This window comes from Hevea brasiliensis, chromosome 14 (assembly GCF_030052815.1).
Source record: "Hevea brasiliensis isolate MT/VB/25A 57/8 chromosome 14, ASM3005281v1, whole genome shotgun sequence".
NCBI classification, from domain to species: domain Eukaryota; kingdom Viridiplantae; phylum Streptophyta; class Magnoliopsida; order Malpighiales; family Euphorbiaceae; genus Hevea; species Hevea brasiliensis.
In genome coordinates this window covers 43,717,761-43,789,849 of record NC_079506.1, presented here as the reverse complement: position 1 = coordinate 43,789,849, position 72,089 = coordinate 43,717,761, and the positions used below count along the sequence as shown (strand labels likewise).

The 72,089-nt window shown below is 36.1% G+C and overlaps 1 protein-coding gene and 1 long non-coding RNA gene across 2 annotated transcripts; one reads left to right on the top strand and one right to left on the bottom strand.

The window, feature by feature from the left end:
- Positions 1–32,171: 32,171 nt before the first annotated feature.
- Positions 32,172–62,272, bottom strand: LOC110672810 (tobamovirus multiplication protein 3). The gene is made up of 11 exons (XM_021835700.2): positions 61,757–62,272; positions 61,271–61,361; positions 61,119–61,171; positions 60,940–61,032; positions 60,776–60,847; positions 41,649–41,721; positions 41,497–41,542; positions 37,524–37,587; positions 37,380–37,433; positions 37,048–37,125; positions 32,172–32,618 (listed from the first exon to the last, which is right to left on the bottom strand). The coding sequence occupies exons 1-11, from the start codon at positions 61,913–61,915 to the stop codon at positions 32,526–32,528; spliced, it is 876 nt and encodes a 291-aa protein (XP_021691392.2). The 5' UTR covers positions 61,916–62,272; the 3' UTR covers positions 32,172–32,525.
- LOC110672811 (uncharacterized) lies at positions 36,829–43,583 on the top strand. Its single transcript, XR_002498375.2, has 2 exons — positions 36,829–40,209; positions 43,330–43,583. It is a non-coding gene; the product is annotated as an uncharacterized LOC110672811 (long non-coding RNA).
- Positions 62,273–72,089: the final 9,817 nt, after the last annotated feature.

The following is a 72,089-nucleotide window of genomic DNA, read 5'->3' as shown; positions in this document are numbered from 1 at the left end:
TGAGACACTGCCGGGTACAACACCCATTTCCATTGCTCCTTATAGGATGGCACCCACTGAATTGAGGGAGTTGAAGACTCAGTTGCAAGAGTTGCTTGATAAGGGGTTCATACGCCCCAGTGTGTTACCATGCGGAGCTCCAGTGCTGTTTTTGAAAAAGAAGGATGGGACTTTGAGGCTTTGCATTGATTACCGGTAGTTGAATAAAGTGACTATGAAGAACAAATATCAAGATTTGAACAATTTTTCAGTTTCAGGTTTCAACAACCTTTTCATTTCTCAACATCCATTTCTCATATACAAGCAATAAATACATGCTCAAATCTTGCATTCATAGTCATAACTTTCATTATTTACATAAACATCAAAAATATTACATGAGTTCAAGTACATATGAGAAAATACAAATCTGCTACAAAATATCAAAATGACAAAATGACACCTAGTGCCCTACCGATGCACTGCAGGTAGTGAGGTGACACGGACACTGAGTAGAACTGTCAGATGGACTCACCCAGTCTGTGGTCTACTGGGCTCACGGTCGGAATCTCCAGTACCTACGCGTGGCAAAAGCAACGTGCTAAGCAATAATGCTTAGTGGTGCAATAATATAATAAAAGAAATTGGCAAGAAAATAAATGTGTATGCAAAGTGTATGCTTTCTTTGTTTGATTTTGGTATATTCATTAATTCATTAACTCTGTTCACTTTTATTCATTTGATTGCCCCAAGTAACCTACACTAGACGACTGGACTGGATAACGGTAACCGCACTGGGTACCTAGTACCTCGCCGTCACACCATCGGTCACATATGCATCTCCCGTGCAGGTGTAACTAACAATGTCAGAATAATATCAGGCACAAGGCCAAGTCTCAATGCAAGGTCAGAATGGCTAAAAGCCATGAAATTACAGAATGGCATTTTTGCCATGTGCAGTACTGCTAACCGAACCCTATTGGCATGCCAAACTATCCAAACCAATCTTGTTAGGTATACTAAGGCATTTGAAACTCTTAAATTCGTCAATTTGTGAATTTCAATTTTTTTTGGTGTTACTATTCATCATTGGTCAACAAAAATGTTGACTTTTAGAATGAAAATGTGTACATCAACTTTGGCACTCCCAACATACCACATTTGGTGTTTAAAACTTGTTGGCATTAAGTGTTTTTGCCATTCCAAAGTGTAACTCAACACAAACAGATTTTTCAGTTTTGATGAGTCAACTTCACTGTTCCATTGGATACTGTTACTGTTGGAATTTGAGGAAATGTAAAACATGAAAGTTGTTCCTTATTTTGTCTAGTTTAATTTCCTTTTTTGAATCACTCCATTTGGAGTTTTGTAGCTCCAGATATGGCTCAAAAACCCAGGCTGTCCGGATATGCAGTCTGCAGAATTTTACCATATCTACAGTGCATGAACAGTGACTTGAGTCACTTGGTTGAATGGGTTCTAGCCATAATTTGGGGTAGGTTCCTTCATGAAAGTTGTTTGTCTATGTCTTAACTTGTTGCTGTAAAAATTTCAGACCAATTGACCAAATCTACAGTGACTTATGGCCAAATGAACAGTTACTGTTCATTTGGTCAAATTCTGCAGAGGCAGTTTCAGGGTTCCGGATTGTGGCTGAGTTTTGACCCTTTTTCTTTGGTCTTTCGGGCATGGTTTCTTCAGCAAAAATGTGCCATTATAAGCCTAGTTTCATGTCCAATTGGCCAAACATCAATTGGACAAGCACAGCCCAAGTTATGGCAATGCAAAGGGACTGAAATTTCAGTCCCTATGCTGCTGTCCATAGGGCAGATTTCACCTCACTTTGCCATAGCATTTTTCAGTCCCATTTATGGTCAACATATCTAAAATGGTCACTAATTGACCATTAAAATGTGCCCTAACAATTTCCTAAACCAAGTTTACATTTTGCTCACAAAACCCTAATTCAAGTTCATGTTTTACACAACTTACCTTTGTTAACTTTTAATCCATTATTCTTGTGTTTATCAACTTCTAATATAATTCTATATCACTTCAAGCTCATAAAAACACTCCCTCCTATTCCATAGCTAGGGCAGCCAAAATTCAAGAGCTCATACACTTAGGTTTTTGTTCATTTAAATCACAATTCTCACTAAGTTTCAAGTCCTAAACCATGAAAATAATGAGTTTTTAAGTTATAGTTGCACTAACCTTGTTGTATGCCAATCCAAGCTTGAGAAAGCTTCACTTTCTTTCTTCTTCTTGGCTGCCAAAAGATTGTTTAAGGTGTGTAGATTAATTTTAGTGAAGATGACTTAGGGTTTTGGGGTGAGGTTTGTTTTGAGAGCTTGAAAATGAAGAAAATGGAGGTTTGGCTATGGAGTTTTTAGAGTTACGGGTAGCTTTTGTGGGAGTGGTGGCTGCTGGAATTTTGGTCTTCTTTAGTCTTTATTTATGTCTTTTATTTGTTTAGTCAAATGGTAGATTAATGGTGATTGGTTGAAAATTATAAATGACATCCCATGATGTCATAAATAGCCTTTTTTCCTCAATTTCTTTTCTTTCCTCCACTACTCAAGTTCAATTTAATTTCTAGCAATATTTCTTCATATTTTATGTCATATTAATTATTTACTGAATCAGTAGTCGGCCAAAAATCACCTCGGAAGGCGAAATGACCAAAATGCCCTCTGTTTGGCTTAACAGGTCAAAATCGTCTGTGCCGATTGAAAAATTTTTCTAGGTATTTTCTTGGCATTCTAATGCCATGGGAACCTCAATTACCCTTCTCTAGAATCCCAAAAATTATTTTATAATTTTTCCCCCTGGTCTAGGGCTCCTCGTTGCGAGAATCAGAACTTCCTCCTGTTACCCATCGCTTGGGCACCTACTGCTTCACTTGGTTGTATTTTATTTCTAAAATTTTTACTAAATTTTTCTTATTAATATTTGAGTTAATTATGGTTCCTGTCTTTAGTTTAAATATTTTTACGGACATTCTAGCTGTCCTGACCGACACCGGTCGCCGAATAAAGAGGGATGTACGGAGTGGTTACAGGGAGGGTGTTACAACTCTTCCCCTCTAATTTAAATTTCGTCCTTGAAATTTACCTGATGCAAACAGTTGAGGGAACTGTTGCCTCATCGTCTCTTCACTTTCCCAAGTTGCCTCCTCGGCGTTGTGGTGCCTCCAAGGCACTTTCACCAGTGGAATCTGCTTATTTCTCAACTCTTTCACTTCCCGAGCCAGGATCCGTAGAGGTTCTTCTTCATATGTCAAATCCATTTGTATTTCAATTTCTTCTCTGGAGATGACATGTGAAGGATCCGAGCGGCATCTTACGAGCATGGACACGTGGAACACATTATGGATCTTGTCCACTCTGGTGGTAAAGCTAGCCTATAGGCCATTGGACCCACACGCTCAATGACTTCATAGGGGCCAATGAACCTAGGGCTCAACTTACCTTTTCTTCCAAACCTCAACACTTTCTTCCATGGTGACACCTTGAGGAACACTTTGTCGCCAACCACATATTCTATTTCTTTTCTCTTGGTCGGCATAAGATTTACATGCATGCGAGGCAATCTTTAAGTTGGCTTTGATTGATTTCACCTTCTCTTCACTGTTTCACTGTGTCCGCCCTACCAGCTTGTCTTCGCCAATTCAGTCCAAAGACACCGAGTTCTACATTTTCTCCCATACAAAGGCTTCATATGGGGCCATTTGAATGCTAGCTTGGTAGCTATTGTTGTATGCAAATTCCGCTGGGAGGTATCTATCCCACTTCCTCAAACTCAATGACACAACTCCTCAAAGATATCCTCAAGGACCGACAAGTATTTCACGTTATTGTTATCATTTCAATTCAATATTTGTATCAATTTCATTGGTTTCAATTATTTACCGATTACTCTTTCGATTGCCCATCCGTCTCGAGGATGGAAAGCATCTTGAAACGGAGTTGTGTACCCAAGGATTCATGCAACTTCTTCCAAAATCTCGATGTAAACCTTGGGTCTCTGGCCGATATGATGGAAAGTGGAATTCCATGCGATCTAACTATCTCACCGATATACAATCGCTAACTTCTCCAAGGAGTAGTACCCTAATCGGCAGAAGTGTGCCGACTTCGTCAATCTATCAACTATCACCCATGCCGCATTATGTTTCTTCCGGTGAGAGGTAGACCACTTACAAAATCCATGGTGACCGATCCCATTTCCATTCGGTATGCGTATAGTCAGTAGCAAACCCGATGGAACTTGATGTTCGCTTGACTTGCGACATGTCAAGCATCTAGTCACATAGTCACTATGTCCTTCTTCATACCAGTGCCACCAATATTGAAGCTTGTGTCATGATACATCTTTGTACTTCCTGGGTGCATAGCATATACACTGGTGTGTGCCTCTTTTAGAATACTGGCTTTCAAATCCCCATTATCTGGTACACACAGTCTTCCTTTGTAATACAGACACTCATCTGCTTTCACCTCATAGTCAGTTGCTTTTCCCTCTGGGATCTTGCTCATAATAGCCAGTAACTTCTTATCTGCCTTTTGCCCATCTAATATCTGCTGTAGCAGGTTTGGCCTCACTTGCAACTCAGCCAAAATAGCTCCATCTCGAACCAAGGATAGACGGGCATTCAATGATCTGAAAGCTATGATGGACTTCCTGCTCAAAGCATCAGCAACTACATTTGCCTTCCCAGGATGGTAGTCAATTACACAGTCATAATCCTTCAGGAACTCAATCCATCGCCTCTGTCTAAGGTTGAGCTCCTTCTGGGTTGGCAAATATTTCAGGCTTTTGTGGTCAGTGTAAATATAGCACTTTTCACCATACAAGTAATGCCTCCATATCTTCAGTGCGAAGATAATTGCTGCAAGCTCTAGATCATGGGTAGGGTAGTTCTGTTCATGTGGCCTTAACTGCCTGGAAGCATAGGCGATCACTTTCCCCTCTTGCATTAATACACACCCTAACCCATTATGTGAGGCATCACTATAGACCACAAAGTCCTTTCCGGACACTGGCTGTGTTAACACTGGTGCCTTTGTCAACATAGCCTTCAACCTCTCAAAACTGGTCTGGCACTTGTCATTCCAGTCAAATCTGACATTCTTGTGTAACAACTTGGTCATTGGAGCAGCTATTAGGGAAAATCCCTTCACAAATCTTCTATAATACCCCTAGTCCCAAGAAGCTTCGACCTCGCTTGTATTTCGGGAGGCTTCCATTCCATCATCGCTTCTATTTTCTTGGGATCCACCTAATCCCATCACCGATACTATGTGTCCAAGGAATGCAATCTCATTCACCAAAAGTCACATTTGGACAACTTAGCATACTGACTTCTTTTCTCTCGTGGTTCTGAACAATCCTCAAATGCTCATCATGTTCTTCCCTGGTCTTGGATTACACCAGAATGTCATCAATAAAACCCACTACGAACCGATCTAGGTATGGATGGAAGATACGGTTCATAAGGTCCATGAACGCCACTGGTGCATTTGTTAGGCCAAAGGGCATCACCGAAACTCATAATGCCCATACCGGGTCCCGAATGCGCCTTGGGCACATCTACATCTTTCACCCTCACCGATGATACCTCGATCCGAGATCAATCTTAGAAAATACTCCTGCTCCCTTCGGTGATCAAACAGATCATCAATTCTAGGCAACGGATACTTGTTCTTCATACCACTTTATTCAACCGGTAATCAATGCATAGCCTCAAAGTCCCATCCTTCTTTTTCACAAACAGACCGGAGCTCCCCATGGTGACACATGGGCGTATGAACCCCTTATCCAAAGAACTCTTGCAATTGAGTTTTCAACTCCTCAATTCTGGGTGCCATCCTATAAGGAGCAATAGAAATGGGTCTCAGATCGGCAGTGTCTCAATAGCAAACTCGACTTCCCTTTCTGGTGGCAAACCAGGCAACTCTTCAGGAAATACTTCTGGGAAGTCTCTCACTGTGGGTATGTCACTCAAGTTTGACTTAGCCTGCCTAGTATCCACCACATGCGTTAGGTAGGCTTCACAGCCTTTTCTCATCATTCTTCTTGCAATGATGGTGAGATGACATTGACAAGAAATCATCCTTTCCCCCACAACAGTGATCTCATTACCCTCTGAAGTTTTTAGAGAAATTCTCTTCAATTTGCAATCAACTATTGCCTGATGACGTGACAACCAGTCCATTCCTAAAATCACGTCAAACTCATGGAAAGGCAACTCAATCAGGTCTGCCAAGAATTCATACCCGAATCCTCAACGGGCAACCTTTGTATACCTTGTTCACTACCACATCTGGACCCAATGGATTAGTGACCGTAATGTCTTGGTCACTTTCCCTACCAAGATCCCCTTTCTACGGGTAGATTGATGCAAATGTAGGAATGAGTGGATCCTGGATCCACCAATGCATGCACAGGAGTAGTGTAGAGGGAGAACGTACCCCTGATGACGTCCGGGGCATCTTGCTCCTCCTGAGCTCTCAGGGCATAATTTCTGGCAGGTGGTCCATTATCCGCCTCTCGCCGCTCGGATGTAGGCCTCTGAGATGGTCCCATAGCTTCGGATTTACCCGACCTTCTACCCCTTGGTGGTGTAGGAGCAGGTCTGTCTACTTGTGTCGGAGCAGCTGTAGTAGTTCTGCGTGGGCAGTTCCTCAGTTGATGTTCTATCGACCCACATCTCAAGCAAGCACCAGTCACTCTCCAACATTCCCCCTTGTGCCATTTCTGACAGTGTGGACACGCAGGAGATGCTGGGGCTGGTCCCCTGAACCCCATCCCTGGAGAGCTGCCCACTGATGGTGTGGACTGACCTCTCCTAGGGGTGAACTGTGGCCTGGGCCCCTGAGACTGACCCTGACCCTGTGGCTGACCCGAACTCTGTGCAGGAGGACCCTTGAACTTCTTCCCAAATGCAGGGGCTGAACTAGACTGACCCGGTCCCCTCTTCTGCTGTCTCTCTCTTCTAGTCTACTCACTAATTCTCACTTTTTCAACTTTTATGGCAGCTTCCACTAACTTGGTAAATTCGGTGATTCCCAAGGCAGTGAGCTGGATCTTGATGTTATCATTTAGTCCCTCTTCAAATCTCTTGCATCTTTCAGCTTCATTTGGGACTATCTCCCTTCCGTAGCGGCTTAATCGGACGAATTCTTTCTCATACTCAGCCACTGACAATTGTCTTTGCCTCAGGTTAATAAATTCTCTTCTTCTCTCTTCCAGATATACAGTACCCACATACTTCTTCTTGAACTCGGAGAGAAAGAAGTCCCAAGTTACAGCTTCTGGCTGCACTTCACTGGACACAGTGTCCCACCATCCGTAGGCATCATCTTGTAACAAGGATATAGCAGCTTCTAAGTTACGCCTGGGTGCAGTGGAGTTGTTTTAAGACTCGCCTGCTCTGCTCAACCAATTCCTACGCAATGCAGTCATCTTCTCTCTTGCCATAGAAATCCACGCCCCAAATTTTCTTAGTCTCTCCAAGTGTGATTTACTGTGGAGCCGTGGTGGTGGTGGTGGTGGTGCTTGGCATTACTCGACCATCTGTCTAAAGAAGTCGGCCATTTGTTGAAACATGGCTGTGGAGGCCGAGCAGTGCTCGCTTGAGCCGGGCGAGCAGATTCTCTCATGCCCCCAGTCTCAGCTGCTGCAGGTGGAGCATGACTCTCCACTTCCTCCTCAACGGCTCTCTGAGATGAAGGGTCCATATCCTATTCAAAATAAGAAAGATAGACAGATCTGCGTTAGTGTCACCTCGACTCTTACAAATGCAATGCATGGTATGGACTCAATCTAGGCCAGAACGCCTAAACCGTGCTCGATACCACTAAATGTGACACCCCTTACCCGTACAAGATACCCGAGTAAGTAATGCCACCTGGTGTACCGGCACACTCTAATATTCCTCAATTAATTTAGACAATGCTTTTGCATATAATTTATGAAATACAATTTATTTAAACCATTCATCAAAAGTATCATTCATTTAAGGTTCCGAAAATTTTAAAGAAAATCCAGTGAGTCTGGCTAAAAATGGAGAAACCGTTCTTCAAACCTGTTAAAAACACTTCCAATAAACAAATTCATTCATTCTCAACTTCAATATCATCACAAAACTCAATATCAAGATTTGAACAATTTTTCTGTCAGGTTTCAACAACCTTTTCATTTCTCAACATCCATTTCTCATATACAAGCAATAAATACATGCTCAAATCTTGCATTCATAGTCATAACTTTCATTATTTACATAAACATCAAAAATATTACATGAGTTCAAGTACATATGAGAAAATACAAATCTGCTACAAAATATCAAAATGACAAAATGAAACCTAGAGCCCTACCCATGCAATCGCAGTAGTGAGGTGACACGGACATCGAGCAGAATCGCCGATGGACTCACCCGATCTGTGGTCTACTGGGCTCACGGTCGAATCTCCAGTACCTACGCGTGGCAAAAGCAACGTGCTAAGCAATAATGCTTAGTGGTGCAATAATATAATAAAAGAAATTGGCAAGAAAATAAATGTGTATGCAAAGTGTATGCTTTCTTTGTTTGATTTTGGTATATTCATTAATTCATTAACTCTGTTCACTTTTATTCATTTGATTGCCCCAAGTAACCTACACTAGACGATCGATCGATAACGTAACCGCATCGGGTACCTAGTACCTCGGCCGTCACACCATCGGTCACATATGCATCTCCGGCAGGTAATGAACAGCTAACAAGTCAGAATAATATCGTGCACAAGGCCAAGTCTCAATGCAAGGTCGAATGGCTAAAAGCCATGAAATCAGAATGGCATTTTTGCCATGTGCAGTACTGCTAACCGAACCCTATTGGCATGCCAAACTATCCAAACCAATCTTGTTAGGTATACTAGGGCATTTGAAACTCTTAAATTCGTCAATTTGTGAATTTCAATTTTTTTTGGTGTTACTATTCATCATTGGTCAACAAAAATGTTGACTTTTAGAATGAAAATGTGTACATCAACTTTGGCACTCCCAACATACCACATTTGGTGTTTAAAACTTGTTGGCATTAAGTGTTTTTGCCATTCCAAAGTGTAACTCAACACAAACAGATTTTTGAGTTTTGATGAGTCAACTTCACTGTTCCATTGGATACTGTTACTGTTGGAATTTGAGGAAATGTAAAACATGAAAGTTGTTCCTTATTTTGTCTAGTTGAATTTCCTTTTTTGAATCACTCCATTTGGAGTTTTGTAGCTCCAGATATGGCTCAAAAACCCAGGCTGTCCGGATATGCAGTCTGCAGAATTTTACCATATCTACAGTGCATGAACAGTGACTTGAGTCACTTGGTTGAATGGGTTCTAGCCATAATTTAGGGTAGGTTCCTTCATGAAAGTTGTTTGTCTATGTCTTAACTTGTTGCTGTAAAAATTTCAGACCAATTGACCAAATCTACAGTGACTTATGGCCAAATGAACAGTTACTGTTCATTTGGTCAAATTCTGCAGAGGCAGTTTCAGGGTTCCGGATTGTGGCTGAGTTTTGACCCTTTTGCTTTGGTCTTTCGGGCATGGTTTCTTCAGCAAAAATGTGCCATTATAAGCCTAGTTTCATGTCCAATTGGCCAAACATCAATTGGACAAGCACAGCCCAAGTTATGGCAGTGCAAAGGGACTGAAATTTCAGTCCCTATGCTGCTGTCCATAGGGCAGATTTCACCTCACTTTGCCATAGCATTTTTCAGTCCCATTTATGGTCAACATATCTAAAATGGTCACTAATTGACCATTAAAATGTGCCCTAACAATTTCCTAAACCAAGTTTACATTTTGCTCACAAAACCCTAATTCAAGTTCATGTTTTACACAACTTACCTTTGTTAACTTTTAATCCATTATTCTTGTGTTTATCAACTTCTAATATAATTCTATATCACTTCAAGCTCATAAAAACACTCCCTCCTATTCCATAGCTAGGGCAGCCAAAATTCAAGAGCTCATACACTTAGGTTTTTGTTCATTTAAATCACAATTCTCACTAAGTTTCAAGTCCTAAACCATGAAAATAATGAGTTTTTAAGTTATAGTTGCACTAACCTTGTTGTATGCCAATCCAAGCTTGAGAAAGCTTCACTTTCTTTCTTCTTCTTGGCTGCCAAAAGATTGTTTAAGGTGTGTAGATTAATTTTAGTGAAGATGACTTAGGGTTTTGGGGTGAGGTTTGAGAGGTTTGAGAGCTTGAAAATGAAGAAAATGGAGGTTTGGCTATGGAGTTTTTAGAGTTACGGGTAGCTTTTGTGGGAGTGGTGGCTGCTGGAATTTTGGTCTTCTTTAGTCTTTATTTATGTCTTTTATTTGTTTAGTCAAATGGTAGATTAATGGTGATTGGTTGAAAATTATAAATGACATCCCATGATGTCATAAATAGCCTTTTTTCCTCAATTTCTTTTCTTTCCTCCACTACTCAAGTTCAATTTAATTTCTAGCAATATTTCTTCATATTTTATGTCATATTAATTATTTACTGAACTGGGCGAGTCGGCCAAAAATCACCTCGGAAGGCGAAATGACCAAAATGCCCTCTGTTTGGCTTAACGGGTCAAAATCGTCTGTACCGATTGAAAAATTTTTCTAGGTATTTTCTTGGCATTCTAATGCCATGGGAACCTCAATTACCCTTCTCTGGAATCCCAAAAATTATTTTATAATTTTTTCCCCTGGTCTAGGGCTCCTCGTTGCGAGAACCGCAACTTCCTCCTGCTACCCATCGCTTGGGCACCTACTGCTTCACTTGGTTGTATTTTATTTCTAAAATTTTTACTAAATTTTTCTTATTAATATTTGAGTTAATTATGGTTCCTGTCTTTAGTTTAAATATTTTTCCGGACATTCTAGCTGTCCGGACCGACACCGGTCGCCGGAACAGTAGGATGTACGGAGTGGTTACCGGGAGGGTGTTACAATAAAAGTGAACAAAGTAAATGATATACAAATACCAAACAAATAAAACGTACACATTCACTACACATTTAATTTCTTGCTATTTTCTTTTATTATATTATTGCACCACTAAGCATTATTGCTTAGCGCGTTGCTTTTGCCACGTGTAGGTACTGGAGATACAGATCGTGAGCCCAGTAGACCACGTGATCGGGTGAGTCCATCCCGCACTCTGCACGATGTCCGTGTCACCTCAACTTCTGGAGTTAATTGGTAGGACACTAGGTGTCATTTTGACATTTTGTAACTTAATTTTGATTTTCTCATATGTAATTAAACTTGTGTAATGTATATTGAGGTTTATGTAAATTATGAAAATTGTATTTGTGAATGGAAAAGTAAATGGTTATTTATGAATTATATGTGATCACCACATGTGATGGATGGTTGAGAATTGAAATTGAAATGTGAGATCTTGATATTGAGTTTTGTGATGATATTGGAGTTGAGAATGAATGAATTTGTTTATTGGAAGTGTTTTTCACAGGTTCCGAAGAACTGTTTTCTCCATTTTTAGCCGGTACTCTGCCGGATTTTCTTTAAACTTTACGGAACCTCAAATAAATTATGATTTCAATAAATGACTTAAATGAGTTATATTTTACAAGTTATATTCAAAATTATGATGAAAATTAATTAGGGTATATTAGAGTGTGCCGGTACACCGTGTGACATTACTTACTCGGGTATACTGTACACGGGTACGGGGTGTCACAACAGGGATCTTAATAAAGCAAGCTTAAAAGATGATTTCCCTCTCCCACACATAGATGTGTTAGTAGACAATGCTGCAGGATTGGGCAGATGTTCGTGTATCGATGGGGCATCGGGGTACAATCAAATCCCAATGGATGAGGAAGACAAGGAGAAAACTGCTTTTATCACTCAATGGGGGGTATTTTGCTACCGGGTCATGCCTTTTGGATTAAAGAATGCTAGCGCTACCTACCAATGCGCTATGGTCACATTATTCCACGATATGATGCATAAAGAAGTGGAGGTATACGTGGATGATATGATCATCAAGTCCAGGGGAGGAGAAAGCCATGTGCAGGTGCTAGGGAAAGTATTCAAGAGACTCAGGAAATATCAGCTGAAATTGAATCCTACTAAATGCATATTCGGAGCTAGATCTGGGAAGTTGTTGGGATTCATAGTGAGTGATAAGCGAATAGAAGTAGATCCAGATAAAGTTTGAGCTATTCAAGAAATGCCATCCCCAAAAACAGAAAGGGAGGTGCGCAGTTTTCTGGGGAAATTGAACTACATCTCGAGATTTATTTCCAATCTCACTGCCAAAGCTGAGCCTATTTTTAGACTACTCCAAAAGAACAACTCCACTCAATGGGATTCCGTTTGTCAATAGGTTTTTGAGAAAATTAAGCACTACCTGTCAAACCCACTCAAGATTGTTTCACGGTATGGAAGGCCTCGATTCTCAGATATGGCACCAACAGAGCTCAATGGGATGTGTTTTGGGGCAGCATGATGATACTGGTCGAAAGGAAAGAGCTATCTACTATTTGAGTAAGAAGTTCAATGATTGCGAGTCGAGATACTCTTTCTTGGAGAAAACTTGTTGCTCGTTGGCCTGGACAGCAAATCGGCTCAAACATTACATGTTAAATCATAAGACATGGCTCATTTCTAGGATGGATCCTATTAAGTATGTGTTCGAAAGCTAAATTGTGCCGGGAAGGATAGCCAAATGGCAGGTCATACTCTCTCAATATGACATTGTCTATATGACCCGGAAGGCGGTAAAAGGTAGCATAATCGCTGATCTCCTAGCAGAAAACCCCATCCAAGATTATGAAGCCTTGGATTTTGAATTCCCTAATGAGCATGTTAACGAAGTGGAAAACGAGGAAAAAGAATCTGCTGATGTATGGGAAATGTATTTTGACGGAGCTGTCAATTTGTCCGGGAATGGAATCGAAGCTGTATTGATATCCCCGGATGGGAAATACTTCCCGATAGCCATCAAGTTAAGATTTGACTGCACCAACAACGTCGCAGAATACGAAGCTTGTGTGATGGGGTCTACAGGCTGCCATCGAAATGAAAGTCAGGAAATTGGAGGTATGTGGAGACTCAACCCTGATCATTTATCAAGTCAAGGGAGAATGGCAAACTAAGGATCCGAAGTTAATCCCATATCAGAAGTACTTGCGGGAGCTGATTAAGAAATTTGAAGAAATCTCTTTCACTCACGTCAGTCGAGACAAGAATCAATTTGCTGATGCCTTAGCCACCCTGGCTGTTATGACTCAAAGGAAGAAGGGCAGACAACTCAGGTATTAAAGATTATAGCAAGAAGTGAGCCAGCATACTGCTTCATGATCGAGGAAGAACCTGATGGTAAACCTTGGTATCATGACATCCTGGTTTACATTAGAACCAGAGAATTCCCTTCAGGGGCGAGCAAAAACGAAAGGAGGATGATTCGGAGATTAGTGTTGGGATACTTCCCCAGTGGAGAAATTATATACAAACGGAGCTCCAACGGTGAATTGTTGAGATGTGTGGATGCAAAAGAAGCGAAGAGGATTCTTTTCGAGACTCATGAGGGAAATTGTGCGACCCATGCCAATGGGCATATGATGGCTAAGCAAATCATGAGATGGGGATATTTTTGGACTACTATGGAAAAGGATTGCATCGAGTACTTTCGGAAGTACCATAAGTGTCAAATCTACGCGGATCCGGTAAATGTTCCGCTTCACCAATTGTTCAACCTCGTCTCACCATGGCCTTTCGCAATGTGGGGCATCGATGTGATTGGTCCCATCAACCCTAAGGCATCCAATAGGCATAGAGTTATCCTGGTGGCTATCGATTATTTTTCTAAATGGGTCGAAGCGACATCATATGCTCACATTACACAGAATACATTTCTCAAGTTCCTCCGAAATAATATTATCTGCCGACACGGCCTCCCCAGTGAGATCGTCACTGACAACGCCAAGAATTTGAATGGCCCGAAGATCCAAAGATTATGTGAGCAATACAGGATCCGATATCTCAATGCCTCACCGTACCGTCCCCAGATGAATGGAGCAATGGAAGCTGCAAATAAAAATCTCAAGAGAATAATTCGGAAAATGACAGTCACTTATAAGGATTGGCATGATATGCTTCCCTACGCCCTTCACGCATACCAAACTTCTGTAAGGACATCAACTAGGGCAACCCCATACTCACTGGTTTACGGGATAGAGGCTGTGCTACCTATTGAAGTAGAAATTCCTTCCCTAAGAATTCTGAAAGAATCAGAGATTGATGAGTCGGAATGGATCCAGTCAAGGTTGGACCAATTAAATTTGCTAGATGAGAAAAGGCTAGCGGCGGCATGTCATGGGCAGTTATACCAGTAGAACTTCATCCGCCCCTCAATTTCAGCTATATAGTTTTGGGCGGATGAAAGTTGGGATCGGAGGGAAGCTGCTTCATGACCCACCTTCTTGATCTCTTGCCTCATACGGTGAGCCTTCTCTCGGATAATATGTTGGTTCACCAAACTCTCCACACTCAGGCTCATAGTCTGGGTCAGGATATCATCGAGATTGTTCGGGGTTAGTCTATCTCGATCCTCCCGAAGGCAGATGGAGGACCCCAAGACCTTAGCAAAACCCAGATTCTCTCGAACCGTCTGATTCTTCTCTAGCGAATGGATCAGGATTTGAGCACCGCGGGAAAGGGTCCTCACAGGTGGTTGGGAAGGACCCCCCTTCGCACTTGAAGCAACTGGAGGAGGTGGTGGTGGCTCTTCATGCCGAGGAGGAGACCGAACCACTTCTATTTAAGCAACCGGCGGTCCTGAAGGTCGGGACAAACCTCCCTGTATCTCACTCGGATCGTGCCTTGGCGTCTGAGAGGCCTCGGCGTACTTCATCTCCCGCACTTTTCTGGAGACCTCTCTCTTGTGCTTTCGGCTTTCCTTGGAAGCCTCGCCGCTCGCCATACCTGCACAAAGAAAAGGTCAGTGAGATCGCTAAGGCCCAAAGATCAGAGATATAGAAAGTACCGAGGCCGAGGTCAGAGAGCTGAAGCCCGCATTCTTTGCCGGTAATCAGCTGCATTGTCCAATGATGCAGTTCGGCTGTCACCACATCTAAACAGGAGAATTTCTGAGCGGCCACCTAATCTTTCAACTCCATCACCATTATGCCTTCTTCCCTATTTAGGGTGATGCGCTTCGGAATTAACGGGCCCTAATGCAGCCAGCTACGCGGTAAACCCTCAAGCCATTCGGAATTTTGCTCCTCAGAATAAAGAAGCGATTCTTCCAATTCTTCAGGGAGGAGGGTAGATCGGTAAAAAGCCCACAATGTGGCTTCGCCTGAAAGAACTAATACTCGTCGTCCTTTCGACGAGTTAGCCTATGTAGTTCGGCGAACACCTTAGCTGTAGGACTGAGTCCTTTGGCTCGGCAAAGGCCTCTAAAGGCTACTAGGATCCGCCATGAGTTCGGGTGAACTTGGGCTATGCATACTTGGTGAAATTTTAGAACTTCCTTGAAGAAGTCGTCAAGAGGGAACCGCAGCCCGGTTGTTAATTACTCTTCGTATACCATGATCATATCATTTTCTTCGAAGAAGTGATCGGCTCGAAGATCGCCGTGACACTTAATGAGTTCATATGAATCGGGTTGAATGTTATACTCTTGGCTGAACGACTGCAGGTTGGTTTCTTGAAGGATTGATGGCAGCTCATCCATGGGGAGGTTTTCTCTCCCTGAAGAATGCGTTCGTCTTGAAGGTCCCGCTTGACCATGGGCTGGAATAGAGGATGTAGGAGGTTCAGATTGCCCACTCGGTCTGACCACCTTAACTTCATCTGACGACCACAAGACATGAACGGAAGGGGGGCTCACCGCTCTCTGACCCTCGGCGCCGCTCATTTTCAAAGAAAAGAGAAAATTTAAACTGAAAAAAGGATCAAACCCCTTACCGAAGTGTGATCGGTGTCGGAAGAACTTGAAAAAATGAGAGGATTTTGGAATTACTCGCGAGAGGCTGAAAATGACATAAGGAAGCAACTAGCTGACCCATCCCCTATTTATACCCGTCTGAGCATTTAATGCTAACAGTGTCCCAAGCGACGCATCGGTTAGCGGGATTCGCCAGCCTTTTCTGACACGTCTCACGAATATTTCGGAGATTCCATAAGGAGATCGGCTAGTTAGAGATCGGCAGATTGAGATAGATATTTTGAATCACAGATCGGTTAAGGGTCATTCAAATTAAGAGTCGGATCGGGTAAATACTTCAGAGATCGGAAAATAACCAATACAATAATAATGCAATGATAATTGACAAAATAAAATTTTATTTCCAAAAGGTCGGATTACATCATTTGGACGATCTCTAGAGATCGGATTATATTAAAAGTCGGATTACATCATTTGGGCGATCTCTAGAGATTGGATTACATTGAAGGTCAGATTACATCATTTGGGCAATCTCTAGAGATCGGCAGTACACCCTATCTAGTGAAGGCCTATGTCAAAGCCTAGTCTCGTAGCTGAATCAAAAGATGTGTCTGATCAGGAGACCAGCCATCGACATCGGATAGATGTACAGCCCAGATGGGGTGACTATGACTCTCATGAGGATGAGAGAGATCGTCATCAACTTTATTGCTCAGAATCGAGCCACTGTCGGAACACCCAGTGTGATGAGAAGCCAAAAGAGCTTCGAAGGGCGGTCACCAGTGATAGGAGGGAAATTAGCAGTCTTCTCGCCCGAAATTGGTTCGCCGATTACATAGGTCAATCGATTCAAGGTCAACACGATCGACATTCTCGATCTGGGTCGGTAAATTAGTCCAGTTCTCTCACTATCATCAGAGGTAGCCATAGTGATCTTTCGATCACCGGGATCGAAAATTTTCAGTCGGTGAACAAGGCGAACAGCCGGACAAAGATCAAAAGCCGCCATCATGGCCGGAATTGTTACCGGAGTGGCTAGAACAGGAAAAGTGAGAGAGAAAGAAGAAAAATGAAATGCAGGAGGATTTCCCATCGGGGGTATATATAGAGAAGGTCTGAGCATTTATTGCTAGCAGAAAACGAAGCGGACATCTCGAAAATCGAAGGAATAAATGCTCTGACTGAACCAAGCCAAATAAAGGAGAAGACTGGAGTGGGAGAGATCGGAAGAAGGGGGCCCGACATGAGAGATCGGAAAAGGATCGTGTTAGAAAGATCGGAAGGAAGGGGAGATCGGAAAGCAAGGAGAATAAGACAACTTCTAATAACTGTCGTCATAATCAGAGCCGAGGTAGTTAAAGCGTTGCAGACGAGATCTCCACCGCACGCCTCATTTGCAGAATCGCCCACATTACTGACAGGTGCCAGAGTATGTCATGACAGTCCTGTACATCCCAATCTCCACCGTTGATCTTACTTGTAAGGATGAGCCCAGAGCCCTTGGATCAAAGAAGAAGATGACAAGACCGGCACCTTTTATTCCCAGCCCTCGGATCTCCCTGGACAAGAAAATTTGGAACCATCAAATTAGAAGAGAAAAAGGACAAAAATTTCTGAAAAGGATCTCAGCTGTTCATTCTGATTCTCTTTAATTCCCAAGCATCAGATCATGTCCTTTAAAATCCAAACCTTCCATCTCCCTCAAAGAAAATCCTAACCCTTCATTGGGAGCACCCGGTCCCTATAAATACCTGCATAAAAACTGTTGAAAGAAAAAAAAAAAAAAAAAAAAAAAAGGGTGGTGGTTATAGTGGAGAGGCTCTGAAAATTGATTCAATTTTGCAACTCTGCTATTTTTAAGCTAGAAGACTTTAGAAACCAGTTTTCTAAAGTATTTTCTTTAAAGAAGTGTTGGACACTAGAACTCTTGATTTTCAGTTTGTTCATTGCTCTGCGATACCCTTTCTTAAGTTTCAGTTCTGTTTTCATCACCTTTATATCCACTTTTATTTTCTGAGCTTAATCTCATTCATTATCATTCCGGCTCGACTACATGCTAACTAGGCATTCGTCATTTCAAGGCAAGCATTAGTCCCCAGACTATTAGCCCGCAACTCTACAACATTCGCGACTCCATAGTTAGTTTAATAGGTCATGCACCAAACCAAATACCTAAGAGAAAATAAAATAATTAATTAAGTAATTTAAATAATAATAATAAATACCTAAATCAGCTAAAGTGCCTATTGCCTAATATTGCTAAAATTAAATTTCCCAGCAACAGCGCCAAAAACTTATTTGTTGGTTTTACAACCACAGCAAGTGCACGGATCGCTAATAAGTAATAAAGTAGTGAGTGAAGTATATTTAGTTAGCAAATACCAAGCTACATAGCAATTCTGACTGTTTAGGCTACCGAATATAGATGGTGAGTTAAATCTGTTTTGGATGCTGAAAGTAAATTTTGAATTAAACTATTTATAAAAGTAATTCCAAAATTAAGATTTCACACTGCAACCTTACTATGGATTTTGATCTTGTCTATTCATCAGATTGAGAATCGTTGGTTTGATGGAAATTAATCCTAAGATATCCTAGGTCTTCTCTCAAGGCACCCAAGGTGTATTTTAATTAACCTAAACCCTACTTTCATAGTGATTAAATTAATTCCCTTTAAGATCTATGATTAATTATGAAACTTCAAAAAGGATTTCAGCCTATCTCTAGGATAGATTTCCTAAGTTCAATATTCTTATTTTCCAACACTATCCTTCACCTTTCAGTTCTTCAATTAGTATCTTTTATCATGTCTAGGTGGATACCAACACATAGCATGCGTTAAGAACACAGCATATTAAATCAAGGGGCAAAACTCAGATCCAATAAATAGAAACTTAATATTTATCTATAATAACAATTACAAGTGCTACTCTCCTAATCCCAGAATAAAGGAATTACTCACTCATGGTGAGTTTAACAAACACAATGAAAATAAAATGAAAGAACATAGAAAGTCTGCTTAAAGAAATAGAATAAAGGAACTGAAAAAAATCTACAGCTTTGATCTTGTGGAACCTTAGCTGAGGGTTCCTCCTTGATGCCGATGCACTATTCTTCTAAACGACTGTGTGAAAATATTGAAGGTGATCTCTTCTCTCTCTGCTTTCTACTACTTCTATTTATATACAATGTCTAAGGTTAGGTTTTCAGAGTTCTAACAGCATTAAAAGTCTCTTTTTTTCTGTCAAAAACTAGAACTGGAGCCAAATCAAAAAATTGGCTATCGTGTGATACACGGCCAGTGTGTCACTACACGGCTCAGGGCCGTGTAACTTACTGGAGCTTGAATTTTTGCATTTTATATTGGGACATGACTTTACACCGACCTCAGGTAGTTACACGGGCCTGATTACATGACCCGTGTACTTTTGTACTTCGGGTAAATCTTTAATCCTGGCCCAGCAGAGACTTACACGGTTCTTCATGTTTTACACGGGGCATGGTACATGGCCTGTGTACTTTAATTCTTCCTTAGCTCTTTCTCTTTCTCCTGGCAATGAGTTATACGGGTCTATGGCTTTGATTACACGACCCGTGTAAAGTGTATCAGCAACACTTCTCTGTCCTTTGGTCTTTCCAAACTTTCTTCTTTACTCCTATGCTTTGGAACTTCTTCGAAACACCTGGAAACATACAGAAAACATAGAATTTAGAGCTTGGCAATGAAATTTACAAAAGTTAATGAAATCAATGATTACGAATGAGATTACTTATCTAAATGCTATGAAACACTATACAATTGTACTTAAAAACATCTATATGATACATGTGTATCAATGTTTGTATTTCATCAAATACAAATACCCAAACCTTGATTTGTCATCAGTAAAGGTAATAAAGTAATGATAACCGCCTCTAGCCATTTCCTTAAATGGACCACATACATCACTATGTATTAGTTCTAAAATATTTTTAGCTCTTAATCCTTATCCAACAAAAGGTGATCTAGTCATTATGCCTTGAAGGCAGGATTCACAAGTTGGAGTAGGTTCAGAACCCAATGAAGATAAAATCCCCATTTTCTCCAACTTTGTAATCCTATCTTCTGTAATGTGGCCTAATCTTAAGTGCTAAAGACGTTTTGGACTGGAATTGATTTTCATTATGGCATTAAATTTATTTAGATTGCTTGCATTCAATTTGTATTTATCATTATTATCCAAATAATAAAGTCCATTATGCATATAACTCGAGCCAACATATTCATTTCTAAACTAAATATTACAAACATCATTTATGAACTGAAATTTATAACCATTTCTAGTCAAACTAGATACAAAAATTATGTTCTTAAAAGCATCAGGTACATACAAAATGTTATTTAAGTACAAAACATGTCCATACATGTATAAAGATTTAGATCCTATGGCTAAAGTTTCAACAGTTGAGCTATTGCCAATCCGGAGTCTAACATCTCGTGCTTGCAAGCTGCTATTGCTTGCCATTTCCTGTATATCAAAAGAAATGTGAGAACTCACATCAGTATCTAAAACCCAAGCTGTAGATGAACTATGAGCATCTTCAGAATCTAAATAATAAGATATAGACATACCTTCTAAAGGTTTATCTTTTTTGTCCTTCAGAGATGCAAGATAGTTTAGGCAGTTCCTCTTCCAGTGCCCATCCTTCTGGTAGTGGAACCACTTACCTTTGCCATTGTTAGCTTTGGTTTTGCCTTTCTATTTGGCTATTTTCTTGAAAGGTCCAGGAACTTGAGGTGTATTTTTCTTATTGCCCTTCTTCTTCTTGGACTTTCCAACAGAAGAAGAAGATGCAACCAAAGCTACTTCTTTTCCTTTATTGCCTGACATGTTCTTTGTGGCAATAACCAACATGTTAAGCAAGCCAGCCAAAGTGCTTTCTTGCTTAGTCATATGGAAATTTGTCACAAAATTCTCAAATGACTCTGGTAGGGACTGAAGGATCAAATCCGTCTGTAGTTGGAAATCTATGTGAAAATCAAGATGTTTCAGCTGATCTATAAGCCGAATCATCTTGTGGACATGATCTCCTACATTCTGTCCCTTTGACATCCTCATTCGGAATAACTGTCTAGATATCTCATACCTAGCATTCCTACTATGTTCACCATACAACTCTTGCAGGTGAAGGAGAATCTCATTTGCACTTTGCATATTTTCATGTTGCTTTTGTAACTCATTAGTCATAGAAGCAAGCATATAACATCTGGCTCTCATATCATGCTCCTTCCACTTGTCCAAAGTTTCTAATTCCTTTGGAGTGGCCCCTGGAGGTAAGGGACCAGGAATCTTTGAATCTAGAACATATCCAATATGCTCTAAATTCAGGACAAGTTTTAAATTTTTGAGCCAATCAGAAAGATTAGTTCCTGTCAACCTATTGTGAACAAGTATGCCTGCAAGGATATTAGATAGTGGTGGTTGTTGTGTGCTCATTTTTATCAGAATATGAACTACAGAAAATAATAAGATTAATTAGTAAATGTATCAAGTAATTAACCAAAATAATTATGGTCTTTTAATCAAATTGGTCCTCCCACTAACTTGGCAAATCCTACACTTTCAAAGTAGGAAACGAAAATCCTAGTTGGATGGATTTCTAGTGGGTGATTGAATTCTTATAGTCTTATTGATCACCCTCAGGCACATCCATTATTAGAATCACAATAAACTATAAGTGAGCAACTCCTTGCCCATCACATCTCATATGAGATTTAATCATTTATTTGGCCCCTAATGCTCAAAATCTCAAGCACATCCATTATTGATTTATCTTGCATTAGTTAAGTTGATCCCATTGAGCGAGTAAACATGCAAATAACTTTAATGACCTCAGGCACACCCATTATTGGCCACTAAGCATTTACATACTTACAACATCTTATGCTTAACAATTATTCTTAAGAAAATCTCTTAAACAAATACATCATTCCCATGTTTTTCATAGCTAATAATGTAAGTGTTTAAAATTTCTTAAATATAATTGCCTCAATGGAGGGCTATGATATAATTACCATAATTATACCATTACCAACTTAATCATTTGTTTGGAAAATTTTGTAGTCAGCTTAATTACTATTATGGTCTCACTTTGCACATTGTCCAGTTGGCATGCATATATCACATATTTGCATACATTCATACAAATCTCATGCATATATGGATAAACAAATAATATGGAATGATCATTGACTTTCTAAGGTATTCAATTTTGAGCCACCAAGAATTGAATTAGGGCATTCCTAGGTATATTTCATTCATTCATTTTACAAGATTTGCTGAAGGAGTACACAATCAACATCTTGATCTTGATCTCCTCCCACTGGTCCCACCAATGCTCTTGACCTCCTTGTTCTTCTTGTTAGTAGTATGCCCTACAGCATATCATTTAAGTATGTATCTTGTATATATTTTATTAATAAAAGGCATTTTTACTTTTCTGTTTACATAATATATTTATGTGTAATAGAAAAGGTCCATTGATATTTTGTTAGAAATTCTATTCTTAAGTTGTTAAGAATATGAGTGACAGTATTTTTAGCACAAAGTATCATAAATAGGTTCACAATCGAGGATACTTCACAATAAAGACATGACTTATCTAGAAAGATTGTAATCATGTTTATTCTCAAGTTATTCATATGAGATGTAAATAAGATGGAATAATGAGTCTCATGCCATATAACAAACATGATAGGCACTTATATTTGATAAGTAGGTCGAACCAATGACACTTATGACAAGCACATGGAGTTTACTCTTGTCAATGCATTGTCATAAATCATATCAGTGCATATAATCTTTAGACCTGAGATAGCACAATTATCTTATATATAGGTGATTTAAGTTTGATACTGCTTTCATACTTGTACTGTGTATGGGTATATGGGCATGTGTTGGCTCCTACTAGTTATATATGGAGGTAGGTGTTGATCAAGATGGAATCTGTTCCTCTAAGTAAATAGGGATAAAATCCTATGTTCATTTAGTTGTTCTTGATGTTTCAAGTTCCTGGCCAGGACAGATAGATTTATTCAGAAAAAAGTTTCTGATGAGATCAAGAACTAGAATTAAAAGAGAACATAATATTCATAGCAAATGGGGTTTGACATAAACTACAACTTCAGCTCGAATTGGGATTTTGTAATAGAGAGATTCTAGTGCATGGTAACATATGATTATAGGTTCATTTAAAGTAAACCTTATTACTGATTGGGTGGCCATGGCATTGTGACACCCCTTACCCGTCTACAGTGTAGGCGAGCAAGCTATGCCACACGGTGTACCGGCACACTCTATTTTACCTTAATTAATTTTTGTCAAAGTTTTGAATATAGTTTGTGAAATATAGTTCCTTTATTGAAATTATAATTTATTTGAGGTTCCGAAAATTTTAAAGAAAATCCGGCGGAGTACAGGCTAAAAATGGAGAAAACAGTTCTTCGGAACCTGTTAAAACACTTCCAATAAATAAATTCAATCATTCTCAACTCCAATATCAAGATCTCAACATTTCAATTTCAACTCTCATTCATCATTCACATGTGATGATCACATATAAATCACAAGTAAACATTTACTTTTCCATTAACAAATACAATTTTCATAATTTACATAAACATCAATATACATTACACAAGTTTAATTACATATGAAGAAAAATCAAAATTAAGTTACAAAATGTCAAAATGACACCTAGTGTCCTACCAATGCACAGCAGAAGTTGAGGTGACACGGACACTGAGCAGAACTGCCGGATGGACTCACCCAGTCTGTGGTCTACTGGGCTCACGATCGGGATCTCCAGTACCTACGCGTGGCAAAAGCAACGCGCTAAGCAATAATGCTTAGTGGTGCAATAATATAATAGAAGAAAATAGCAAGAAAATGAATGTGTATAGAATGTGTATGCTTTCTTTGTTTGGTATTGGTATATCCGTTATTTCGTTAACGTTGTTCACTTTTATCCATTTGGTTGCCCCAAGTAACCTACACTAGATGACTGGACTAAATAACGGGTAAACTGGCACTGGGTACCTAGTACCTCGGGCCGTCACACCATCGGTCACATATGCATCTCCCGGTGTGCAACAGAACAGCTAACAAGCTGTAAATAATATCAGGCACAAGGCCAAATCTCAATACAAAGTCAGAATGGCTAAAAGCCATGAAATCACGGAATGGCATATTGCCATGTGCAGTACTGCTAACTGAACCCTATTGGCATGCCAAACTATCCAAACCAATCTTGTTAGGTATACTAGGGCATTTGAAACTTTTAAATTCTTCAATTTGTGAATTTCATGTTTTTGGTGTTACTATTCACCTCATTGGTCAACAAAAATGTTGACTTTTGGATAGAAAATATGTACATTGACTTTGGCACTCCCAACATACCACATTTGGTGTTTAAAACTTGTTGGCATTAAGTGTTAATACCATTTCAAAGTGTAAACCAACACAAGCAGAATTTTCAGTTTTGGTGAGTCAACTTCACTGTTCCATTGGACACTGTTGCTGTGGGAATTTGAAGAAATGTAAAACATGAAAGTTGTTCCTTATTTTGTCTAGTTGAATTTCCTTTTTTGAATCACTCCATTTGGAGTTTTGTAGCTCCAGATATGGTCCACAAACCACAGCTGGCCGGATTCTCATTCTGCAGAAATTACCATATCTACAGTAACATGAACAGTAACTTCCACTGCCATTTAGGTTAGGTTCTGGCCATAATTTGGGGTAGGTTCCTTCATGAAAGTTGTTTGTCTATGTCTTAACTTATTTCTGTAAAAATTTCAGGTCAATTGACCATATCTACAGTGAGTTATGGCCAAATGAACAGTTACTGTTCATTTGGTCAATTCTGCAGAACCAGTTGCAGGGTATCCGGATTGGGGCCAAGTTTTGGTCCTCTTGCTTTGGTCTTTTGGGCATGGTTTCTTCAGAAAAAATGTGCCATTATAAGCCTAGTTTCATGTCCAATTGGCCAAACACCAATTGGACTAACACAGCCCAAGTTATGGCAGTGCAAATGGACTGAATTTTCAGTCCCTATGCTGCTGTCCTAGGGCAGCCTGCAACCTCACTTTGCAATCCTATTTTTCAGTCCATTTGTTGGTCAAATTACCTAAAATGGTCACTAATTGATCATTAAAATGCTCTCTAATAATTTCCTAAACCAAGTTTACATTTTTCTCACAAAACCCTAATTCAAATTCATGTTTTTATACAATATATCTTAGTTAGCTCTTTAATCATTGTTCTTGTGTTTATAAACTTCCAACATAACTCTAATTCACTTCAAGCTCCTAAAAACACTCCCTCCTATTCCATAGTTAGGGCAGCCGAAATTCAAGAGCTCATAGACATAGGTGTTTGTTCATTTAAATCACAATTCTCACTAAGTTTCAAGTCCCAAACCATGAAAATAAAGAGTTTAATGGATATAGGTGCACTAACCTCAAGTGGCAGAATTTTTCCAAGCCCCAAACTTCAATTTCTTTCCTCTTGTTGGCTGCCAAGAGCTTGTTTAAGATGTGGGGTAAAGCTTTAATGAAGAGAAGTTAGGGTTTTGTGGTGTAAACAAGGGAAAAATCAAGCTTTTGATTGAAGATTAATGGAGGGAGAAAGGATAGGGATTTCGGCTGGAATGGGAAAGGGGGTGGCTACTGGTTTTTCTTTTATTTCTTAGTCTCAATTATCTCTTTTAATAGTTAGTCAAAGGATGGCTTAATTGTGATTGGTCATAATTTCTTAATGACATCACCATGATGTCATAAATAAGCTTTTCTTTGATTTTTCTTTTCTTTTCATCACTACTCAAGTTCAATTTAATTTCTAGTAATGTTTCTTCATATTTTATGTCATATTAATTATTTACTCAACTGGACAAGTCGGCCAAAAATCACCTCGGAAGGCGAAATGACCAAAATGCCCTCCGTTTGGCTTAACGGGTCAAAATTATGCATCTGATTGAAAATTTTTTCTAGGTATTTTCTTGGCATTCTAATGCCATGGGAACCTCAATAACCCTTCTCTGGAGTTCCAAAAATTATTTTATAATTTTTCCCCCGGGTCTAGGGCTCCTCGTTGCGAGAACTGCAACTTCCCTCTGGTTACCCATCGCTAGGGCACCGGGCTCGTTTAACTTGGTTGTATTTTATTTCTAAAATTTTTACTAAATTTTTCTTATTAGTATTTGAGTTAATTATGGTTCCTGACTTTAGTTTAAATATTTTTCCGGACATTCTAGCTGTCCGGACCGACACCGATCACCGGAACAGTAGGATGTACGGAGTGGTTATCGGGAGGGTGTTACAGGCATGCTATGCTAGGTGTTAACCATGGTCTATGAGGTGCATAAAATGATTTAGAGAAATCATTTATGGTAAGAAAGAGTTCTGATGATATTAAGAGTTGATATCATGTCTCATTGCCAATTAGTGATGAGCCTAGTAAATCACACACATACACAAGTAATCACCAAATTAAATATGATTTAATTAATTAATTAAAGAGTTTAATTGATTAATTAAATAGGTTTGGTTTGCAATTAGATTGTAAAGTCCCTAGCATGGCTTGAAACCAAATCTAGGTTATTGGATGTATAGTATAAGTTAAATTTATATTTAAAGTGTTTAAATATGAATTTAATTAATTAGAAATTAATTAATAAAGATTAATTAATTAATTTATATTTGATATAAATTGATTAGAAGAAGAGAAATAATTATTTTGGGTTGAGAACTCAAAATTAAGACACGGGTATTTTGGTCATTTCACAGGGTGACATGTGGCACCATGAGATGGTGACACATGGCACTACACATAAGCTTGCCATATGTCTTTGAATCATGTAAGATGATCAAAGTCAAGATTAAATATAGCTTTGACACTTGGCACAATGTGATTGGGTCAATTAAACCTAGAGCCAATCAGAAGGTGACATGTGGCAAGGGTTTTAAGTGGTGACCTAGCTATATAAGTGTAAGGATGAAAGAACAAAAAACATAAGCTGCCATTCATCTCTTTGTGCCGCCACCCTTGGCTGCTCTCCCTTCTCTTCTTCTTCATCTCTCATCAATTCAAAAAGATTAGCAAATAATCTCTTGAATTAAAAATACTAGAAATTGTTTCTAGTGTCCTGTTTACATCTGTAATCTCTCAAAAGGCAAAACTTGATTTTTTTAATTCATAGAAAAAGCTTTAGAAGTTGTTCAAGAGCTACCATAGGTGATCTTGGTGTGGACAAGCTAGAGGGACAACATCTGGTGTCCTAAGGCGCATCCCAAAGGTGTCAAACACACTGCAGTGCATCAAAAGGTTAGTGCACTTGTTCTTGTTCTAATCTAGGATTCTAATGAATTAATCTGATTAATTCTAAAATTTTAAATGGCAAATCTAGATCCAAAACATATTAAAAGAGTTTTAATATGCTATTTATCATTGAAATCAAATAGATAAAAATGAATCTTGCATGATGTATGTGACTCTAGATGAAAAATTTTTAAATTCAATGATATAAACTTGTGTTTTTCATACTTGCGCTCCTTCAAATGGTATCAGAGCCACTATATTTGCCATTTAGATTGTTGATTATATGATTTAATTATGTGGTTTGATCATAAGATGATAGATCCATTGCTGATTGCAAAGGAAAAGTGGCGGCATGGTGATGAACACCATTGGTGCGCACACTTTGTGGTCACCAATGGTGTGCGCAAGGTTTGGGTTTTTAATTTACAATTGTTGTATGATATAAAAGCTCATCCTATATCTAATTAAATTGTTTAATTAGAGTTTTAATCACACAATTAAATTTTGATTCAGATCTGAATTTTAAAAGTTGTTTGAATGTGATTCAAATCTGAATTTTAAAAGTTATTTGAATGTGATTCAAATCTAAATTTTTAAAGTTGTTTGAATGTGATTCAAATCTGAATTTTTAAATTTGTTTGAATGTTATTCAAATCTGAATTTTTAAATTTGTTTGAATGAGATTCAAATCTGAATTTTTAAGTTGAATATGAGATATTCAATTTAATTTAAGTATGTATGTTTTATTTAATTGTTAAATAGTGATATGCATGATGGATAATCATGGACTATAAAAGATCAATGTGATTGGATTTATTTCTTTTATGTTTCTTTGGGTTGTAAATTAATTAATTTATTTTAATTTATTTTTGGGCATGTATTATTAAGGTTGTAATAATTTTGGATTGTAATTTCATTTATTTAGTTCTTGTAAATTCACCTTGGTATGCCAAGGATTACTATGTAATTGGATTGCAAGAAGATCAAGGAGGTCAAGAGCATTGGTGGGACCAGTGGGAAGAATTCAAGATCAAGTGTTAATTATGTACTCTTTCAGCAACTCTTGTAAAATGAATGAATGAAATGCACCTAGGAATGCCCTGATTCAATTCTTGGTGGCTTAGAATTGAATCCCTTAGAAAGTCCATGATCATACCATATTTACTGTTTATCCATGAATGCATGAGATGTATGGGAATGTATGCAAGTATATGATATATGCACGCTAAATAGATAATGTGCAAAGTGAGACCATAATAGTAATTAGAACAACCACGAAATCTCCCAAACAAATGATTAAGTTGGATATGCTATAATCAAAGTAATTATAACATGAGCCCTCAATTGGGGTAATTATTTTAAGAAATTTTAAATAGTTACATATGATGCAATTAATTTAAGAGATTTTCTTAAGAATAATTGTTAAGCATGAGATGTTGTAAATATGTAAATGGTTTGTTGGCCAATAATGGATGTACCTGAGGACATTAAAATTATTTGCATGTTTACTAGCTCAATGGGATCAACTTAACTAATGCAAGATAAGTCAATAATGGATGTACCTGAGATTTTGAGCATTAGGGGCTAGGTAAAGGATTGAACCTCACATGAGATGTGATGGGCAAGGAGTTGCTCACTTATAGTTTATTGTAATTTCAATAATGGATGTGCTTGAGGATGATCAATAGGATTATAAGAATTTAATCACCCACTAGAAATCCATCTTGCTAGGATTTCCGTTTTCTACTTTGGAAGTGTAGGATTCGCTAAGTTAGTGGGAAGACCAATTTGATTAAAAGACCATAATCATTTTGGTTAAATGCATGATACATTTACTAATTAATCTGGTTATTTTCTACAGTTAATTTTTTGATAATAATGAGCACAGAACAACCACCACCATCCAATATCCTTGCAAGCATACTTGATCGCAATCGGTTGACAGGACCTAATCTATCTTATTGGCTAAGAAATTTGAAACTTGTCCTGAACTTTGAACATATAGGATATGTTCTAGACTCAAATGTTCCTGGTCTCTTACCTTCAAAGGCCACTCAAGAGGAAGATGAAACTTTGGACAAGTGGAAGGAGCATGATATGAGAGCTAAGTGTTACATGCTTGCTTCCATGAGTAATGAGTTATAGAAGTAGCATGAGAACATGCAGAGTGCGAGTGAGATCCTCCTTCACCTACAAGAGTTGTATGGTGAGCACAGCAGGAATGCTAGGTATGAGATATCTAGACAGCTATTCTGCATGAGGATGTCTGAGGGACAAAATATTGGAGATTATGTCCACAAGATGATTCGACTGATTAAGCAGCTGGAACATCTTGACTTTAACATGGATTTTCAACTGCAGACGGATTTGATCCTTCACTCCCTTCTTGAGTCATTTGGGAATTTTGTGATAAATTTTCATGACTAAGCAGGAATGCACCTTGGCTGGTTTACTCAATATGCTTGTTATTGCCCAAAAGAATATGCTGGGCAATAAAGGAAAAGAGTTAGCTTTGATTGCATCTTCTTCTGCTAGAAAGTCCAACAAGAAGAAGAGCAATAAAAAAAAGAAACCTCAGATTCATGGTCCTTCCAAGAAAATAGCTAAACAGAAAGAGAAGACTAAAGCTGATGGAGGCAAAAGAAAGTGTTTCCACTGCCAGAAGGATGGACACTGGAAAAGGAACTGCCCATAGTATCTTGCTTCTCTGAAGGACAAGAAGGATACACCTTCGAAAAGTATGTCCATATCTTATTATTTAGATTCTGATGATACTCATAGTTCATCTACAGCTTAGGTTTTAGATACTGGTACTAGTTCTCACATTTCTTATGATATGCAAAAACTAGCAAATAGTAGCAGCTTGCGTTCTCGAGATGTTAGAGTCCGGATTGGCAATGGTTCAACTGTTGAAGCTTTAGCCATAGGATCTAAATCTTTTTACATGTTTGGACATGTTATGTATTTGTATAATATTTTATATGTACTTGATGCTTTTAAGAACATCATTTCTATATCTAGTTTTACTAGAAATAGCTATGATTTCAATTCACAGATGATGTATTCAACATTTATTTTGGAAATAAATATGTTGGTTCGGGTTATATGAATAATGGTTTTTATTATTTGGATGATAATGACAAACACAAAATGATTGCAAGTGATCTAAATGAATGCAATGCCATGGTGAAAATCAATTCAAGTTCAAAATATATTTGGCACTTAAGATTATGTCATGTTGCAGAAGATAGGATTACAAAACTGGAGAAGCTCTGAGCCTACTCCAACTTTTGAATCTTGCCTTCAGGACAAAATGACTAGAACACCCTTTGTAGGACAAGGGCTAAGAGCTGAAAATATCTTGGAGCTAATACATAGTAATGTATGTGGTCCATTTAAAGAAATGGCTAGATGTGGTTTTCATTATGTTATTACATTTACTGATGATAAATCAAGGTTTAGGTATTTGTATTTGATGAAATACAAACATGAATCCTTTGAAAAGTTCAAATAATTTAAATCTAAAGTAGAAAATCAAACAGGAAAGAGTATTAAAGCTCTTCGATTAGATCGTAGAAGTGAATACTTGAGTACTGAATTTGATGAATGTTTCTTTCCTACCCTTAGTAAACAAAGCGTCCTACTTGATATTAATGGAGAACGAATAATTTTTCTGAGAAAATTTCAATGATTTCTCTCAAGATTTGGAAATTTACTTGCAAATTTTGATTGTAGTGAAATTAGTAGTCACGTAACACGGGAATTAAACCCGCCCATAATTAATATGTGGGCCATGCTTTACTTTTCAATGAAACGCTAGTAACTCTATTAATTTTTGAGTTAAATGTATCATTTTAAATCATTGAAGGCTTTTTTGAAAAAAAAAAAATTAGAGTTTAAATGCTAAAATAGCCTTTTTGTCATTTAGATATTGTTAAATTCTTTAGTATTACGTATAATTTTATTATAAAACTAAGTAAATTAAAGATAATTATATTTTAAATAAAAATATTAGGAGTTTAAAAAAGTTATAGGCTAAAAAAGATAAAAACAAAAGTACAATATTTATGTAGGATAAGAAAAACTAATTATAAGATTATGAATAGTTAAACAATTTAATTTATTTAAAAATTCATAAAACAGTGAAACTTCATTAGATAATATATAGACAAGTTTGTGATTTTTCTTTTATTAATTTTGATTCTCTCATCAGCCCGACTAGAGCAGAGTTGTGCTGAAAAGTATTTTGCTTGAAACCCGTATTGAGTTGTATATATATCAAACAAATCGGGCCACGTTTTCACTGCTCTTGGGCAAAATCCAGCTGAACAATTCCATTATTTGTGTGGGAAACATCAAGCAAAACCTAACATTCAAAATGACCAGAACCAGAATGCTAGTTGAGAAGCAAGAGTTAAGCATCCACCTGCCAGTCAACCAGGCTATCAAATTAAAACCTCCTACTCTTCGTGGTTATCAGTATCCTTGGAATGATACACCTATTCTCATCTCATTTTATAGCTTTGATACAAAGGAGATACTCCTCACCATTACAGAATTGTAGTCACAACAGGTATGTTTCCTCAGATCTGAACAATTTCATAAATGCTTCGAACGAAAGCGTGCATTATTCGTTACATTAATTACCAAGTAGATCATCCATTTGAATGTGTTCTCTCTGTTGAATATAATAATTTCATGAATGCTTAAACTGAAAGCGATACATTAATTACCCAATAGATCATCCATTTGAATATGCTCTTTCTGTTGAATATACAACTTTGTTTCCTATCATCACTACCTAGGGAATTAAGACAGAACTGGAAATCCATGGAATAATTTCACAAAAATCAAGCATAAAAGAGAAAGCATGTCCACATCCAATCGTACAACAAACACATTTTTCACTATTTTCATGTATTGTTGCATGTTCGCAGAAGCCATAAAGGACTATAAGATGCAAGACATACAAAAACAAAGATCACAACACTAATGGTCAAACACATTTCATAATCCTTGAGTGGCTATATCTTTTCAACACAACTATAACCTCCTACAGACCACAAATAGACATTTTAGATTCCATGAGATCAGCTTAAAACTCTAAAGAAAAGAACAATAAATATTTGCTTGCTCTTGGTGTTCTCCTTAGAGCCCGGACTCTTCCATTCTCCCAAGTGAATGCAAGCATTACATCCAATCTCAAGATTTGCTGTTACATTTTATGCCATTTCTATCCCTTCAACGTATGGGATGATATTGAGTGATTCCACGTTTTGGAGGCAATTTCCTCAATATGAAAAGAACCAAGGAAGATGGTAAAATCTCCACCAGCTGCAAGGAAAAGTAAGGTGAAACTTAGGGCTGCACAAAAAATATCCAAACCAGAACAGACTGACTCGGCCAGTTTTTATTTTTCACAAGCAGAGTAACTTTACTATTACACCAAACCACCCTCTTATGTTTGCCATCTTTGTTCCATAAAAATGGGCCTACTTCCATTTTCACATAGTTTAAGAAAATATAGGTAATATAGTTAAAGCAATATATTTTCTTAAATTGTGAAAATATAATATAGGTAATATAGGTAATATAGTTTAAGAAAATATAATTGCTTTAACTATATTACCTATATTTTCTTAAACTACGCAAAAATGGAAGTAGGCCCATTTTTATGGAACAAAGATGGCAAACATAAGAGGCTGGCTTGGTGTAACAGTAAAGTTACTCTGCTTGTGACCTAGAGTTCACGGACTCGAGCCATGAAAACAGCCTCTCTGCAAAGCAGGAATAAGGCTGCGTTCAAGAACCCTCCCATCATCCACCAAAAAAAAAAAAAACACTCCACCTCATAAAGGGACCATTGATTATCAATTAACACTTGCCAATGAGAGCTTAAATCATAAGATTGGAAAGGGAGCAAAAACAACATTCCTTGATAAAATTACAACAATATGTCTCTGAAATCCACAAATTTATGAATTATGATTGCATTCAAAAAGAGCAAGAATTATAAGTTTCATGATTTCATCAAACAATGATGAAAACAGAGATATACATTTCCTCTAAACCCAATCATCTCCAACTGAAATGCAGCATAAGAAGCAGATAATTAAAAAAATAATAAAAACAAATTAAAGAAAAAAAAAGGACACTTGAATCTCATGGCTTACAAACACACACACTTGCAATTTGGTAAATTATACGAGTTCTATTTATTATAAATTACTATCCTTCCTGCAACTCCGCCTAAGTAGTTTGCGCTTAGCCGGTCCCAAGCCCGGATAAAGGAGGAGGGTTGCGGTAGGTGACAACCAGCGTAAAAATTTCGTCACACCCTATGATATGGATTCAAATGATATAAACGTTGGGGCGTCCTCTACTAACGACGCGCTACATCGGAGCCCGGGTGTAGTGATAAATATGCAAGGGTGTAGAGCATTCACCGAAAGCGACGCGCCATGCCGGCGCCCGGGTGTGGTGTTAAGTGAGCAAGGGTTCCCACATCATGGACGGGTGTGGGTAAAGAAGTTAGTCCATAGGACAGATAATAGAACAAATAGTGGAACAGAACACAAGATAGACATAGAAAATAATAGAAGATATCATAGAAGGATACCAATTAGGAAGGAGCAGGATAGGAGGAGGATCAGGGTTGGTACTTGGAATGTTGGATCACTTACAGGAAAATTAATGGAGCTTGTGGATACCTTGGAAAGGAGAAGGGTGAATATTGCTTGCATTCAGGAGACTAAATGGGTAGGAGAGAAAAGTAAGGAAGTGGGTAATTCAGGGTACAAATTGTGGTTTACCGGAAAGGAGAGAAACAAGAACGGAGTGGGTATAATCATAGACAGGACATTGAAAGACGCAGTAGTAGCTGTGAAAAGAGTAGGAGATAGAATTATACTAGTAAAGCTAGTACTAGACGGAGAAACAATAAATATAGTTAGTGCTTATGCCCCACAAATAGGACTAGACAGTGAGAGTAAACAAACGTTTTGGGAAGATATGGATGATTTAATGCAAAGCATACCGAATGAAGAGAATGTTTTCATTGGTGGAGATTTGAATGGACATGTAGGAAGTAATAGGCAAGGTTATGAGAATGTTCATGGAGGTTTTGGTTTTGGCAGTCGAAATGAGGAGGGAAAAGCATCCTGGATTTTGCTATGGCATACGACCTAATACTAGCAAATACCTACTTTATAAAAAGAGAGTCACATTTAGTGACTTTCAAAAGTGGGCAACATAGAAGCCAAATCGACTTCCTCTTAACCAGGAAGACAAATAGAGCTCTATGCAAGGATTGCAAGATCATTCCAGGAGAGGCTTTAACAAGTCAACATAGGTTGGTGGTCTTGAATGTCAAGTTTAGGAACAATTCAAGTAAGGTCAGAAGAAATAGTGTAGCTCGAACAAAGTGGTGGGAGTTCAAAGGAGTAAAGCAAGTGAAGTTCAAAAATGAGCTTCTTGAGTCTGAAGTATGGAAGCTAGATGTGGAGGCCAATGATATGTGGATACAGATGGCATCAAAGATTAGAGAAGTAGCTAGAAAAGTACTTGGGGAGTCTAAAGGACATGGACCACCCTCAAAAGAGAGATGGTGGTGGAATGAGGAAGTACAAAAGGCAGTGAAGAGAAAAAGGGAATGGTATAAGAAATTACCTAAATGTGATAATAATGAGGCATATGAACAGACAAGATAGCAAAGAAAGAGGCAAAAGGCGATTAGCCAAGCAAGATCACAGGATTTTGAAAATTTATATGAGAAACTTTGAACTAAAGAATGTGAGAAAGATATTTATAGATTAGCAAGGAGTAGAGAAAGGAAATGTCAAGATCTCAATCAAGTTAGGTGCATTAAGGATAAAGAAGGAAAAGTGTTGGTGAAAGATGAGGACATTAAAGAAAGATGGAGAAATTATTTTAATGATCTCTTTAATAATAGTCAAAATGGAAATAGCGTGAATATAGATTATAGAACAATAGAAAAGAATGTAAATTATACTAGAATGATTAGATCTTTAGAAGTAAAGGAAGCACTTAAGAGAATGAAAGTAGGTAAATCCTGTGGACCCGATTAAATACCAATTGAAGTGTTGAATTATTTTGTAGATATGGGAGTTGTATGGTTAACTAAATTATTTAATAAGATTCAAAACTCAAAGAAAATGCTGATGAATGGAGGAAGAGTATTTTAGTACCTATTTTTAAAAATAAGGGAGACATACAGAGTTGCTCAAACTATAGGGGAATTAAACTCATGAGCCATACTATGAAGTTGTGGGAGAGAGTTGTGGAGCATCGACTACGTCATGATACTTCTATCTCTCTCAATCAATTTGGTTTCATGCCTGGTCGTTCAACTATGGAAGCGATCTTTCTCATTAGAAGCTTGATGGAGAAATATAGAGATGGGAAGAAAGATCTACACATGGTTTTTATTGATTTGGAGAAGGCTTATGATAGTGTTCCAAGAGAGGTCTTATGGAATGCGTTAGAACAAAAGAGGGTATCTATTAGGTACATACAAGTATTGAAAGATATGTATGAAGGAGCAACTACTATTGTGCGCAAAGGAGGGGACACAAGAGATTTTCCGATCTCAATTGGATTACACCAAGGATCACCATAAGCCCTTACCTTTTACATTAGTTTTAGATGAACTGACGAAACATATACAAGAGAGTATTCCTTGGTGCATGATGTTTGCGGATGATATTGTTCTGATAGATGAGACACGAGGAGTCAATAGGAAGCTAGAACTTTGGAGAAGTACTCTAGAGTCAAAGGGTTTTAAGTTAAGTAGAACGAAGACAGAATACATGCATTGCAAGTTCAGTGAAGGCCAAACCGGTGATAGGGAAGGAGTTAGTTTGAATGGAGTGGCACTGTCCCAAAGTAATCACTTTAAATATCTAGGCTCATCCTTCAAGTAGATGGGGATGTGAGGAGGATGTTAGTCATAGGATTAAAGCCGGATGGTTGAAGTGGAGACGTGCACGGAGTTTTATGTGATCGTAAGATTCCCAATAAATTAAAAGGAAAATTTTACCGCATACCATACGACCGGCTATGCTATATGGTAGTGAGTGTTGGGCCTTTGAAAGAGTCGTATGCATCTAAGATAAGAGTTGCAGAGATGAGAATGTTAAGGTGGATGAGTGGTCATACTAGACTAGATAAAGTCCGTAATGAAAGTATTAGAGAAAAGGTAGGAGTGGTGCCAATTGAAGATAAGTTGAGAGAAGGGAGATTGAGGTGGTTTGGTCATGTGAAGCGTAGACATACGGAGGCTCCAGTTAGACAAGTAGAGCACATTAGGCTAGAGGATAGAAAGAAAAAAAGGGGTAGACCTAAATTGACTTGGAGGAGAGTAGTACAGCATGACTTAGAAGCATTACACATTTCTGAGGATTTAACCCAAAATCGTTCAGAGTGGAAAAAGCGAATCCATATAGCCAACCCCAAATTTTTGGGATAAAGGCTTAGTTGAGTTGAGTTGAGTTGAGTTGTACTATCCTTCCTGCATATTGGTCAAAATGCCACTTTTCTAACCATCTAACTATTCGTAAAAAAGTTCTTATAACTTGTTCGTGCATAACTCAAATTTAAAAAAAAAAAATGGAGCAGAAAACAATGTACATAAGCTGCCACATGACAAGAAGATTAGTCTAGCACCTTCCCAATTTTATAAGAGAACACGCTACACTATAAAAATTTGCATTTTCTGTAAGCATGACCATGCACCAAAACTTACCAGGTAATATATGAAGTTTAGAATTGGATGATCCAAAACATCAAGATCTGCAGCTTTATCAAATGCATTGAAGCACATCTGGAGAATAGGAAAATGACAATACAAGCCAATGTCAAATGAACATCAGAATGATAAAGACCTCAGAAACATAGCAACTGCCAAATGAGTAAATTGAATTAACCAACAGCCAAATTATTGTTAATGAATTAGGTGATAGTTCTGCAAAAACTTATGGCTTTTAAGTAATCATTTAGCTAACCCCCCTAACTTTAATAAGGCTTCATCAAAATTTTGCAAGCGAAGAAGAGAAAAAGAAACACCAATAAACTCACCATAATGCATCTGACTAGGAAGCATGAGAAACATATGGTGGTCACATAGCCAACCTGAACAAAAGAATAGCAGAAACAACACTTGGTAACTGACAAAAGAGTAAACAGATTAGTATAAAAGGTCTTATACTTCGAAATAAATACCTCTTGCAACTTCTTACGCCTCCCTTTAGATTCTACAGGGAACCGCTGCAACATCAAGAAGAGCCTACCAAAAGATGAAGCTGAGATATTTGCGTGCCAGATTTAATATATCGAAAAATCATCTAACTATTAGAGCCCAGTGAAGATGCCAATGCATACAGTTATCAGAAGAATACAGATAACTGAACAATCGGAAGGTAATACAACACATTCTCCTCAAATTTTTCAAAAATGACACCAAGGGCCTAGTGCTTCATCTTAGCATAACCCACATACAACACAACCATGCTGAGAGACTAAAGAAACCACATTGTTGGCAAACCTTAACCCTGAGTAAGACAATTTATGAATGCACTTGTATTGCGAGGACCCGAATGAAAAGGATTATATCATATTATATGCGAGTCAGATACTCTTGCTAGCCTCATTGGACCTGATCCAACCATTTTCATGTTTTCTTGCTTTCTATCTTGAGTTTTTCCCCCTTCTGCTGTAATAGAGGAGATGGTAGAAAGTAGAGAGGGAAGTAATGGGCTAAACAACAAGTGTCTAAGTTCCCAACAACCCAATTGAAGCTGACTGAAGTAGTGAAAAATATGAAGAGATGCCTTGGGACTACTACAGTAAGCAACAATTAAAGCCTTTAAAAAAACTCAGCTGAACTCGCTTTTGTAGAGGCAATTCTTATCAGATCAAACTCAAATGCACTTGGCATATACAACAACCGGGAATTTGTCTCATAGGCAAGGAAGAAATCAAAATACCTTTTTACTAAGCAAACAAATAAGTTATGTAGAACACAATAGAACACTGTCAATCATGAAAAGATCAATCTGATTACATAGAGGATATACGTATTCATAGTAGAATTATGAATCCTACTAGTACTAGGATTTAGAATCCCAAACAAGAAAAAAATAATCAAATACTAGTTAGAAATCACAAACCACCTCAAGCTTCCTAAATAATAATAGAATTCTTAAACTTCCCAACACTGAAAAATTCTAAATTAAAGATCTTACTTTTACAATCAAAATTAAATAAAAATAATTCCTAAATTGAATCTTCCTTGATAGCATCATTCTCTCCTTGTTGGAGAAAACTCAACCTCGAGACGTACAACCTTTTCTTCTTGGATGATAATAAGATTGAAACAAAGAACTTCATGTTTTCGTTCACATCCCTAAAAAATCTGAACCAGTCACAACAACTGAAGCTGAAAGACTGTTCAATTCACTTGGAACAGGAGAATTAGATAAATCCTCAATTTGCATTGTCATCTCAATGGTCTATTTTTCTTCTTTCCCTAGGATCAAATCTTCAAACTCTTGCTCATTCTCTTCAGCTTCTTTCACTAGAATATATTTCTCAAAATTTTCCAACTCAATCTTATCATGTCGGATTTCAACATGTGAAGGCTCAAAAATCAATGCTTTGGATCTTCAAGCTTTTCATTATCAAATTCTTGCTTTGCGTCCTTTCGAGTTGTAACTATACCAGTATATCCTCAAGAACTCTTGATAGCTTAAGCTCCGCTTTTAACCCAGCCAAAGTTTCAAGATGTTCCTTATCTTTTCCTTGAGATTTTTATTCAATTTGAACATTTGATCAAGCATCATAAGTCCAATAGTTAGAACTTATTTAGAACTTATTTGTGGCTGAATAAAAGAAGTTTTCCAATATGCTTGTTAAAACATATAGTCCTTTCATGCTTCAAGTTTATCTTTCTAGCTCATAGTTGAATCATATATTCCTTCTTCCATGCTTCAAGTTCTCTCTCCCTAACTCATTAAAGTTGTTTGAAGGTTCGATATTCATAAAATAAATCATGACAATATACAACACCATCAAATGAATCCCTTAAATAACATATCTCAGCTAGTTGTACCTTGTAGTTAATAATTTCAATTTGTAATCTTTGCCCACATGGATATGTTGTAGTCATCAATTTCAGTTTGCAATTTTGAATGTCAGCTCACATAGAATCTGACCAAGAACATAATTCAAACCTCGTGCTAGCTTTAAATATTTGATTCTGCCCAAAACAGACGTAAAATTGGAACAAGGATGTCAAAAATAGTGGGGAAGGATTCTGCCAAAAATTTGCTAAGGTGGCCTTGATGAGGTATGGACATGCACGCTGAACAACAACATGAACTTAAGTTGGTTTCCAAGTGGATCAGACCAGACCCAACACTGGACGGCACATGGGTGGCTCAACAAAAGTTCCATCAAGTAGGAAACACCAATGGACGTGCAGCAAGTCTCCAGCGATGTTTGCGACACTGAAATCAGGCTGAAAAGTGGTACGGGTCAAAAGCCAACCCGTACAGATCTTGCTGTACAGATGTTGAACATGAGTTCCGACAATGGGAATGATGTCGCCAGCAGACAGCAAGACCCAGATAAGCTTTAAACACAGGATTTTGTTGCATTCTGATCAGGTCGCAATTCAAATCGAAATCTGATCCCAATCAGATCTCAATTTTCCCTGGTGGTCGGACTTGCTTCGAGAGGATTGCTGGGTGCTAGAAAAGGATTTGGCAATGAAGTTGAGATGGTTTGATGGCTAGGCAGTGGTTGTTATGGTTAAAAGTAGGCTATGTTGGTGAGAGACCCAGCAGTGCATAGAAGGGGGAAAAGTGCAAAGGACAGTGACAAGGCAAAAGGAGACGCAATGGCAGTGGTAAGTGTTTTTTTTTTTTTCTTTTAAGCAGTGAGAAAGAACAGTAAGCTTAAGGAAAAGAAAAATTTCTTGAAGTGGGCTAAAATAAAAAAATTCAGATTGGGTTTTAATTGCTCACAGGCAATGGACAAAAGTATTTAATGCCAAATTGATGTAGAACACAATAGAACACTCAAAGGGGATGAGAACAATTGTCAATTTTTATTAATTCTCAGAATCAATTGTCAATCATAAAAAGGTCTATCCAAATACCTAGAGGACATAGGTATTTACAGTAGAATTATGAATCCTACTAGTGCTCGAATTTGAAATCCTAAACAAGAAAATACTAATCAAACACTAATTAAGAATCCCAAACCAAGTCAAACTTCCTAAATAAATTATTAAAAAAAAAAAAAAAAAAAAAAAAAAAACTATTTCCTAAATAATAATAGAATTCTTAAACTTCCTAATACTAAAAATCTAAATTAAAACTCTTAATTTTATAATTAAAAAATAAATGAAAATGATTCCTAAATTGAATCTTCCTTGACTGCATTAATAAGCTACTGTTGATTGAATTGAGATCCAACGATCATCAGCAACTAAGTCTAAATCCATTTTGAACCTCTAATTGCATTTCGGAACTTTGCCCTACATAATCCAACAGGGCAGCGTAATTATCATGGACTTGGCAGGTAACATTGACATGGTGTTAATTTTCCACACGCACAACAAGGGAATCATAGTACACAAGTAGAACTTAATTATGACAATCTGAGCAGCTATGGTCTAAATAGGTTGAAAAAGACAATACTAGAAACATGGTATCAATTTAATGGTGATAACATAGAACTATAGGCATAGGTAGAGCCAGAAATTTTTTTTCGAAGAGGCCAATGTTATATATAAAATTGATTCAAAAAATTGTTAACTACCCTCATTTCCTATATATTGAGGGGTCAATGTTGTATACTCAAAAAAATACCATAATAGAGGTTAGGCTAGAATATTTTACATTATGCATATCATGAGAAACAGTACAATTTTTTTTTTTGGAAGCTCCAACGGCTAAAATAAAATAATTTTTTTTCCTAAAGTATATATATATATATATAAACACACACACACACACACACACAAGGAAATTTTAGATTTTTTTTTTTTTTTTTGGTAAGCATATCGTACAAAAATTGAATTCTTTTATCCAAGTTAATAAAATTCTTTACAGAATGAGACAATCATGTTGTTTCATGCTGACCAAAAATCAAACTTAGTAGATAAAAAATGGAAATACAATTAAATTACCTTCCACCATAAAGTAGAAAACCGAGAGCTGCAAACAAAGACACCCCTGCCAATATATATGTTAAGAAGAAGGTATATTAGTTACAATGATCATAAACTATTGAACTGTATAATTTACAAGTTATTCAATGTCTAGAGTAAAAGGAAAAAACCTGCAAAGAACATCTTAGCAAGAATGACCAGCAATCGGGTATCTTTCCACCATAAAATCAACCACAAAGCAATCTGGAGTCAATTAAACCACAGAAAATATGGTTTAAACCCAATATATAAAACAGTAGCTTTGTCTTATGTAGCAACACATGAGCATACACTAGCATGTAAATGAAAATGTATCAATGAAGCAAAATTTGACAGAGGGACATGCAATAATAACATATTGCCAGGATATACCAAATAGAAAGTCAATAACGTATCATAGAAAATTCTCAACCTTCAAGTAATCCTATGAACATTACCATGAAAAAGTGAACTGAACGCAAAATCTGCAAATTCCAAACCATCTTTTGACTGTCCACAAAATTGTGAGATATAGGAGAGTGAAACCAGATGATACGCCAATTTGCATGCGAGAAGCATGGTTAACTAGGTTTCACAATAACAAACTGCAATCCCAGGCCCAACACATTGTGTCATAGCCATAGTTATTAAAGGCTCAAGGCGCACTAAGGCGCCAAGGGGTCCTGGAGCCTAGGCGAAGGCGCACGCCTAAGCGAGATGAGGCGCAAAAAAATAAAAAAAATAAAATAAAATAAATATGAATATTCCATCAAACTTCAAATAACATAAAACTAAAAATAATAATAACAAATAAGCATTCAAGTACTAAATTATTAAAACTTTAATAATCTTTTAATCTTTCATAACTAAAGTTAAGAAATTATAAAGTAACTACATCTTCTTCATCTTTTTCTACACCTTCATCCTCTTAATATTCATCTTCAAAATCAATATTTTCATCATTTCCCTCACCTTTAAGAACTAAAGGAGTATTAACTTTTTTTTTTTTGAAAAAGATAATGAGTGGTAGTGTTGAAAATGAAAATATGAGAGGTTTGTAATCCTGAGTATGTTAGTTTGATGAGATTTTGGTGACTAGTTATCACCAACGATACTAATTTTGAAAACTTCTAGATCAACAAATTTCGAGTTGGGTGGTAGTGCTTTTTGTCAATGGAAGTACTCGCCGAATGTAGAAATAAAAAAGGCGCGCCTTTCTAGCCTTGCCCTGGAACAAGGCTCACGCCTAGGCGCATAAGGCGAGGGCCTGGTGAATGTTGCCCGCCTTTCTCCTGTAGAGGCGCTAGGACTAGAGCCTGGTGAGCCTGGAGCCTGAGGCGTGCCTGAGGCGCGCCTTTAATAACTATGGTCATAGCCAAACTGTAGATGCATGAATAAGATGATTGACTAGCACAGAAGTGCCATTACTTCAAAAGATTTCATATGACAGCTTAAAAGTACTTTGGAAGGAAAAAGTAACAAGTTCTTTGTCAACATTTTGGAGTGTACAGCTGTCTTATATATTTGTACAGAGATGGGATACTGTGATTTTGAAAGTTATTGCGACTACCAACTACTAAGTATGTCATATGCATTTATAAGGTTCTTATACTTTATTTTCCATAGTTTTGAAACATTTACATGATAAACACCTCCTTAGAGAGTCTACAGAAAGAGCCATAACATTTTTTGCTTGGGACTATTATTTGAAATTATTATGTACTTATAGATGTATGGTGCTAAATTATTTTCTCTCTCCTTTATTCTTATCAGTTGTTGCCACTCTAATCTAATAGCAGGATTTTTATTATTCCATTTCTTTATTTGTTGTAGGTACCCATCCATTTGTTGCTTCTTGTGGCCACATAAAATCTAAAGAAATCCTTTTTTATCTTGAGTAATTAAAGAAACCTATGTTCTTAACTCCTTCAGTTGCTTAAAAATTCCTGCTGATTTCCGACATGCCCTGTATTAGATTTTTTATTAGAGCTTCTCCTGTATTAGATTTTGTATTAGAACTTCTGCTGCATTAATTGTTGAATAACCAGTTTAAAATAACAGATAAAAGGTGCACAATATTACAATAACGCTAAAAGGTACTAAAATAAATTCATATGGAGAGCGAGATTAGACTAAATACAAGCCTTTGTTGAACTTGATATGTTTAACATAATAAAAGGTAATAAAATATAAATTCAATAGAAAATTAACAAAAACTCATTTCATTACATTTCAATATACCCCAGCACAATCAACCAACATGCCTTTATTTCAAAATATGGCACTTAACTTCCATAAAGTAATGAATCCACACAAAACATAACAGATAATAAAGCCATGAAAAATGGAATTTGCATAGCCATCATACATAGTTATAAATTGTATCTATTAAAGGTTCCTAAGTAACCCCAGAGCAGCCTAAAAACCTTAAATTTCAGAAAGAATTTAAATAAAGAGGTGGATGATAAACATATTGATCTTCAGCATTGTCCTATCTACTCTTTTATATGTGCTCAGTAGAAGTGTGATAATATTAACACAGGTGAGAAAGGGAGCAGCCATAAAAACATTATTTCTAAGTCAACTATAACTTTATTAAATCTTAAAATACAACCACATCCTCACCCCTTTAACCAGATGACTTTACTTGTTATAGGAAAGCATCTTCTTCCAACTCAAATAAGTAAATATGAGGACGAAGTTTATTGCTTTGCTTTAAGCTTATGTCATTCTAGAATGCAAATCATTGCACGACCTCAATATAACTAACCTCATTAGGAGATACATGTGTTTTTAAACACAAGGGCAACAACACTATTTTAAGACTTGCTAGGCCCTAACCAAGAGTAGACATCCCCAACCAACACCCCCCCCCCCCCCCCCCCACCACCTCCTCTCTTCCCTTCTTTCCAATTTTCCTTTTTTCTTTTTAAAAAAAAAAAAAACACACACACACACAAAGACATACACACAAACAACTTATACAGCAAATTATAGATCTTTCTTAGGAAGTGTTGATTAGTCAGCGAAAGACTTCCAGATACTTTTACTTTATGTTTGGTTAAATTGATTGGACTAAAATGGGCAAGGCAATTCGGAGCACTAATTGAACATGATAGAAGTGGATTTTTGTCCTATTTAGTTCCCTTTATTTTTTCCCCCTTTTACCTATCCAGTGTAGTCAAAAGCGCTCGCTTAAGCACAATGACAAATAGGAAAGCGTTTTTACATATATGCTAAGCAGAGCGTGTTTAGTGAAGCAAGGGCTTTTTGCACTTAAAAAGGCAATGCGCAAAGAGCCTCAACTTCAAGGCTAATGTTGAAAAATGTGAGATTAATTTAGATGAAGATTTTGATGGAAATTGATCTTATTTCGGAGATGAGGGTAAAAGTGTTGAGGACTTTGATGGAAAATTTAGTGAAGATCTCTAGCTATGAATTTGAAAGCTAAAAATCTTTTGGACGTTTGATGATTTCTTAAGAGTTTAAATGTTATATAGAAGATTGTATTTTCTTTATATATTACATTATTAGTTTACTTTCAATAATTTTGCGCTTCCCTTTTTTGCACTTTGCGCTTTAAGTGATGGGGTAATGCATTGCTTTGACTGTGCCTTGTGCTTTTAAGAGCCTTAAACTCATCCAGTACCACAGGACAATAGTAACAAAACTTTGCATTTAAAAATAGATATATATCCCCAATAAAAAAAAATGCAAATAAATATTATTTACATATACGTTAATTTACTATACTTCCCTATATTATTTAGTACGATATTTGTTTATTTATTATATCAACAATTATTTGTCTCAAGTCACCTTTTCGCATATTGACCCATCCCTCACACTCAACATACACAGCCTTGGAGTACTTATTTTCTAATGAATTATGTCATTGATTAGGCAAGTTTCTTATGCAATGCTTGACAAGTTAACTAGCAAGTACCATCTACAAGGGATATTCAAAATATTATTTAATTTAATTCATAGCTCCTAACCACCTATTGATATAGGAAATATTAGAGATTTTAGGACTACTTATTTTAAAAAAGAAATATAAGTAGAGTTTTATTTTATTTAGGAACTCATGTGATTGTGATTTCTAATTAGTATTGAATTTAAGGTTCCCACTCCTAATGTTAGTAGGATTACAAAAACTCTATATATAGGCCTATGTTCTTTACATATTCTGGTAGACGTTTTTATGAGAATTGACAATTGATTTGAGCTAATAAAATTGAGAATGTGTATCTCTATATTGAAATCACGAGCCAAGGAGTGTGGATTATAAACAAGCAGGTCTCAATGCTAAACTAGGCTTGAAACTAGGCTCTCCATCACATGGATTTACATCATAGTCGCACATAACAAAAATAGGCCTCTAATGGCTGTAACATAACAGTAATTGCCTGTCCATATTCATTTTTTTTTATGAAAAATTAGCAAAGTTCATAAAATAAATCGTTATCTAAAAATAGAAGTAAAACTAATACACAAAATTAAGTAACAAACTTAAATACATCAAATAAAGAAATTAAATCTATCATTTTTACAAAACCATTAGCATTAATCAATTTAAAACTAAAACAACTATGTAGATAGTAAAAAAAAACTATCTTATACTTAGCAAACAATATTGAAGCCTAAAAGTTTATTTGATGTTATTTTTTAATTACTTGTGAATTTTACTAAAATTAATTTTAGAAATAGTTCAATAGAGAAATAATAACCTATAGATTGGGCAAACTAATACTTCATACCATAAATTTAACAAAAAAAACCCTAGCATCCAACATTTTCTCCAGCAAATAAGCAAAAAAACACTAAAAATAAAAATAAATAACTCATCCTTTTCAAGATATAGCCAATGGATGTGTAGAACTAAAAGATAGTTATGATATCAGCTCAAAAGACAATAAGTGAAAGATTTCTAGAAAAATATAAAATTTTAGAAGGAAAGTTGACAAAGAAAGTGAGACACAATAGCCTAAAACTCCCTAACCAGAAACAAAGCATGAGGAAGAACGATTGCCCCCATCTAAACCTAAAAAAAATATAAAAAAAAAAAAATTAAAATAATGCACCATTACCATTATTTAATGGTAAATAACGGTTGTTACCGTTATACAAAGGCCGTTACAAGTACATTTTCTGCTTTTAAATAATGGGTGTTATGGTAATGGAAACCTAAAAAAATGTAACAGCCATTCATTAAGACCATGCTCCATTCATTGTCAAAGGCTCGCCTCGAGGCACAAGGTGCACCATGCGAGACCCATAGCAACTAAGGAACACAATGGTGCACGACCTCCAGGAGGTGAACTAAGGCCCGGGGCGCGCTTCACAAAGGCTACCCACACCCATGCAATCATAGAAAGTAAATTGAAAAAAGGAGAAGAAGAAGATCTAAAAAATCAACTTGATTGTATCCTCTCCTAGGCTTAGGCTGATCTAATTTCTGATCTAGATCTCCAAGTATGCTTTTTTTTCTTTCTGCTCCTCTCTCTCTCTCCCTCCACCTGACCCATCTGGGTTTTTCATTTTCCTTTCTCTTCTATGCTTTATTTTCCTCCTCCTCTCTCTTTCAGAGTCTCAGATCTGCAAGAGTTCATGGCTCCATGCTCTCCATTTTTTTTTCCCTAACTGCTGTGTTCAGAAAGTAACTGTGCCCTTTTCTGATTCTAATCTAATGGACAAAAACAATCTTTATCAATAGGAATTGTTGTGTATTAACATTAGAATTTTGATGGATTATTCATATCTTTATCAATTAAATTACATTACATGTGTAAAATAAATAGATAGTTACTCTTAATGAATTTATAAAATTCAATTTAAATTATTTTAAGTTATGTTTAGTAAGGAATTAAACTCCATCTAAGTAGTTTGTACTTAGCCGATTCCAAGCCCGGATAAAGAAGGGTTACGGTAGGTAACAACCAACGTAAAAATTTCATCACAGCTCATAATATGGATTCTTATGATATAAACGTTGAGGCGTCCTCTACTCGCGACGCGCTACATCGGAGCCTTGGTGTAGTGAGAAATATACAATGGTGTAGGGCGTTCACCGAAAGCGACGCGCCATGCCAGCGCCCGGGTGTGTTGTTAAATGAGCAAGGGTTCCCACATCATAGACGGATATAGGCAAAGAAGTTAGTCCATAGAACAGAAAATAGAATAGATAGTGGAACAGAACACAAGATTGGCATAAAGAACAATAGAAGATATCATAGAAAGAGATCAATTAGGAAGGAACAGGATAGGAGGAGAATTAGGGTTGGTACTTGGAATATTAGATCACTTACAGGAAAATTAATAGAGCTTGTGGATACCTTGGAAAGGAGAAGGGTGAATATTGCTTGCATTTAGGAGACTAAATAGGTAGAAGAGAAAAGCAAGAAAGTTGGTAATTCAGGATACAAACTGTTGTTTACCGGAAAAGAGAGGAACAAGAACGGAGTGGGCATGATCATAGGAATACCAATTGAAGTGTGAAAGTGTTTGGGAAATGTGAGAGTGGCATGGTTAGTTAAATTGTTTAATAAGATTTTAAACTCAAAGAAAATGTCTGATGAATGGAGGAGGAGTATTTTAGTACCTATTTTTAAAAATGAGGGAGACATACAGAGTTGCTCAAACTATAGGAGAATTAAACTCATGAGCTATACTATGAGTTGTGGGAGAGAGTTGTGGAACATCGACTACGTCATGACACTTCGATCTCTCCCAATCAATTTGGCTTCATGCTAGGACGTTCAACTATGGAAGCGATCTTTCTCATTAGAAGCTTGATAGAGAAATATAGAGATGTGAAGAAAGATCTACATATGGTTTTCATCGATTCAGAGAAGGCTTATGATAGTGTTCCAAGAGATGTCTTATGGAAAGTGTTAGAACAAAAAAATGTATCTATTAGGTACATACAAGTGTTGAAAGATATGTATGAAGGAGCAACTACTATTGTGCACATGGTAAGAGGGGATACGAGATTTTCCTATCTCGGTTGGATTACACCAAGGTTCAAGGAGTCAACAGAAAGCTAGAACTTTGGAGAAGTACTCTAAAGCCAAAGGGCTTTAAGTTAAGTAAAACAAAGATAGAATACATGCATTGCAAGTTCAGTAAAGGCCGAACTAGTGATAGGAAAGGAGTTAGTTTGGATGGAGTGGTATTGCCCTAAAGTAATCACTTTAAATATCTCGGCTCAATCCTTCAAGTAGATGGGAAATGTGAGGAGAATGTTAGTCATAGAATTAAAGTCGGATGGTTAAAGTGGAGACATGCCACAGGAGTTTTATGTGATCGCAAGATTCCCAATAAGTTGAAAGGAAAATTTTACCGTACAGCCATACGACCGGCCATATTATATGGTAGTGAGTACTAGGCAATGAAAGAGCCGTATGTGTTTAAAATGAGAGCTGCGGAGATGAGAATGTTAAGGTGGATAAGTGGCCATACTAGACTAGATAAAGGTCGTAATGAAAGTATTAGAGAAAACGTAGGAATGGTACCAATTGGCGATAAATTGAGAGAAGGGAGAATGGGTTGGTTTGGTCATGTGAAGCGTAGACATACGGAGGCTTCGGTTAGACAAGTAAAGCACATTGGGTTAAAGGATAGAAAGAAAAGAAGGGCTTCAGTTAGACAAGTAGAGCACATTGGGTTAGAGGATAGAAAGAAAAAAAGAGGTAGACCTAAACTGACTTGGAGGAAAGTAGTACAACACAACCTAAAAGTATTACACATTTTCGAAAATTTAACCCAAAATCGTTTAGAGTAGAGAAAGAGAATCCGTATAGCCGACCCCAATAAATATTTGGGATAAAGGCTTAGTTGAGTTGAATTGAGTTGAGTATGTTTAGTAAGGTATTATTAAATTAAATATATAGTAAAATTTAAAATTATAATGCAATAGAAAATTAAAATTATCATTTTAATATTATATTTTATTAAAAATAAAATTCATATAATGTATTTGAATGATAATTTTTACTCATGTATTTAATTTAATTGACAATGATGGTGGTACAATAAAATAAAAAAAATAAAATATCTTGATTAGATTTGTAATACTTATAATAAAATTTATTTTTATGATAATTTTTTTATTTTTGTGCCTCACCTCGCTCAAGCCCAAGACTCCTTCCCGCCTACAATCCAAAACCCCTTGAGCCTTGAACTATGCTCACCTTAGCCATTTTTGTTTTGTTTACCAACACTTATATGCCCTTTAATTTTCTTGTACATTGCCAATTGTGACTTGCCCACAACCCATATTCCAATAACTCCACCACCCCCCTTCCCCAAGGTGCAATTGGGTTTGGTTCACACTTCACATGCCCAATTGTCAATTGGCATCACAGCGGTAGCCCATCCAACTTGTATCTAGCTTTCCTTGTAACTTTACCCTCAAGTCTAGCTCGCTAGGCTGGTAACTTTACCCTCAAGTCTAGCTCGCTAGGCTAGCCCATGGGTCTACTTTAGTCGAGCTCGATTAGCTTGGCTCAAGCCACCATGCTTTTAAGTCCCGGATCTATGGCCATTAGGCCTTACTGCTCTAATAACACGTTCAAATCACGGCCAAAGAGTGTGGATTAATAAGGCAAGCCTTCATGCTGAATTTGGCTTCCACCTGCCTCATGACTCATGGAGGCCTAATATTTGAGCTAATAAAATTAAGAATATGCCTCTACCAATTAAACAACATAAAAACCCTTATCTATTGGTTCTAGTGTTATACATCACCTACCCTTCTATATTATAGGACGAAGAACCTTAAGGAGCCTAATAAATAAAGCCAGCCAATTAGAAAAGGATTTAACGTGGATTTTTGGCACTAATGAAAACTCTGCCTAAGTAGTTTGCGCTTAGCCGGTCCCAAGCCCGGATAAAGAAGGAGAATTGCGGTAGGTGACAACCAGCGTAAAAATTTCGTCACACCCTATGATATGGATTCAAATGATATAAACGTTGGGGCGTCCTCTACTAACAACGCGCTACGTCGGAGCCCAGGTGTAGTGAGAAATATGCAAGGGTGTAGGGCGTTCACCGAAAGCGACGTGCCATGCCGGCGCCCAGGTGTGGTGTTAAGTGAGCAAGGGTTCCCACATCATGGACGGGTGTGGGTAAAGAAGTTAGTCCATAGGACAGATAGTAGAATAAATAGTGGAACAGAACACAAGATAAACATAGAAAATAATAGAAGATATCATAGAAAGAGGCCAATTAGGAAGGAGCAGGATAGGAGGAGGATCAGGGTTGGTACTTGGAATGTTGGATCACTTACAGGAAAATTAATGGAACTTGTGGATACCTTGGAAAGGAGAAGGGTGAATATTGCTTGCATTCAGGAGACTAAATGGGTAGGAGAGAAAAGTAAGGAAGTAGGTAATTCAGAGTACAAACTGTGGTTTACAGGAAAGGAGAGAAACAAGAACGGAGTGAGCATAATCATAGACAGGACATTGAAAAACGCAGTAATAGCTGTGAAAAAAATAGGAGATAGAATTATACTAGTAAAGCTAGTACTAGAAGGAGAAACAATAAATATAGTTATTGCTTATGCCCCACAAATAGGACTAGACAGTGAGAGTAAACAAAGGTTTTGGGAAGATATGGATGATTTAATGCAAAGCATATCGAATGAAGAGAATATTTTCATTGGTGGAGATTTGAATGGGCATGTAGGAAGTGATAGACAAGGTTACGAGAATGTTCATGGAGGTTTTGGTTTTGGCAGTCGAAATGAGGAGGGAAAAAAGCATCTTAGATTTTGCTATGGCATACGACCTAATACTAGCAAATACCTACTTTATAAAAAGAGAGTCACATTTAGTGACTTTCAAAAGTGGGTAACATATAAGCCAAATCGACTTCCTCTTAACTAGGAAGACAAATAGAGCTCTATGCAAGGATTGCAAGGTCATTCCAGGATAAGCTTTAACAAGTCAACATCGGTTGGTGGTCTTGGATGTCAAGTTTAGGAACAATTCAAGTAAGGTCAGAAGAAATAGTGTAGCTCGAACAAAGTAGTAGGAGTTCAAAGGAGTAAAGCAAGTGAAGTTCCAAAATGAGCTCTCAAGTCCGAAGTATGGAAGCTGGATATGGAGGCCAATGATATGTGGATACAGATGGCATCAAAGATTAGAGAATTAGCTAGAAAAGTACTTGGAAAGTCTAACGGACATGGACCACCCTCAAAAGAGAGATGGTGGTGGAATGAGGAAGTACAAAAGGCAGTGAAGAGAAAAAGGGAATGGTATAAGAAATTACCTAAATGTGATAATAATGAGGCATTTGAACAGTACAAGATAGCAAAGAAAGAGGCAAAAAAGGCAGTTAGTCAAGCAAGAGCACAGGCCTTTGAAAAGTTATATGAGAAACTTGGAACTAAAGAAGGGGAGAGATATTTATAGATTAGCAAGGAGGAGAGAAAGGAAATGTCAAGATCTCAATCAAGTTAGGTGCATTAAGGATAAAGAAGGAAAAGTGTTGGTGAAAGATGAGGACATTAAAGAAAGATGAAGAAATTATTTTAATGATCTCTTTAATAATAGTCAAAATGGTAAGAGCGTGAATATAGATTATAGAACAATAGAAAAGAATATGAATTATACTAGAAGGATTAGATCTTTAGAAGTAAAGGAAGCACTTAAGAGAATGAAAGTGGGTAAAGCTTGTGGACCCGATGAAATACCAATTGAAGTGTGGAAGTATTTAGGAGATATGGGAGTGGCATGGCTAACTAAATTATTTAATAAGATTCTAAACTCAAAGAAAATGCCTGATAAATGGAGGAAGAGTATTTTAATACAGAGTTGCTCAAACTATAGGGGAATTAAACTCAAGAGCCATACTATGAAGTTGTGGGAGAGAGTTGTGGAGCATCGACTACGTCATGATACTTCTATCTCTCTCAATCAATTTGGTTTCATGCTCAGTCGTTCAACTATGGAAGCGATCTTTCTCATTAGAAGCTTGATGGAGAAATATAGAGATGTGAAGAAAGATCTACACATGATTTTTATTGATTTGGAGAAGGCTTATGATAGTGTTCCAAGAGAGGTCTTATGGAATGTGTTAGAACAAAAGAGGATATCTATTAGGTACATACAAATATTAAAAGATATGTATGAAGGAGCAACTACTATTGTGCGCACAGTGGGAGGGGACACAAGAGATTTTCTGATCTCAATTGGATTACACCAAGGATCAGCCATAAGCCCTTATCTTTTTACATTAGTTTTAGATGAACTGACGAATCACATACAAGAGAGTATTACTTGGTGCATGATGTTTGCGAATGATATTGTTCTGATAGATGAGACACGAGAAGGAGTCAATAGAAAGTTAGAACTTTGGAGAAGTACTCTAGAGTCAAAGGGTTTTAAGTTAAATAGAACGAAGACAGAATACATGCATTGCAAGTTCAGTGAAGATCAAACTGGTGATAGGAAAGGAGTTAGTTTGAATAGAGTGATACTGCCCCAAAGTAATCACTTTAAATATCTAGGCTCAGTCCTTCAAGTAGATGGGGGATGTGAGAAGGATGTTAGTCATAAGATTAAAGCCGGATTGTTGAAGTGGAGACGTGCCACAGGAGTTTTATGTGATCGTAAGATTCCCAATAAATTGAAAGGAAAATTTTACCGTACAGCCATACGACCGGCTATATTATATGGTAGTGAGTGTTGGGCACTGAAAGAGTCGTATGCATCTAAGATAAGAGTTGCAGAGATAAGAATGTTAAGGTGGATGAGTGGCCATACTAGACTAGATAAAGCCCGTAATGAGAGTATTAGAGAAAAGGTAGGAGTGGTACCAATTGAAGATAAGTTGAGAGAAGGGAGATTGAGGTGGTTTGGTCATGTGAAGCGTAGACATACGGAGGCTCCAATTAGACAAGTAGAGCACATTAGGTTAGAGGATAGAAAGAAAAAAAGGGATAGACTTAAATTGACTTGGAGGAGAATAGTACAACATGACCTAGAAGCATTACACATTTCTGAGGATTTAACCCAAAATCGTTCAGAGTGGAGAAAGCGAATCCATATAGCCGACCCCAAATTTTTGGAATAAATGCTTAGTTGAGTTGAGTTGAGTTGAGTTTTGGTACTAATGAACTCTACATACAAATCTACAAACTAGTCCTGCTCTCTTCAAACCAAAGAAAAATGCTAATGGAAAATACATCATGCAGTAAAGGTCACAATGAAGTACAAGTTCCCCATCCATGGACCTAAAATATCAGATTCGTTAATTAGTTGTTGCTCGTTTTAAGTCACACATTCAAACTATTCATCATCAAATTCAAATTAGACCAGACAAATGAGATGAATTGAAAACTAAACTTGAGAGCTAAGAAGGATTGGATTCCTCTAGATTGTTCATTAATCTAATAAACCCTATATTATGATCATTATGACTGATTTATAATTGTTTGTATATAAAAATTCTTAGTCATACATTTGCAGCTTCCATGTTTATATAAAGCTAGAAGAAGTTCACATATATCATCTTCATTAAGTTTTTTTGATTGGGCAAAGAATATTATACTTAACCTGGAGAAGAGTTTTCTTATGCAATATCAAGAGTGTTTCTTCCATTTTTATTATTTCAACACATGGTATAGTTTCGTCAAAAAAAAAAAAAAAAAGGTATAGCAATTGATCCTAGAAAAATTACAACCATGAAAGAATGGCCCCAAACTAAATTAACATTTAACCAAACCATAGGTTCAGCACTATAAACATGTAAATCATGTAATAGTTTAATTGGAAACTCCTAAGGACAAGGGATTCAAATTTCATTTCGTTCTATTTGGAGTTTTGGACCAATACTTATGTATGGAATCCTTTTCATGAGTAGAACTCAATTCATTTGTTAATCCAACAAAAGAGATCAAATTTTGCATGAAATATATTACATTGCAATAAGAAAATGAGAAATCCACTATCATAAACCAAAGATTACAGTTCAAAGCACCATTATGCTCTTAATAGGGTAATTTGCATGGAATCAAATAATGGCCGCAACATAATATAACAACAATTAACAAATTCTACTGGCGAACACACATACTTGAGTAATATTTTTAAATATTAATTTGAAAATCAGTTTCTAGATTGATACTGATTATTTACAATTTTGAGAAAATTACAAAAAAAGTATCTTGTGGTTTGAGCGATTTACAATTAGGGTCACATGGTTTGGTTTGTGATAAGTAGGTACAATGTTGTTTGGTGTCATTAGCAAAGTGAGTCTTTTTTCCTCCAACTTCATCAAATATTACTGATTTGGTATTAAATATTCACTTAAAAATCTTTTTAATTATAATAATGGGTCCCACTTCTTCCACTTTTTCTTTTATATTTATTATTTATATTACTTTTTTATCTACATCTCCATTCCAATCGCCCCATTCACCCATTTGAACAAGTCCTTGACTCATTACTGATAGCCAGCGTCTAACATCTCTCTTGCAACCTTTGAAAACCTTTCATCTCACCCCATTTCTAGCTCAATTTGCTAACTTTCCAAGTAAAGTTTTGTCTTCTTCAACTCCTTATTCCCCTTTGAACCAAGGGAAAAGAAAGGAAAGATCTTTCTCTTCATAGGTTAAAATTTTAAAATTTTTGAACCATGGGTTTTAATTTGGCTTGAATTTCCACAAAGTTCACACATATTTCTTTGTTGCAATAACGATTCCTCTTATCCCTCCAATCCTCCACAGGAACACACCACCACCATCTTCATCTGCCTCATCACCTGCATTTCTTTCTAAGAAATACACCACCACTATCTTCATCTCCCTCCTTCCTCCTCCTCCTCCTCCTATGCCTACACAGGCACAAAAATCATTTCCTCTAGAGTTAAGAGTCTAGAACCAGTGTCCCATCTATTACAAAATAGTATAGTTTGAATTAATAACTAAAATGTGGAAGTTCTTGATGGAATCAAGATATGTAATTGGGTTTGAGGAGGACAAAGTCCCTCAACAATGAAATATTGTACATGAAAGTCTCTAGAAGCCTATCATGCCATATTATACAGTGACCATGGGAGCAAGTTTTTCCCCAACAATAAAAAGTATTACCTTTATTCTAATGCAATCTTGAATGAAATTGAAATTTTCAAATTGTTAAATTCATACAACGCCCATCACAAAATCAACAAAGCCAATGAATAATAGGATGACCATAGTTGCCATTAAAATTGGTGTTGTATTAGGCTTTGCTATTGTAATCCCTCTCCTATTCTCCTTGATTGTTTGAAGGAGAGTAAAAGACAAGGATTCTACATATACGTCTCCATGGTTTCCCTAATTTGTTTCAATGACAAAGGCTACCAAGATCCATTGCGCCAAGAAGAAAAATTAAGAGGAAGATAGAAAAGAAGAACGAAAGGGAAGGCTTAAAGGGGAGAAAAAAAGCTTTAACGAGAACTTAGCTACAGGGGGAAGGGGAGAGGTGATGGTGATTAAAAAATTATTTTTTATTGAATATTTAATGCCATGTTAGCAACATTGGACAGTATTAGGGAAAAATCCTCAATTTGCTTACAGCACCAAACCACAAGATCTTACTTGAAAAGGCGTCAAACCACAAGGTACTTTTTGTAATTTCCCCAACAATATTTATTTTTCATCATCATTGAACCATCGCATAGAAAGGTAAGACGAAGTTGTGCATAATATATGGTGGAGAAAGGTTTGTAATAATCCATGGAATACATTGCTGAGAAATTAAATGCATAAGTTAATTTTTATTGGGTTATATTACAAAGTAGAAATGGAAAAAAAAGTGCATTTTTCGAAATGTTGTCTATTTTTTTTAGCTTTATATCATTTGGAAAACAAGCTCATTTCAACATGTTTTCCAATTTTCCAATAAAAAGTTCGAAACTAAAAATGGAGAAGATAACCAGATAAAGAAAATGCAAAACTATTTCAATTAAATAAACAAGAACTTGGTGATGATAACAATAAAAAAAAAATTAAGGAAGATGTTTATCTTCAAGTTCTTTGCAATTGAAAGTATCTCCCAGTCCCATACTCAAAAAAAAAAATTCAATAATTTAAAAGCGCATGAATTTATATTGTAGACATGGAAGATAAGCTACATTTGTAGGCAAAAATTGTTCTTTATTCTAACATTAAGTTGGCAATGAAGCAAGTAGCATTCTTAACCATGTAATTACTATGCTTCAAATAAATGAGTTCCCCAATGGAATTGATACGATCAAGTACAAGTGTTCTCTTGACTCAAATTAGATTCAAATTTTGAAAAAAATAACTTATCTATGGAAAACATATTTGGCCAAAAATAATATTTTTTTCTTAGATAAAAAAATAATTTGTTTAATAATAAATAAACAATGAAAATTTTTGGACCTACGTGGACTTCATTTTTTATTAATAACTGCATAGGTTAGAAAATTATATGATAAAACGCAGTTATCATCAATTTTTCGCAATAGCCAAACATGATTAGCAATGGTCAATTGATCAATGCATATGTATATAGTGGTTCCTTTATATTAGTTTGCAAAAGTTCAAAAAATGACTTCTTGTTTTAAGAGTGGTAAATGACTTAGCATTTTGAAAGTGAGAACTCATTTTTCTAGAATATGCCTTAATTTTTCCATTGATAGGAAAAAATTTTCAATTTACTAATTTTCAAATCGCTTTGGGAGGAAAACATAAAAATCTCAAAACACCAAAATATGGAAAAGATGTTTGCCAACCATCAAGATTATATTAACTTCCTTATTCATGAAGGTTAATTGTTTAAAGTCACTAGGTTATGCATCCTAATACCCCATTTAGGGATTTTTCACATGTGGGAAATAAAAATGGAATGGTTTAGCATTTTAGCAAATAAGTTTAATAAGGACAAAATTATTATTATTATTATTATTATTATTATTATTATTATTATTATTATTATTATTATTATTATTATGGCCATCTTCAAGAACACATTTCTAGACTAGTCTCTCAATGTTGTACTTCCAACTAGTCACTAGGCTCAAGGCACATTAGGCACACACCTGAGTGAGGTGAGGTGCAAAAATAAAAAAAAAAAATTCCACAAAATTAAAATAAATGTGAATATTCATCAAACTTCAAATAACATAACACTAAAAATAATAATAGCTAATAGGCATTCAAGTAGTAATTTTGCAATCCACATAAAATAAAAAATAAATAAACTACTAAACATTTAAGATGGTAATATATTGAAACTTGATGATCTTTAATGTCTTAAAACTAAAGTCAAGCAATCATAAAATAATTGCACTTCAATCTTCATCAAGAGTAGCATCAAAACTAAAGTCAAGCAATCATAAAATAATTGCTCTTCAATCTTCATCAAAAGTAGCATCATAATCTTCTTCATCTTCTTCTACACATTGATTTCTTGATACTCATCTTTAAAATCATTATCATCATCATCTTCCTCATCTCTAAGAACTAAAGAAGTATCAATTCTTAAGTTAGTGGATGATTCATTTCCTTTTTCCTTTGGCATAGAACTTGAAATAGGTGTAGAGTAACATATTTTTTGAAAAAAAAAAAAAAGGATAATAAGATAATGGTAGTGTTGAAAATGGAAATATAGGAGGTTTGCGATGGTTAAGCCTAGTAAGCCTTGAGCCTAAGGTTAATAACAATGTTATCAAGGGTAAATGACAATAGTTTGGATACCCCTCTTCCTATTTTCAAAATTCTTGGGACAAACCCAACAAATATAAGCCTTGAATAAAAATATTAGATGCTTCACATGAAGTCAAATTGCTCTTTAAAGGAGTTTAACCGCATTAAGGACCAGATGCCTTGTTCTCTCACATTCAAATACCATCAAGTTTATTTATTTTCAAAGACACTCTAGAACTTGTTTGCTACAACCTTTTTAAGGCTCTATTCTAGTATAACCTCCTTGCTTAAGACTCGTTGCAAAATAAGTTCACTAAAGCTTATCGATCTACCACCCCCCCTATCTAAGTGGCTTGCTAATGCTACAAAGATTATTTGTTGGCTACATTGAGTTTGCTTTTTTAACAAAAATTTATGCTAGACCAATTTTAGATCATCTCCATTACAATGCAGACCAACAAAGCTAACTTGGGTATACTCAAAAGGAAGATTCAATCTAACTAGGCTGATAATTTATTTTGTTAGACAATATTCATGTTAAATAAAACCACCAGAGATACTTCTTTATTGCGTGTAGACCCAATACTATTAAGCATTCTAGTAACCATTCAGTCAATATTTCAAGGCCCAACTACATCCATCCAACACATGCCTCAATACAATAGAAGCTCACATCTTTTCATCTTCCATATTCTATCCATGCAACAATCCTCAAAGACAATAAAAAGCTATTATACTTTTAACACCACACTAAATCAATATTAGAACACCACAACTCGCATGCCTACTCCCATTCCATCACATCTCATCCCTTTGATTCTTTTATTCTCACCTCATCCCAAATTATCACCTTTTTTTATTGCACATGTATTTCTTACGCTCCCATGAATATCATCTGCCTTGGCCATCCTAAGGTTTTAAATTAAGATGGTGGTGGATATATTTCTTTTACAAATCTTACCAAAAAAAGATTTATCAAAGAATTAAAAACAAAAATGTATAGTTGTTAAAAAAGTCCATGAGATTTTGCATGAATAGCACTTCAGCCCCTACTGTTTAAAAAATATGCATACCTTATTCACTCTAGTTCAATAAGTTCAACAATCTAGTTCCAAACACACACACACACACACACACACACAAAAACTTTATCACAAGTCAATCCTTGGATTTGATAATTGGAATATGCTTTTACTGTGAAATTTTTTTGTTAATACTTTTGTCATCGATTTTTAATATCATAAATTCCATTAGTTTGTCAAATTTTAAGTTTACCATAGTGTGTAATTTTGAACAATAATGGATTTTCGTGCAAAACCTTAGGGACTTTAACTAATTATCCTCCTCGCCCTTCCCCCCACCCAAAAAAAAAAGGAAGTATAAAAAGTACCACGAGATTTCAAGCCACTTTGTTGTGAAATTTTGATTCCACGTGAGTTGTACTTGTACCATTTGCACTTAACACTACTAGTTTATGACAATGTGTTTGATCATATTTCAGTTGCTAAAATGATAGTATTTTTCCAATAACATTGTCAAATACCAATGCAATTTGTGAAATAAACACGATTGGTGTATATAAAAATATCAGATGATGGCCACTCACAATCCATAACAATTTATCATTGCTTAATTTTTATTTTTAGACGCATTGCCATTTGTCCTCCCTTGGTGTAAATCCAACATCCACCACCTCATCCCAACTTTGACCTTAAATAACTATTTGATTGACCTTCAAATTAGACCTGCAACAATTGATTTAAGAACCTCAAAGAAAACCCACCATAAACCACCTATTATGAATACCCATGTTAAGGAAAAATACCCTAAAGTGGCAAAGTTCTTACATACTAGATAAACCTTCCAAAATTCCTAGAAAAATACTTAATAGTGGTGAAGTTCACATGTACTAGCTAAACTGTGCAAGCTTGATTATGTGATAGAAATCCATCAATCATAAAATCATAGATCCCGAGTGATCCACCAAGCCAAAAATCACAATCCCCAATCATAGACTAATAGGTGTTATAAATGAATCAAGGCCTCAAATTCACCAGGTTTTTCCTCGTCCTCCTCCTTGCAAATGTTAGATTTGTTACTCACTATGCTACATAGAAGCCATGGATATCCATAATATATGGCAAATGTTCCTAAACTGACCAAATAAATGTGAATGAATCTTATCATCTCAGTGAATAATAGGACATATGATAACCTTAAATTTGTCAATATATCTAATTGTAGTAATTCAAACATAAAAATAAAAATGCTAAATAAGGAAAATATTTCATATCCCAAGAGACTATTTTACGCAAAGCTGGTCAATCCAAATAATGTCAATTACAACACTCACAAAGTTACAAAACGGCTTCACGTTAAAAGTTATTGCTGGTTAAGTACACCAATCAACTTGTCAAAACATGCCACAGCTATACTGCCCTCGCTTTTAAAAAATTAAAAAAAAAAAAATACACACACGGAGATATAAGTAGAATACATCTCGTAACAATAACAACTTTTTCATAAAGTCATGGCTTCCATGCAGAAGGAATTTGGGTTTGAATTATCAATTTCACTTGGACTATTATGAACAATGAAACAACATAAAAGAAATTTCACCTGAATGGCATAAACCACTGCATTAATTGTGAAGAAACTTGGCCTAAGTCCATCAGTAGATACAGCACGTGCCTGCTCAATATACACTCCAAAATGTTAACAGAGCCAACTTAATCCATTGCAGACTGAAAAGCAAATTAAGCAGACTGGTAAGGAAGCATCACCTGATAGTATATCTCTGCCCAGAACAAAACCAAAAGTGCATATGTTGTGAAGAAAGCAAGACTCGGCATATCAAGCAAGATATGTTGGACAATCTAACAAAGCATATATCAGCAAGCTATAAATTAGGGCAATGTTAGAATGAAAAAATTAGAAGACTTATTCAAAGTTGGAAACTAACCGGTGGATTTATACTTGCTACATTTCGGCGAAAAATGAATACTAGACAGCGAACTACAAGATAGACAAAAGCAGAATGATAAGAAAACAGTATAATTAAGACATAAGAAATGAAGGGCAAATATCTGAAAGTTTAAGGTATCCGGCACAAACCCCCATTCACCAAGAAATTGAGAAAGTGGAAAACCTTCTGTGTAGTCCAACCATACTCTGGAACTCTCAATTGTATCCGTACCAGTTGAACCTAAACGCCATATAATTTCTTAAAGAAGCAACACCACCAAAAGAGGGGGAATAATGCAATTACGTACATTGCATATGGAAATAGACGAAATTGGCCTTTAGTAAACAGAAAATTAATAATGACATGCTCAATTTGAAACCCTAAAATCCCTAATGAACTGAACCCTATTCTCTCGATTCCCAAATTCATGCCATACATATTTAGCTAATAAATTACAAATGAGGCCAGAATTGTAAATTAATCAAGCAATTGACAATTCAGGTGAAAAATACTATAAACAAACTGACCATTCAAAATCCAAATTACAAACTTTGCATCAAACAAAAAATATATAAATCATGTTAAAATAAAATGAAAGAGACAGAGAGAGAACTGAAAGTATAATAGAGGCGTACAAGAGCAACGGCGGCTACAAGGCCATAAAGAACGGCCAGAACGTGAAAGATGCGATCTTGCCATACTACCGATTCGTTTATATCTTGCCACCAACTAGAAGCGTCTCTCAATTTGTAGGCTATAACCGCCGCCGGAACTTCTACGCCGTTCCTCCCCATCTCCTCCGAGCCGGAGATTGATAAAAAAAAAACTATTTTCTTCGGTTTTTCAAACAATATGATTACAGGAAGGAAGAAGGGATCCGTTCACGTTCCTTTCTTCTCCTTTTTTTCTTTTTTATTATATTATGGTTCCAAATAGAAATGGAGGCGAAGAAAAGGCCGGCGAGAGAAAGGAAGGAAGGTTGGATGAGACGCGGGGGATTTTCTCGAAGGAAATGTGACCGGCTATAACCGGTGGTATTATTTTGGATGATTTTTTTTTTTTTTTTTGTGGCGTTTTCAGGTAACAGGGAGTCAGAGACATTCCACGTTCTCTTCAATTCCCACGTTGCTTCGTGCGGCGGATGTGCGCAATTTTGGAGAGTTTCGAATGGATTTAAAAAATTATATTAAGAGGGCGTTGCAATTTTGGAGAGTTTCGAATGGATTTAAAAAATTATATTAGGAGGGTGTTTGGTTCACTTATTAGATATAATTGATTATTGATAAACATTTAAATATATAAATTATAGTATTTAGTAAGTTTAAAAAAATAAAATTGATAATTGACCAGCAATTGATATGATATTCATCATTTGCAGTTTGTATCAGCTCTATTTTTAGAGTTGTTTCTCACCGGTTGATAGCTGATTTGATTTTATTTTTTATTTTGATCATATTATCTTTTTTTATTTAACTTAAAAATTAATATTTTTATTTTTTATTTATAATTTTAACATTTTAATTAACATATTTCAATTTTATTAAAATATTTTTTATTAATAACATAAAATATAAAATATTTATTTATATCTAAAAACTTAAAATTAATTATAAATTTTTTTATTTACAATAATAATTATTTTATTATTTTATCTATATTTTTAAAATTATTTAATTATCTTAAAAAATAATTATTTTCTTATTTCAATAATAAAATAAATGATATAATATAATAAATTAATAATTATATGTTTATTTAAATAATATAATATATTAATTTAATAATTATATATTTAATTTAATAATTAAATAAATAATATAATGTAATAAATTTATAATTTTATATTTATTTAAATAATAAAATAAATTATATGATATATACCCTTATTAGTCATTCACATATCAACGGTAACAGCTAAATATAATTTTACCAAACAGTTAACATAAAAGAGCTATTATCAGCTATCAGTTATCAGCTATCAGCTATCAGTTGTATTCAATAGTTAAACTAATAGGAAGTTTTAAAAAATAAAATTGATAACTGATTAGTAGCTGATATGGTACCATCAGCTGCAGTTTGTATTTTTAGAGCTATTTATCATCGGCTGATAACTGATTTGATTTATTTTTTATTTTGATTATATTATCCTTTTTTATTTAACTCGAAAATTAATATTATTAATACTTTTATACTTTTATTTATAATTTTGACATTTTAATTAACACATTTCAACTTTGTTAAAATATTTTTTTATTAATAACATAAAATGTAAAATATTTATTTATATCTAAAAACTTAAAATTAATTATACGTTTTTTCTTTATTAATAATAATAATTATTTTATTATTTTATCTATATTTTTAAATTATTTAATTATTTTTGAAAAAATTTAATTATTTTCTTATTTCAATAATAAAATAAATAATATAATATAATAGATTAATAATTATATTTTTATTTTAATAATATAATAAATGATATAATATATTAATTTGATAATTGTATATTTAATTTAATAATAAAATAAATAATATAATATAATAAATTTATAATTTTATATTTATTTTAATAATAAAATAAATTATATAATATATATCCTTATTGGTCTTTTCACATATCAACAGTAACAGCTAAACATAATTTTATCAAATACTTAACATAAATCAGCTATCATCAGCTACCAGCTAAAAGTAACAACTATCAGCTAACAGTTATCAACTGTATTCAACAATTAAACCAAATATGCCCTAAATTAATAAAAATCATATTAAATATATATATATATATATATATATATATATATATATATATATGTATGTATGTATTAATTTGATTTAATTATTATTTCTTATTAAAAATTAAATCAAAATTAAATTGAATTCATACTTAGATTGAAAATTGATTTTAATTTAATTTTGATTTAATTTTTAATAAGAAATAATAATTAAATCAAATTAATATATATATATATATTAAAATATTTTACATGTTTCCAATGTAATTAAATATTTATATTTAATTAAAATTATACCATTGTATATGTGTGTTTGTATGTGGAAACGGATGGACTATATAAAATTCAATATTACATTTTTTTTAAAACATTAACATTATATTTTTTTTTTAACTCCTAAGTAATTTATGCTTAGCCAATTCCAAGTTCAGATAAAGGAGGAGGGTTGTGGTAGGTGACAACCAGTGTAAAAATTTTGTCACACCTCATAATATGGATTCTTATGATATAAATGTTGGGGCGTCCTCTATTTACGACGCGTTACATCGGAGCCCGGGTGTAGTGAGAAATATGCAAGAGTATAGGGCATTCACCGAAAGCGATGAGCCATGCCAACGCCCGGGTATAGTGTTAAATGAGTAAGAATTCTCACATCATGGATGAGCGTGAGTAAAGAAGCTAGTCCATAGAATAGATAGTGGAACAGAACACAAGATAGATATAGAGAACAATAGAAGATATCATAGAATGAGATCAATTAGGAAGGAACAGGATAGGAGGAGAATCAGAGTTGATACTTGGAATGTTGGATCACTTACAAGAAAATTAATGAAGCTTATGGATACCTTGGAAAGGAGAAGGGTGAATATTGTTTGCATTCAAGAGATGGTACGAGAGAAAAGCAAGAAAATGGGTAATTTAGGATACAAACTGTGATTTACCGGAAAGGAGAGGAACAAGAATGGAGTGAGCATAATCATAGACAGGACATTAAAAGATGCCATAATAGCTGTGAAAAGAGTAGGAGATAAAATTATACTAGTAAAGCTAGTACTAGAAGGAGAAACAATAAATATAGTTAGTGTTTATGCCCCACAAATAGGACTAGATAGTGAGAGGAAATAAAGATTTTGGAAAAATATAGATGATCTAATACAAAGCACACTGAATGAAGAGAATATTTTCATCTGTGGAGATTTGAATGGATATGCAGGAAGTGATAGGTCAGGTTATGAGAATGTCCATAGAAGTTTTAGTTTTGGTAGCCAAAATGAGGAGGGGAAAAGTATCCTGGATTTTGCCATGGTGTACAACCTAATCCTAACAAATACCTACTTTATAAAAAAGGAGTCGTATTTAGTGACTTTCAAAAGTGGATAACATAGAAACCAAATTGACTTCCTCTTAACTAGAAAGATAAATAGAGCTCTATGCAAGAATTGCAAGGTTATTCCAGGAGAGACTTTAACAAGTCAACATCAGTTAGTGGTCTTGGATGTCAAGTTTAGAAGCAATTTAAGTAAGGCTAAAAGAAATATTGTAGCTCGAACAAAGTGGTGGGAGTTCAAAGGAGTAAAGCAAGTGAAGTTAAAAAATAAGCTTCTCGAGTCCGAAACATGGAAGCTGAATGTGGAGGCCAATGGTATGTGGGTATAGATGGCATCAAAGATTAGAGAAGTAGCTAGAAAAGTACTTTGAGAGTCTAGAGGACATGGACCACTCTTAAAAGAGAGATGGTGGTAGAATGTGGAAGTGCAAAAGGCAGTGAAGAGAAAGAGGGAATGGTATAAAAAATTATCAAAGTGTGATAATAATGAGGCTTATAAACAGTACAAGATAGCAAAGAAAGAGGCAAAAAATGCAGTTAGTCAAGCAAGAGCGCAGGCCTTTAAAAAGTTATATGAGAAACTTGGAACTAAAGAAGTGGAGAAAGATATTTATAGATTAGCAAAGAGAAGAGAAAAAAAAAAGTCAAGATCTCAATCAAGTTAGGTGCATTAAGGATAAAGAAGGAAAATTATTGGTGAAAAATGAAGACATTAAAGAAAGATGGAGAAATTATTTTGATAATCTCTTTAATAATAGTCAAAGTGATAATAGCGTGAATATAGACTATAGAGCAATAGAAAAGAATGTTAATTATACTAGAAGGATTAGATTTTCAGAAGTAAAGGAAGCACTTAAGAGAATGAAAGTGGGTAATGCCTATGGACCCGATAGAATACCAATTGAAGCGTGGAAGTGTTTGGGAGATGTGGGAGTGGCATGGTTAACTAAATTATTGAATAAGATTCTAAACTAAAAAAAAATGCCTGAGGAATAGAGGAAAAGTATTTTAGTACCTACTTTTAAAAATAAAAGAAATATACAGAGTTGCTCAAACCATAGGAGAATTAAACTCATAAGCCATACTGTGAAGTTGTGAGAGAGAGTTGTGGAACATCGACTACGTTATTGCACTTCTACCTCTCCCAATCAATTTGGCTTCATGCTCAGTCGTTCAACTATGAAAGCAATCTTTCTCATTAAAAGCTTGATGGAGAAATATCGAGATGTGAAGAAACATATATGTCACACCCTACTCTCTGTAAGGCATAACATGATTCCGTAGTATACCTAATGAATTATTGAACTTCACCTATCGATAACCCATTAAATATACTACAAAGGATTTTAAACCAATTTCCAATCATTTTAAAGTGTAAGGTAATATTGAATAAATATTAAAAAGCCTTTAATTGAAGTTTATATCATGAATTCAAATTTTGAATTATTTGAAATTTCAAAAAATTTACAGAAAATTCGATAGAGTGCCATCTATAAATTGGGAAAACAGTTCTTCAAAACCTGTTAAAAATAATCACAATATGCATATAATACCCACAACTCCATATATGGTCAACACAATCCAAGTCAATCAACACAAATTCAAGCAATTTTAATAGCATTTCAATCGATTCAACTTAAATATAAAACTTTGCAATTCCAGAAAAGAGAACAATATATTAATATTACAATTTTGATTGTACAACTGCTCATCTAGTTCAATAGATAAATATGAACAAAAATTTAAATTAAAAGAAATGTACAATAGTATAAAATATTATATCCATAAAAGATCCAAAAATGGTGTTACAACTGCAACTATAGTGGCTCACTCTGCTGCTTTATCCTTTTCCTTATCTGTGACAGCAAGAAAAAGCCATCACTAAGTAATTTATTGAGTAGTGCACAATAATAATTTCTAAAATCATCAAAAATATAATCATTAATTGATAATAGGAATTTAAAAATTTTTACGACCACAGTTTACAAAGTTGATGTCAAGATTTTTAATAACAATTTATCAAAATAAATTGTAAACATTGGTTTTGTTAATTAATACACAACTTAGGTCATGACATAAAATTTCATGATCAATGCCGTATTGTACACCACGACAAAGTAATCTATAACCTCATTATGTAACACCCCTATTTGTATAGCCTGGTATATTTCACTATTCCGTTGACTGGTGTCGGTCCGGACAATTAAGGGGATTAAAACCATACTTAAGACAATTAGATAAACTATAAACACAAATAATTAGTAATGTTCAATTAGTTAAGTATAAATAAGAAAAACAGAACAAAAGAAGTTAAACGAGCCGAGAGTCACAGCGATGGGTGATCTTCTCGGGAACGACTCCGAAGTCGTTTTAAACTCAAATTTCGAACCGTAAAAAGTGACACTGCGGTCCTTAGGACCCTTATGGACACAGTGGAAATGAGAAAATCACGAAAAAGAACTGTTAAGTCAGTCAAATAATTAGGTCAGGGAACCGAAAGAAATATGGAATTATTTGCAAACCGGGATGAACTGGCGAGGGACAATTTGGTCAATTGACCCCGAGAGCTGACTCCTGACCTAACTGTCAAATAAAATCGGAGAAAAGAAAATTTCGGAATCGAGAATTAAATTAAAGAACTAATAGAAAAATAAATAAATAAAAAAAGAAAAAGAAGATGGAAAAGTCAAAGGTGATGACATCATGCATGATGTCATAAAGAAATTAATTAAATTATTTAGTAATTAAGATTTTTGGTCTTCTAAAAGGGATAAAGATTAAAGAAAAGAAAAGAAAAAAAAATTTTAGAAAGCCCTTCCTCTTCCCAAGTTGCCGCCCCACTTTCTCCATGAGCCCTCCATGGGAACTTCACCATTAAAGCTTGCTTCAAGCTTTTATACACCCATTTGATCTTACCTTACCCCAAATTCACCTATAAAAACTTGTTTTAGTTACTTGAAAAGGAGATTGATCATCAAAGAAAGAAGAAAAGAGGAGAGAAAATAGAGAATTCAAATTCAAGTAAGGTAAGCACATCCATTTGTAAATTTGAACTTTAGTAGTTGTGTTTATAGCTTGATTTACTTGTAAATACACTTAAAATTAAAAAAATTTATATGGGGAAGAACAAACTGGAATTTCAGCCAGCCATGGATGTGGGAGAGTTTGATGTATTTTGAATGAATTAAATGTGTTAGTAAGCTTACATGAGAATGGTAGTAGGTTGGAAATGCATAAATAGGAATAAATGCAACATTTTAGTGTAATTAGGGTTTGGAGACCTAGGGTTTTGAGGCAAATTTTTAGAGAAATGCATAAATGATGACTTTGGTCTATTGTGAGACGGGTTTGAAGCCCAGCATAAGGATGCAAGTTGTGGGATTCCGACACAGCAACTTCTCAGAGCTCATGTCTTAAGCACTTGAGTTGGAAAGAATAGAATCAGAAGCAACCCCAGTGAAAGAAAAATCAGAGAAAGCTGAGAAATCAGAAAAAGACAAGGGGGAAAAATCAGTTGAACAGAGTTCTGGTGCTACCTCTGGAAAGAAAAAGAAGTTTAGTGGACCCAGCAGGGGTCGAGGTGAAAGATTTGGTAGAGGCAGATTTTCTGGACAGAGACCCCCTAGGTCTGGACAGCAGTCGAGCAGGGGTTCATATTCTGCCCGCCTCTGTGAGACTTGTGGCAAGATTCATGGGGGGGAGTGCTATTGGGCCACTGGAGCCTGCTTTAACTGCGGAGGCAAGGGCCATATAGCTAAAGACTGTACTAGTGCTCCGAGATATAGTCCAGTTCCTACTACTGCCGAGGGATCTATTCAGAGTCCTGCTCCCAGAGGTTCATAGTCATTTGGCAGAGGAAGAGGCAGAGGTAGAGGCACTGCTTCAGGCAGTCAAGGCACAGTTGGTCAGTCAGGACAAGGAAGTGCTTCAACCAGAATCTACACAATGAGACAGTGAGAAGAGGCTGAGACTTCCGATGTGGTAGCTGGTACATTCTCTATCTCTGATCAAGAAGTATTTGTGTTGTTTGATCCGGGTTCAACCCATTCATATGTTAGTGCTAGCATAGTTAGTTCACTTGCTGTTCCATGTGTGCAAATGGATTTTGAAGTGCTAGTAACTAGTCCGTTAGGACAAGAGGTTCGGGTCAACAGAATTTATAGAGACTGTCCTTTGGTGATCCAAGGATATGTTTTCCTGTCAGACTTGATTGAAATGCCCTTTAGAGAGTATGATATTATCTTGGGCATGGATTGGTTAGCCAAGCATCACGCCATGATTGACTTTAGACTGAAGACAGTCACTTTTGGTCTCCCTTTGTACGGTGATGTGGTAATACACAGGGAGAGGCATTTACTGCCATCAAACATCATTTCGGCTGCACTAGCCAGAGGAATGATCAGAAAGGGGTGTGAAGCATACTTAGCACATGTGATAGACACCCAAATGGGTAGTCCAGCATTGAGGGACATCCCTACTGTATGTGATTTCCCGGATGTATTTCCTGATGAATTGCCAGGATTACCTCCCGAAAGAGAGGTGCAGTTTGAGATTGATGTTATGCCTGGTGTGGATCTAATCTCCATAACGCCATATAGAATAGCACCTGCAGAATTGAAAGAGTTGAAAGTGCAGTTGCAAGAACTGCTTGACAAGGGCTTTATCCGCCCTAGTGTGTCGCCTTGGGGAGCGCTAGTATTGTTTTGTAAAGAAGAAGGATGGCACTCTCCGGTTATGCATTGACTATTGGCAGTTGAATAAGGTGACAATAAAGAACAGATATCCATTGCCCCATATTGATGACTTGTTTGATCAATTGAGGGGTGCAGCTGTGTTCTCCAAAATTGACCTGAGATCAGGTTATTATCAGCTGAAAGTACAAGAGCAGAGTATTCCTAAAACTGCCTTCAGAACTCGCTATGGCCATTATGAGTTTTTGGTTATGCCATTCGGGTTAACTAATGCTCCGGCTGCTTTTATGGATCTGATGAACACTATCTTCAGACCATACCTCGACCAGTTTGTTGTGGTATTTATAGATGATATATTGGTCTATTCGAGGAATGCAGAAGAGCATGATAGACATCTACGGATTGTACTGCAGACTTTGAGAGAGAAACAGCTATATGCCAAATTGTCGAAATGTGAATTTTGGCTGAAGGAGATATCCTTTTTGGGGCACATAGTATCAGTAGAGGGTATTAAGGTAGATCCAAGTAAGATTGAAGCTGTCCTTAATTGGAGGCCACCCAGAAATGTCATAGAAATTTGTAGTTTTCTGGGTTTAGCTAGATACTACCGTAGATTTGTGAAGGGATTCTCCATGTTGGCATCTCCATTGACCAAGCTGCTTAGAAAAGATGTGAAATTTCAGTGGACGGACAAATGCCAGCAGAGTTTTGATGAATTGAAGAGATGTTTGACTGAAGCTCCAGTCCTGACTTTACCTACTCTGGGTAAATAATATACAATATATAGTGATGCTTCTCACAATGGGTTAGGTTGTGTGTTGATGCAAGATCGAAATGTCATTGCCTATGCATCACGCTAGCTAAAACTGCATGAGAGGAATTATCCGACACATGACTTGGAGCTTGCAGCTATTGTGTTTGCTCTTAAGATCTGGAGACACTATTTGTATGGGGAAAAATGTTATATCTACACAGATCATAAGAGTTTGAAATATTTGGGCACCCAGAAAGAGTTGAATTTGAGACAGAGGAGATGGTTAGAGTTGATAAAAGACTATGATTATCTGATAGACTATCAGCCAGGGAAAGCTAATGTTGTGGCTGACGCCTTAAGTCGTAAGACTATGGCAAGTTTACGAGTTACTCCTTTGTCTTTGATACATGAGTTGAGATCATTACATGACAACTTAGAGATTAATGATGAGAGACAGACAGCAGTTGCATGGCATGTATAGCCAGTGTTGATTGATCAGATTAGAATGGCCGCCGTAATGATCAAGTATCGTTATTGGAAGAAGTCCGGCAGGGCAAGAAACCAGAATTCTCAATCAGAGATGATGGTCTACTGCTACACCAGGGCAGAATATGTGTTCCCAATGATGTTGAATTGAGGAAGATCATTTTGAAAGAAGCACATGAGTCTCCTTTTGCCATGCACCCTAGTGGCACAAAAATGTATAGAGGGCTAAAGGAGCATTACTGGTGGATGGGTTTAAAAAGAGATGTGGCAGAGTTTGTATCCAAATGCCTAACTTGTCAGCAAGTGAAGGCAGAGCATCAAGTACCTACTGGGTTGTTACATCCACTACCAGTACCAGAATGGAAATGGGAAAGAATAACGATGGATTTTGTGATGGGACTTTCGAGGACACAGAAGAGTTATGATGCAGTATGGGTCATTGTCGACAGACTAACTAAGTCTGCTCATTTTACGCGATCGGATGGATTATAGTTTGGAAAGATTGGCCAAGTTATACATCGATGAGATTGTGAGACTGCATGGAGTGCCAGTATCCATCGTGTCAGACAGAGATCCTAGGTTCACTTCTAGATTCTGGGGTAGTCTTCAGAGAGCCCTAGGAACTAGATTGAACTTCAGTACCGCATTCCATCCATAGACAGATGGCCAGTCTGAGAGGGTAATTTAGATCTTGGAGGACATGCTACGGGCTTGTGTGATTGAGTTTGAGGGTAGTTAGGATACACACTTGCCTTTGATTGAGTTTGCTTACAACAACAGCTACCAATCAAGCATTGGGATGCCTCCATATGAAGCTTTGTATGGCAGAAAATGTAGAACCCCATTGTGTTGGGATGACATGGGTGAAAGAAAGATGATTGGACCCAAAATTGTTAAGCAAACTGAGGAGAAGATCAGGGTGATCCGAGATCGACTTAAGACTGCATCGGCCGTCAGAAGTCCTACATTGATTTG

What these genes read in the sequence shown, in the direction of transcription:
- LOC110672810 (XM_021835700.2), bottom strand. Translation starts at nt 61,915, where the DNA reads ATGGGGAGGAACGGCGTAGAAGTTCCGGCGGCGGTTATAGCCTACAAA. An exon ending in TTGTAGCCGCCGTTGCTCTT is followed by an intron (nt 61,362 to 61,756) that starts GTACGCCTCTAT and finishes TATGGCGTTTAG; the next exon opens with GTTCAACTGGTACGGATACA. An exon ending in TAGCAAGTATAAATCCACCG is followed by an intron (nt 61,033 to 61,118) that starts GTTAGTTTCCAA and finishes ATGCTTTGTTAG; the next exon opens with ATTGTCCAACATATCTTGCT.